The sequence below is a fragment of the Saccostrea cucullata genome, unplaced genomic scaffold (assembly GCF_032062105.1).
Source record: "Saccostrea cucullata isolate Sc308-1 unplaced genomic scaffold, CSIRO_AGI_Scuc_v1 ctg294, whole genome shotgun sequence".
Classification (NCBI taxonomy): Eukaryota; Metazoa; Mollusca; class Bivalvia; order Ostreida; family Ostreidae; genus Saccostrea; species Saccostrea cuccullata.
The window spans coordinates 354,845-410,792 of NW_026936003.1; the positions used below are offsets into that span (position 1 = coordinate 354,845).

General features: G+C 31.7%; 2 protein-coding genes across 4 annotated transcripts; both read left to right on the forward strand.

The window, feature by feature from the left end:
- The first annotated feature begins 4,761 nt into the window (after positions 1-4,761).
- On the forward strand, positions 4,762-39,435 carry LOC134244524 (uncharacterized). The gene is made up of 33 exons (XM_062726785.1): positions 4,762-4,886; positions 5,166-5,314; positions 7,836-7,946; positions 8,593-8,837; positions 10,796-10,962; positions 11,267-11,576; positions 11,844-12,547; positions 12,783-12,876; positions 12,963-13,049; positions 14,141-14,333; positions 14,710-14,783; positions 17,220-17,270; positions 18,004-18,021; positions 18,194-18,244; positions 18,375-18,416; positions 18,875-19,006; positions 19,125-19,349; positions 19,610-19,716; positions 20,133-20,208; positions 20,474-20,481; positions 27,514-27,683; positions 27,843-27,953; positions 28,193-28,437; positions 29,361-29,524; positions 29,999-30,284; positions 30,704-31,425; positions 31,557-31,653; positions 32,169-32,273; positions 32,580-32,699; positions 33,474-33,593; positions 37,823-37,963; positions 38,172-38,420; positions 38,751-39,435. The coding sequence occupies exons 1-33, from the start codon at positions 4,821-4,823 to the stop codon at positions 38,963-38,965; spliced, it is 5,655 nt and encodes a 1,884-aa protein (XP_062582769.1). The 5' UTR covers positions 4,762-4,820; the 3' UTR covers positions 38,966-39,435.
- Positions 17,172-19,914, forward strand: LOC134244540 (uncharacterized). Of its 3 annotated transcripts, XM_062726800.1 has the most exons (7): positions 17,172-17,270; positions 18,004-18,021; positions 18,194-18,244; positions 18,375-18,416; positions 18,875-19,006; positions 19,125-19,349; positions 19,610-19,914. In XM_062726800.1, the coding sequence occupies exons 1-7, from the start codon at positions 17,186-17,188 to the stop codon at positions 19,813-19,815; spliced, it is 759 nt and encodes a 252-aa protein (XP_062582784.1). In that variant the 5' UTR covers positions 17,172-17,185; the 3' UTR covers positions 19,816-19,914. The 3 variants fall into 3 exon arrangements, with proteins under 3 accessions (XP_062582784.1, XP_062582785.1, XP_062582786.1); XM_062726801.1 differs by lacking the exon at positions 18,375-18,416; XM_062726802.1 differs by lacking the exon at positions 18,194-18,244.
- Positions 39,436-55,948: the final 16,513 nt, after the last annotated feature.

Here is a 55,948-nt window from a genome sequence, read left to right on the forward strand (position 1 = left end):
GTATTGTTTATGGACTTTGATACTGAATACTGTTCGTTATTTCCATATTCTTCATTCATTTAAAGAATATTGTTGATAGGTACAGTAAAGATAAAATATAAAAAAAAAACTGAAGTGTAATTGATGTATTCGGTAAAAACCTTAACTTACCAGGCGAAGGAAAACTTCTCATGAGAATTGCAAAGCACAACAAAAGGTATCAAAAGCATCTCAAATCAGTTGGCATCATATTCGGTCATTTCCTTTCCAATATTTGATAAAATGCCCGTGTCTTACACCTTAACTTCAATTTTGTCCATACTGGTATATCAAAATTTGAATTTGCTTTTCAATATTCAATTATTTTGAAAATCACTTTGTCTAAGCCTCTGTACATGTAGGAATTGAATAGATCAGAGACGTATATAGCGATTTTGCTAGATGTAGCAAGAAACGGGTCTCAAATAAAATTCTAAATAGGCCTACATTTAAATCAATACCAGTGGACTAGAAGATCCAACGTGAAAAAATCAGAATAAAATATATAAATAAATGAAAATAATTTATTATTACAATGTTCAAGAACCACGATAATTTCTAAGCTAGACGTGTCAAAACATAAAACACCTGCGAAAGAAATCTGCGACGACGCTCACCGTCTGCGACATCACATCTTTATGACGTTATTTCTCTGTTCTAGACAAATTGCCATGGGACCATTTGTCGAAGTGATAATCATATATAATCAGTTTATTTCAATATGACTTATGTATATTTTTGCATTCGTGCTAGGCATTTTTTGAAACAACAGAGAAATTATAGTTTCTTCTATTAACCTTTTTGTACTTTTTCATGGATGCAATTTTGGCAGTTATCTTGCATTTGAATACACATAACATCAACTCATTTTTAGACTATCCTTCTGTTCAATTGACAATTTTTCTTCTCTAAAATAATTCTTTCTATCAAAAATGAACTAAAACGTTGTTTTTCACCAAATTTTGAGACGCTATTTGACGAAGAGGAAACAAATAAAAATTAAGTGTTCTCTAAAAACTATTACACTACTTACGTTGAATAGATTGATGTAGTATTAAATGCATCGTAATGAATTCTCTTTGACGTCTTTATTTACATGTACAAAGGTTATTTATAGGTAGGGGAGAACTTTTGTAATTGATCAGTCGCCTGCCAATGGATAAGTGTTCATAACTAGATCACTTTGTAAACATTTTACGAATACAAGCCTATTGCCTAATTGGACCTATTTGAAATATTTGAAATAGAAATCTTTCTTTATTTTTATGAAAATAAAGACTCCACATGCTAGAATTTTGTCTTTATACTTCAATATTTCTTTTGTGTCTATTCAAATATGTAACTCTTTCCATGTGTACGATGTATTAACTTTTTCTTTATTTTTCCGCCTATTAAAATCATACTTGTGTCGTGATTAAAGCACACAATTAATTATTTACTTTACAATCATCATTGAACTGTCACGTGTGGCTTTTGGGAAAAGTCTTGATAATCGGTAAATAATTAAAACATTTTTCTTCGCGAAAAGTTAAATAGAAAAATGTACAAGATTTCAAGTACACTTAATTCATGGGCAACTGGGATTAATAAAAAAAAGTACTCGAGAAAAAAAATCAAACATTTTAAAATTGTTTATATTTAGGAAAGGGACTACAATTCATAATAAGAGTAATTTTTCTATAGGTGAAAAATGTATAAATAAATATATATATCGTCTTCGATAACGCATGATTCCCAGGATATGATTAATGCATGAAATATATGGAGATAATATTTCGTACTCAAGCTCAAAAGTCTATGTAAAGATACAAAGTTGGAACAACTTCTTTGTCATGATCGGGAAATAACGGAAAAATCCCTCGTCAATTCAGTGTGCATGCGTATAATGGCCTACCATGAGTATGAAAAACGTCAGTCAGCATCTGACTTAATGACAAATTATATATGCTGACAGGTCATTGTATCGACCATAAATAAAATTAAAAGAAATAAAATATTCACCGAGACGATAAATGCAATATACATTAAAATAACGTTTGCAATTCAAGCTACATATATCAAAAATGTGTCTAATCATTTCCAAATCAAAGCCATTTAACTTGTTTAAGGTTAAGATCTAGTACTGAGAAATCACTAATTTTCGCGGGGTTTTAATTTTCGTTGTTTTACGTTGTTTTTTAGGTTTGAAGAGACCCACGAATTTATGTCCACTATGTAAAGTAATTTTTCACGGACATTACAAGTAAACAATTCTTCATACGCAAATTATATCCCTACGCCCTCTTTTTTTCTCAAACCACGAAAATTTGACCCCTCGAAAATATGTGATTTTACAGTAAATGACTTTTTTTTGGTGCCAGATCCGTTATGACGTCATAATCAATTTCAACTTTCTTTTTCCCGTACTTTTCAACTTTAGCAGAATTTTGTAGAAAATAGAGTTTTTCATGGCATTCAATTTGTAATCAAATGATAAGTAATCCTGATATAAAATTTAACAATATCTAAAAAAAAAGAGGCCATGACCATACAAATCACCGTTTTCTTAAAGACTGTAGGCAATCTGGATAAATTCATACATGTCGAATATGAAAAATGACCAAATTGATGACTGGTTTTCTTAATTTTTCATTGAAATTGACAGTGTGAAATATGGTTTTTTCATCTTGTTTACGATCAAACTATGATCCGAAACACCTTATTTGGCCACCTTAAGTTATACAGCATCATTAACGGAATTTATTTCTCAAATTTGATTTATCTGTAGGCATTTTTTATGTACTCGATTTTGACCTTAAGGCCCAAGAGCCTCTTGTCTTTTGTTTATCAACCAAACATAAACAGTTCTGATTCAAACCATGTCTCTTTTATTAATTGCCACCTTAATAGACAGTGGAAACCGGCAGTCAATAAAAAGAACAACAGTCCATCAATCTTCTGCTTAGAAGTACAAGACATTGCTAAAGTACATATTTTAGCTGATATCCTATTTCAGCGTCTATTGCACTCCTTATAAAAACTTCATTTAAGGAACACATTTTATGTAAAACACGTATAAAATGAAGAATCCTGGCTCCAACTGTGCTTATGCAATAGACTGGTAGGGAAGACTGTCTTAATTTTTGATTCCATTATAACACTTTTCAGTTTTTGCGCTTTCAGTATTCTGACTTTTTACTGCATTGAAAAAATTTTTTGATGAAAGTAAAATTACGTACTTAATTCTAACTCTTGCCACACCTTTTATTAATTAACCCCCCCCCCCCAACACGGGCCTCCAGAACATCAGAGGTGGGATCAGGTCCATGGAGGAGTGAGCATTCCCGAACGGTTACATCCGCCGTGTGCTCCTTGTAATAATTGAAAAATGAAGAAAAAAAATCGTCGACAATTCAGTGTTTATCTACACATCTGCTAGATTGATCTTTTTTTCATCTTTTCCATTTAAAGTTTTAAAGGTCTATTATACAATTTAAAATAAAGTTCCATGAGGTCACAAACTTTAATCTATATTTCGACAATCATTATGCCACATGAACCTCTCAATATTTTCGAAAAATATAATTTTAATAAACATGACAGAGTAGTATTAATGAAGTAAGATAAAATGTAAATTAAAGTTTAAATTTTACAGCAAATCCAATACTTTTCAAAAGACTTTAGAAATGCAGAGCAAATGCTAATTATTTCAGAATTTATATTTAAAAAATAGACAATGAATATCAACTAATTTCAAAAAAGGAAGTGAAGGGTGAGAGACATAAAGAAAGTAGCCAAGCAGAAAATGGTCAAACATTAAATCAATAAATCTCTTATATGATATGTTCAAAAAAAAATGTTCAAAACAAAAGTACCGATATGCAGAGGAAAGTTATCCCCTCTTATTGATCTACTTTGCTGTTGATAACAATATGTGCATGATCCTTATATTAAAAAAAGCAAACAAGCAAATATACATCATATGCATTCAGAAGGTAAATTTATTTTTATTACAGCGAAAATACACTGATATAGGCTTGTCGTATTTATTTGTTTTATCGCTGCACATTTTATAAATCATTTACGACATTTCAATGACAGAATGACGCATGACCATTTTAATCACGTACTAAAACGCATAAAACAAATATTACGTTTTCAACAACAAAAGCCTTCTGTTTTCAAAATTGAAGTTGTTGCAATTTAACTTCATTATTTTCAGAAATCACAAGTAGACAATTTTTTTGTCTACCTACATAATGTATATAGTTATGTACCACAATGACCCTCGCTAAAAAAAAAAAAAAAAGAACAGGGGCAGTATCCCAAGGGACATTGCCTTAATATCGGTAAAAATTGACATTTTAAGCCATTCATTAACCTTTTTAATACATCATAATTGCAACATGTGTTTCTTGATTTCTTGTAAATGTATTTGACCTATCCGACTTAAATTAATATAAAGGACATTGTTAATTTTAAAATACTTCTCCTGAAATGAACATCGAATATCAAAAGTCATCTTAACACAAACCATGCTCGTTTGTTATAACAATATCCATCAGATTGATCAAGATCCTTAAATATGCAGATAATCACGTTTTTGTACTTTATGTAAAAATATGATAATCATTCTGGAATCCTATGATGCATTATCCCTTCGAGGAATCTTCGATACACACGGTCATGTTAACATATGAGGTCCGTCAAAATTTGAAATTCCTGTCGCATCAACCAATCAAAATCCACTTTGTTTCGCAATCTTGTGTCTTGTTTATATATTTAAAAAAATACACAAGGTTTGTTAGTGTGAATTCAGAAACATGAAGAAGTTACTGGGTATACTTTTTGTATTACCCATATTATGGACTATAACATATGCATATAGGGTATGGCATATCTTTTTCTTCTATCTTTATCACTGTATTTATAAATATGTACATTGCTATTTTAATAAATTCAGATAAGTCTTATCTTTTTAAATCAAGACTTTAACATTTTTTTTCCATTCAATCAAGACAATAACAATTTTGTACTCTTGTTTTCTTGATTTTAACCTTTGAAATGAATTTCGGGATATTAAGATTTCCAATGGCTTGCTATTTATAAGCTTTATATACATGTTATACTTATGATGAACTTCCATATATATATATATATTTTCATAGATTACTTACCTTCATGTAGTATCAGAGATTGACTACCGTTTCTCCCGGACGATAGTCACAAGTAAAATATCAAACAATGATAGCTGGCCAGCAGATCTTCGGTTTGACATGGACTTACCAGAGGAGGCCTTTATTTCTTCTTTCAAATTGTAAGGCTTTCTTTTAGCTTCTGTTAAATGTTTAATGAAGTTGAAGTTCAATAGATCAAGCAAGAATATCAGAAGTCTCTTTTTAAGCCATCATTTTATACGTTCTATGGTTGATACAATGTCCTTGTCAGTAAATACAATTAATCATTAAATCAAATGCCGACTGATTTTTTTATACTAATTGTTAGGCCATTATTTACACACTTAGTTGTCCACAGATTTTTCCCGTTATTTTTCGATCCTGACAAGGAGAATACGGCGTTGTAACATGGTATGCTCACTATTTTGTGGCACCTGATCGCATCTCTGACGTTTCAGAGGTCCGCACGGTATTTTACACTGCTCCTGTTTTGTAATGTTTAACGACGTTCGATCCTGATATTTAAAGTCTTAAACTTTTTTGCCAAGTATATTTTTAGTTTTTCTACATACATAGCTTAAGTAAAATTCAAATCAAAAAATGGGGGTCAATACGCTTCTTTTGGTGCTACAGTACATTTAATATGACCTTTTTGCACTGAAAGTTGTGTCTTAATCAAAAACTATATTTTTGACGTTTTCCCTCCAATATTTTCATCCAATTAAAGCATGAAACAAAATGAACTCTAAGTTTGTTTTAAAAAATACACTTAAAAATTGTGACTAAAAAAAGTTATGAATTGCTTCGCATAATCAATTATTTCACCTTTCTGCACTAATAAAAAGTGATTTTTCTGGCATTGAAAATTTAATTAGCAAGAAAATTATTTTAAAGTCTTAATTTTTTTTTCAGATTTTAAGCAAATAGGCCAAATTTATCTTGAATATTTAGAAAAGAACATCAAAAGCGGGGGTATATGATATTAATTTTCAGATATTACTAAAAAAGTGTCAATTTTACGTTAAAATTGGCTCAATTTTCCCCCGGATTTTCAGAATATGTTTACTATATTAGTCACACTTTGTTGATAGAATTCATAAGAAATAATTTAATAGATATTTCAGAACCAGCATAACACATTTAACTGCAAGAAACGGCTTTTTGTGCAACCAGGATGGAAAAATATGAATCCAAAATTAACAGTGCTGTTATAGTTCAAAATGGAAAAACTGATCATTGTCGTCTAAAAAACCTTCCGCCACAAAATATAGTCCCTATCTTAATTCTACTTGAATAGAGTTTAATCGCGGTTTTTTCATTGAATATAGTTAAATTTGCACCGTAGAATTCAGATTTAATGTTAGAACTTAAAAAATGATGCAGAATTTTATAAATAAAGGACCTGACCAAATTACGCTCAAAATCTCAGGATCGAACGTCCTTAATAGACTTTTGAGGTCGAATACTTAAGAATTATCTCCAAATATTTCATTTCAAAGACTTGCCAAACATATTGCACTGAAAGGGTTTAATTAATATCAGAAGATGCAAGCATGTTAGTTCTGTTTAGAATTTGACACTTGTTTTAAAGGATATATATATATATATATATATATATATATATATATATATATATATATATATATATATATATATATATATATATATATATATATATATACCTCTGTGAATTTGTTCTATATAAAATATGACGAATAAACATGCTATCTTTTCCAAACAGCCCCTACCGTGAAATAGTTTTTGTGCTATCTGCCCATGGTGAAATAGTCATCAAACTATTCACCGGCAGCATTCTGTTTCCCTCGCTTTTCATCCCGAAAACTTCTGATTTTACACGGATTGTGACGTATATATTATGACGTTTCAGAAGTACAGCCAGCATCGGTATAATAAAACACCTATTTACAGACTATTCGGACAATAGCAAGTTTATCGTCCCCCTGGACAGCAAACTATTTCCCTCGGTTGCGCCTCGGGAAATATGGGGGACGATAAACCTATTGTCCTCATAGCCAGTAAATAGTGGTATGATATATGCGTGCCTTAGTACTTGTACCTAGAAATTGTTTGTCTTTGTCTTTGTAGACAGAAAAGTTAGGAGCTTTTGTCATTCAGTCACATTTCAGTATACTTTTAGTCAATTTTCAATAATTTAATCCTGTGAATTTTGAACTCTGTAAAAATAATATTCATGTATTTATTTTAAGAAGAATGTATTGTACGCAATAACATTCAAATAATTTGCTTAATTAAAGTAATGGCGCTTTTATCGTTTTTCTTATCAATCACGTAGGATTGTATTCATATTAACCCCCGAAGCATATGCCATTTTATTATCTCTAAATCATGCCAGGAACACAAAAATATTTCAATCACAATCCATCGAACTGAACATAGGGTATTTTATTTATACATGTCATGTTCACTTTTCATATAAATGTTATTACCCCTCAAAAAAGCTTCATGGGAAATTAAGTGGCAATACAAGTGCAAAAACTAAATAAAAGGGTCTTATTATATTCAAATGAAATATAGATAACTTGTTTATACGATGTACAGAGATTTCTTTACTCTATGTAACATAACAATTTGATAATTTAGAAAAATTACTTGTCAGTAATAGAAAACTTACTTATTTAGGATCGTCAAGGGTAAAGAATATCTTGGTAGAATAAAAGAAAGAGAGATTGCTCGTCGAGAATTCGAGGAAGCCCAGATGCAGGGCAGAACTGCAGGGCACATAGTTACAAGGTAAGTAAAGATTCCCATTTACCAAAATTGACATAAAACGTTATTACTTTTTTTTTTGCTTTATTGTTGCGAATCATTATAGGACCTTATACTAATTTCCTATGTTGTTTATCACAAAAGGAACGTAAAATCCAATATGTATCCGGTTTAAAGACATTTTTAGGTCATATTTTCTTCAATCTTTTGATCTTAAAGAATTTCAGGAATATCTATTAATGTAATATTTATAATTTATCATGAATTCCTTCACAGAACGATAGTTATGTACAAATATTCAACAAAACCTAGTGGACAATCAAATATAAACATGTAATACTGTAAAGCAACTTTTATTCGCGACGACTTTATTTCGCGATTCACAGGGTTAAACTAGTTCACGACGATTAATTTTCGCGATCAAGCCGATTTTGGATTTCTTATTAATTAACACAGAGACTTTAAGGACCGGTTAACGGCGAGAAATATTCGCGATGACAAAGCTCTCGATCGCGAACATCGCGAAAATTTCCCGCACGCGACTAAAAGTTGGTTTACAGTATATCATTCAATTTTACAGTTCGTTTGTTAAAATTGTCTGAAATATAACCACTTTTAATAATTTGCTACACCTCTTTCCTAAGAATCTTTTCTATAATAATAATAATAGGCCAAGAAGCACAAACAGCTTCCAAGTTCAACTTAATGTTGCTGCTTTCGAGGAGGTGAAGTTCGAGTTAACATACAGAGAACTCCTGAGAAGGGTAAAGGGATTTTATAATCACGTGATCTTCTTGAGTCCTGGCATGCCAATCGAAGACTTCCTTATAAGTGTGATGATCACAGAGTCTCAGAAAATTAACCCAATCAAAATACCACCTCTGCAAACGGATATATTAACAGAGGGCCCATTGGGTAAGTCAGCTGGCATCAGTCAGGTAGTTTCTGAGAAATGTTTAAATAAATACAAGTTCTAGAGTTATTATTGTCCTAAATTAGACGGCACTTTCCTAGAATATACATTTTTGCATTCATTTTCAAATCAAAATCTTTAGAAATTTTAACATTTTTGAGGAACGTTGTCGTCTGACCTTAATTGGAAAATTACACGAGAGATTATTTTTACTTCAACCTCAAGATTCAAGCTCACCCTGGAAAATTTTAACTCTATGAAGTTTTGAGTGTTGAAGATTTTTTGAATCTTTATGTAGAAAATTTAAGAGAAAGAAAACTAATTTAGGGTGAATTCACCATGCATCGGATACCCTTGTACTTCAGCAAGTTCTAGCGATATCGCTACAGACGGAAAATTATCAAAATGGAGTTTAACATTTAGTTTGTAATTAAAATACTATTTTGGGACATAATTATATGCCCTTTATTGAGAAAATATCATCAAAAATCGAGTTTTTAGTGATAACTCAAAATTCACCATGGATCGGACATTGTTTACCATGCATCGGACAGACGGTATTTTGACCAGAAAAATATCATACCTTTATCAAAGTGCTTTAAAATGCTTGATATGAATATATTTTTATCTTTTATCGAAGAAATAACCCTCAACTTAAATTTCATTGACGATATCATTGCACAAATGTAGAACGATTCAAGAGACCTCAGTCTGCCTTAGAAATGCTTCAAAGTGCTTATAATGCGGTAATTCGCGCCCTTTTTTTCATGGTTTATCATACTCTGGTTTGTAGAAATAAATTGAGTCAAATTGCAGACGTCTTATATCGATAACTTGTATTTTGACTGAAAATATAGAGTTTTTATTTTCCTTTTCCGCAAAAAACAGCTATCAGATGGGTTCTGTATGAAAATGGTAGTACTTACCATTGCATCGGAAAGTGTCCGATGCATGGTTAATTTGTGTCCGATGTACGGAGAAATGAACATACTAGTGAAAACCAGTTCTATAAAGAATTATACGAACATTGAAGTGAAATTTCTTTAAAATTTATGTAAAATTACCAATCTTTGACTTTATTTACCAAAGTCTGACTCGTTCCGCTGAAGTCGAATTTTAAGAACGATAACTCTAAAAATCGAAAAATCATAAATTTCTGGTTATTCCCCTTTGATGATGTAAAATATGACGTAAGTTCAAGGCCATTCTCGGAATATTTTTATCACAACATGATAATAACAATCGGTATCATTAAAAAATTTAAATCTTCAGCTTCTGGACAGAAACAAATAAATACACGGAACTCTTAAGTTGAAAGAGAATTTATTGTCTAAAGTTGTCCGAAGCAAGGTATGTGTCCGATGCATGGTGAATTCACCCTATATCGTTTTTATAGGTTTAATACATAATTATGCATTTTGAATACCGGAATTAAGAATATGATACACTACGGCTTTTATTTGCAGTGAGATGTATAAATCTGAAGATTATATCACGGCTACAGAATAGTATTTTTTTGTAGCTAAAACACTACAGAAAAGTATGACTTTTTCAACAGATAATGTCGCTATTTGAAAGAATGTTATCCGTGTTAAACAATGTTAAACATATTTAAACGTGTAGGTTACATGTGTATAGTAATTGCAAAAGCCTTATTTACCCAAGGTATTTAATTGTAGTTGTATGTGGACATATTGTTGAACTGTCAGCAACATGGGGACATGGAGTATCTTATGTCCCCCCAAAAAATACATTTTATCTTAATAGTATTAAATTTTTTTTTGTTTTGTGACAGTAAATGTCTTTTCAAAGCGACGATTTCAGAGTAAAATTTAAATAACAAATGGACCAGAAGATTTTTTTAACTCTCTCATTTCAAAAAGGGTAAATTAAATTATAAATTCATATTGATTATGATTCAGGTTAAAAAAAAACAAGTCCTTGTTTCTTTATTTTTCAGGCACCAATGATTTGGCAACTGTAGAATTCTTACCAACCGGAAACCAAGCAATAGTGACATACCAACCCACACTTAGACAACAGGTAGAACTTTCTGAGTATGGGCTATCCGGTAAATTTATCGTCCAATATGACATCGAAAGATCCCTTGATGCTGGCGAAATTCTGGTAAGTAAGAAATGTTCGGGAAGCTCTTTTTGACTTTCGTCTTTAAAGAATTTATCTTTCAATATGAACAGATATAACCAAATTAGGTTGTCATTTTGATTGCCAACTGCTATGAACTTGTAAATTCATTACTTATCAAATATACATGTCGTTGACAAAACTGATGCTTTTATCTTAATCAAAAATGAAAATAAAATAGTAATAGAGTTTTCTTCTTTAATTTTGTAAAATTTAGGCAACAGGTTGTTTTCACATTTCATTAATATTTCACAATAAATTGCTGATTTCATTTGAATTATTACAGGTTATGGACGGCTACTTTGTCCATTATAGTGCTCCTAATTTGCCACCCATACCGACAGACATCGTTTTGATCTTTGACAAGAGTGGTTCAATGTTAGGTCGGAAAATGAGCCAACTTCAGGCTGCCCTTTATAGGATTTTAGATGATGTTAAACCCGAGGACAGAATTTTGATGATTTCTTTTTCGGCTAACGTTCATTCCTGGAAAGCAAGAGATGGATTTAGGTGGATGAATAGGGGATTGGCACCAGCCACTCCTAATGTTATTGCAGATGCCAAGCAGTATGTCAGAAGTCAGATGCCGTATGGAGGTAAATGGACGTGTAATAAATACTTTTGGTTAATTTTACATATTTTCTGTATTAGATTTGAAATTTAGAACATCAAATTAATGATTTCTTGCAGCTTTGTGAAGTTTGTGAAAACAAAAGTCTAAGCAATTGATGAGAAACAAATAATATAACTGTACATACCTAAATACTGCTATATATATTGAAATTGAAAGTTATAACTATAATAGAGGATAACATAACTTGTTTTAAAATGATTTGTTTTAAAGGTTGTAAAGTTTTTTGTAGGAACGAATATTAACCGCGCCTTTGTTGATGGGTTTAGGGAATTCAATACACAGCATGTTGGCGATCGACCTGCAATGATGATTTTCTTAACCGACGGAAAACCTACAATAGGCGAAAGAAACCCAGAAAGAATTTTGGAAAACATCGTGAACGCCAACTCGGCCTGGAATATTCCTATCTTTACCCTCGCTTTTGGAGAAGAAGCAGACTATGGTATTATGAAGAGAATTGCTGCACATAACTTTGGATTTGCAAGAAAAATATATGAACAATCTGATGCAACATTGCAAATTACTGGATTCTACGAGGAGATCTCAAGCATTCTTCTGGAAGATGTTGACTTCAAATACCTGGATGGTGCCTTATACGACACTACAGTTACTAACAAACACTTTGAAAATTACTTTGGAGGAACAGAGCTCGTCGTTGCGGGCCAGGTGAATGATCTCAACCTTTTGCAGCAAGGTATGGCAATTACAGCCAAAAGGTACAACGGTACTTTTAATTTACCTTACCCCCCGAATCAGTGTAAAATCCTTCCCTCTGAAAACCAAGGATTGCCTCCTGGACAACGTCACCCTGGGATGATGGAGAAACTATGGGCTTACTTGACCATTAAGCAACTACTGAGAAAAAGGGAAACTACAGATGTCATTCAGGAAATACTACAGATAGAAGGCGAAATAATTAAAAAAGCTCTTAAGGTAGACTTTCATTTATACACAAGGTTCCCCGTCATATACTCAGTAACTTAGACGACCCCCCTTGGATCTCAGTCTTACTGATACAAAAAGTTATAGTTAAAAGTAAATCTTACATTAAATGTGGACTCGTCTGATTTTAAAAGGCATTTAACATTTTATTCTTTTTTATTATGCTTTCTAAACATACTCTAATATCGTAATATTAAATTATTTTCAAACGTTTTTCCACCTATAGTACCAATTTGTGACACCACTTACATCAATGATCGTAACCTTGCCAGACAGGAAACAAGTAGAACCTTGTACATGTGGAGCAATTCCACGAGCAGGTAATTCCTTATTCACATACAAATATGTTGAGTTTTTAAGGTATTAAAGAGCTTACTATATTTATTTTCATTTATTTCAATGACAGGTGGAGCACCCGGAGGAATTATTCCGCCAGGAGGTGTTATTCCACCAGGAGGAATAATTCCGCCACTGCCAGGTGGAGGAGCTCCACGTGAGTATAATGCACATTTATTTGCAGTTGTTTTCTTAACAAAAGAAAGTGCTTGAGCTTGATATTAACACAGTCTTTTGCTTTTCCATGGACTGTTATGTTCAAGTCCACGCCGCCTTAAAACTGACAAACAATCATGCATCTCAAACATGATCATTGGCCTCATTTTGCGTCATCGGCACTGTCTTCAATCAAACGTTTTATAAATTAGACACTGAGAATAAAATTGTTATATTTGGCAAAATATACACATGAAATTTTATTCAGATTGTACTGAAGTAAAACACTTTAAGGCTATGTTAAACAAAGCACAGCAGATGGTTGTTGTTATCAATCTTCTGTTAGGTAAATACGGGATTTTGTCATCAATCTAAAAAAAAAAACAAATGCATCATATAACTTAAAAATATATGACTGAATTGATTGAAACACACTAGCGGCAAATTGCAATTGACTTTTTGTCGGACAGATGTTTACATTTGTAAGCTTCATAGAAGAGTGTCTTCTGAGAATCAAATTTTATTCTTTTAATAGTCTTTTCAATATTATCGAAGTACATACATGTATGTTTATACGTTATCTCTTTGTGTGATTTTTTTTCAAAACTGAAAATTAATGGAAAGCAATAACATTTACGTAATTAAAATGAACATATATGTTCCCCAGAAATAGCTTCACTTTCCTTTAAAGGATATCAGAAACAAGCAACCCAATATATGGTAAACATGAAAAACTTGGAATTCAGTATGTAGATGCATATAATATATCAGCGTTCTGAGGCATTTGTACTTGATCATAAAAATATTTTTCAGTTTTATTTCGTTCGGTAATATACATATTTTTTATACTTCGTTCAACAACTTACTATTGGGAAAATTTCAGGAATTGATCACCGTCATTTAAAAGACTGGTGAATAAAAATACAAAAAAGTGATTATGACTTTTAAAAATTTATTTGTTTTCACTGATTTTTTAAAAAAGTATTAAGTATATATATTTTTTTCTTTAACCAAGGGTAAAGTTCTTGCAGATATTTTGCTATGTAGAAAATTCATCTTCAGCAAATGTTTAAAAGTTTATTGTTTACACAGCACCCCCGTTCCCCCCGCCAGGTCAACCAATCAATCCGGGCTTCATCGACAAGCATCTTGGTGGCTGTAAGTTTTTGCTATTGTTCACTCGAGCTCACATTGTCAAAGGAAAGTCACGTGAACACACTCATCCATGCTTCTCTCTCGCAACGCATGCCTATAAGATTTATAAATATTGTGATATGATATCGATGTAATTGATGTAAAATGATTAGTTACTTATTTCTTTTTTCACTATTAAAGATTTGTTTATGAACGGTGTTTACATATATATAAATATACAGATATATTTGTATATGTAAACATATTATCTTGTACGATTATTACTTCATAAACATAACTGATTAAAGTTAAATGTTAAAAGTTTTGAACTTAAATTCACACAGCACCTTCTTTTTATTTTTCAGTTCCAATTGGCGGTAAAGTACTACATTATTATTATTACTTCTATATAAGATATATATTTATCAGAGCGTGAAACCTTACTAATACTAATACTAATACATGTACGTCTATTCATTTGTTTTTAAAAAGTAAGTAGAACACTGGTAGATTTTGTTTTAAAAAAGTTACAAACTAAACGAATCCACAAAAAACAGACGACTTAGAGGTGTGGTCAGATGCATAGAAGGAGAAAGTGGTGGTATCAAAATATGAAACATCGTGGTAAACTCTTTGGTGTCTTGTTTCGAGTTCACCGGGATAAATCTAGTGAATTTAAGTAACTATTAATATTTCGTAAAATGTCGCATATCAGAATATCAGAATTAGAGTTTAAAGCTACACATTTTTAATCATGTTTAAGTTTTTACCTGAAGGTTCGTTAGCAAACAAAATATTGCAAAATACAATCATACAACCTTTTCTTCTTTCTTTTAGTATACATTTTAAACAATGGTTAGAGTCAGTGTCTTTGTTTATCCAAAACTTAACATTCAAATCCATTGTTATGTTAAAAAGTGCTAAGGAAGAATCTTAGTGTACTAGTATATTTGTATTTGTGTTACACGATGACGCAATTATTTGTGCTGTGAAGATGAAGACGAAGGAGTTCAGAAAGTTTCTTACAGAGACAGGACTCATTTGATCAAATAACAGTGTTTTTCAACTGATTTAACTACATTCATGTTATAACTTGGACAATTTATTATATGCATGTATATAAATACGCAGGTCATTCAGAAAATGCATCAACAAAGCTCCACATCATATCATTATCATTATAAGAAAATATTTTCAGAAACTTTTTGTTGAAATGTAAAGTTCCATTTCATTTGATTAAATGTAATTCATGTTAGCAAATTTAAAAAGCAACCAAAAAACACAGCTAACAATATTGAAACGTCAAAAACAGCGTCGAGATAATTGCCTAAATTTACTATGTCTTTTCGTTTCACATACAGTTTCTAGCGTCTTCCCCATTAATAAAAACGTTTCCATAATATACTTAATAACACCTAGCTTGCAAACAGCTATTCAAGTAGCTTATGTTAGATTGTCAAAGTTTACCAATTCATTTATTAATGTGAATATACATGTATATTTCAATTGTTTGACTCGAATAACTTCAATCTATTTTTAGCTCACCTGAGCCAAAGGCTCAAGTGAGCTTTTCTGTCGTTGTCGTCGTAAACTTTTCACATTTTCATTTTCTTCTCAAGAACCACTGTGTCACTTTCAACCAAACTTGCAACAAAGTATCCTTAGGTAAAGGGGATTCAACTTTGTTCACATAAAGTGCCAAGCCCTGTTCCAACTTTAGATAATCATGAATTGATGAAAAATTAATGGCATCTTTTAAAAATCTTCTCCAGAACCATTGTGCTAGGAAAGATGAAACGTATGTGGAAGCATCGTTAGGTAGAATAATTTCAAATTTGTACAAATCATGACCCCCGGGGATAGGCCAGTGCAACAATGGCTGATCCAAGTTTTACATGAGAATATATAGGAAAATTGTTTTAAAAATCTTCTTCAGAACCATTGGACCAGGAAAAATGAAACTCATATGGAAGCATCCTCAGGTAGTGTAGATTCAAGTTTGTTCAAATCATGAGGACAGGGAAGAAATCCAGGGGTAGGGCGGGGCCAAAATGGCTGGTAAAAGTTTTACATAGGAATATATAGGATTTTTTTTTTAAAAATCTTCTCCAGATCCAATGGACCAGGAAAAATAAAACTCATGTGGAAGCATCCTCAGGTAGTGTAGATTCAATTCTTTTCAAAACATGACCCCCAATGATATGGCGGGACCACAATAGCTGATAAAAATTTTACAAAGTAAAACATAGGAAAAATCTTTTTAAAATCTTCTTCTCAAGATCAGCAAAGCTATGATTGGTGATATTAATATGGAAACATCCTCAGGTAGAGTTATAATTCAAGCTTGTTCATATCATGACCCCTGGGGGTAAGGTGTGGCTATAATAGGCAATCAAATCTTTACATAGAAATATATAGGAAAAATCTTTAAACCGCTTCTTCTCAAGTATGGCAAAATTATACAAGTATGCTTTATTGATACAGTGACATTCTCAAGTAGTAAGCAATTCAAACCCCCACTCCCCCAACAAGTAAACATTTCGATTTTTCGATACTGAGCTGATTTGTGGATTTTAACTAGCCCATGTGTTCAGGCGATGAGCAATGTGGCCCATGGGCCTTTTGTTCGAATATCTGTAGAAAATTTAGTTTTAATATGATTTAAAATTTTAAAAAATGTTAATGGTAAAATTCTTTTTAAACGTCAAATCAAAGTTTTCATTGAAAGACAGTAAAAGCAAATCATTTCACTAGAGATCAGTTAAATATATATATATATATATATATATATATATATATATATATATATATATATATATATATATATATATATAAAACAAAGCTTAAGGGTAAAGATTATACCAATATGCGACATTTTTAAAAGGTAAAGGAATCTAAAAAATCTGCTATTTTTAATGTAAGAAAATCAATTTTATTGAAGTGATATAAAAGTATCACGTTTTGCATTTATTTATTTTTATTGTTATTATTTAATTGACTTTCATGCTACAATTGAAACGTTTGTCTTTGTTCACAGCATTTCAGCGGGGAGCGGGGAGGAAGAGCGTGGTTCTCGGATCAGATGCAGGTAATTTTACATTAAGGCATTTTGTTAAAATGGTATAAGTAAAGGTATTTTAGCATTTGGGAGATCATGTTAATTTGATAAAACAAAGATGCTGGCAGGAAAAACATCCCTCAATGCTCCATGGCCCTCAGTGCAGAGTATAGTACAAATGCAGCTCTCCACCTTCTAGTTGTTGTGTCTCCATATGAGTGAAAAATTCTCGAGAGGGATGTAAACAAAAAAACACAATAGACAGAGATCTTTAGACTTCTAATTCAACAGTAGAAGTTTCTACGCCTTCGATCGCAGATTAAGGGAACCACTTTTTGTGGGCAATGCCAAAACATTGTTTTGTTTGCGATTGAGCTTAAACATTCATCTTATATTCTAAATGGTATTTGGAGTTATTTTTGCCGACGAAAAGTATCAATCGTCATAGAAGTCAATATACTTATAATGTTTATATTTTTTATTGATAATCAAGTTGCATTAATTTGATTTACACAAGAAAAAATTCCATGAAACAAGATAAGCTTTTATCACAAATGTTTCTCTAGAAAAACATAATGCAGAAGTTGTATATACATGTAACAAAGACAGTTCCTCATTTGGAATTTTCAGCTTTTAAAAGTCTGTTTTTGAAATAATTTTAGGAGAATCCTGTTTTACCTTTGCAGTATTGCAATATCACTTTTATGTATTTAAATTGATTGCTATTTGATTTTGATTTATTTTCTTACAATTCTTTATGCAGGTTCAACAGGTCCGAAAGGTGAGTACTAAACTTAATTTTTATTTTGGTCGGTCTAGCGCTAAAAGAATAATCTAATTAAATTAAATGTAAATTGGACTATTTTAGATGTTTTATATATAAACTAATTTAGTACAAATATCAAAAAGTGTTTGGAAATTATTCAAATGATCCAAAATATTGGTATTTGCAGAAGTCCCAACTGAACCGTCACCGCCTGTTCAAGCAGGGGGCACTATTGCTGGTATATTTTATCATATTTTTAAAACTCAAAGCTGTATCAATTTTAAAGTCTTCTTTTACATATTTATTCATATTTAGTACAAATATTTTTGGGAAGTAATTAATATCCTCCCAAATTTTGGTCGTTGCAGGTGGTGCCACTGAACCTGTTCAAGCAGGGAGCTCTGTGACAGGTATATCTCATCACATTTTTTTTTAATTTTTAATAATTTTAAAGTTTTAAAATATTCTATGTGATTCTTTATTTTCATTTTCTTTTTAGAATCAAAATAAAAGAAAAGGTTTATAGGTTAAATCACTACATATGATTTTACGTTACACCCCGGTATATACTTGATGACAAGCTTGAAGTACCAACGTACTTTAGTTAATACCCAGTATTTTAAGCTCTGAAAAAATAATTTTCTAAGTTTGTAGTTCAGATATGGGAACAATTTCCTTTTTTAAATATACACATGTTTTTTTCTTGATTGTTAGTACATTTATTTCAGATATAGTCTCCAAGACAATATCATTTAATTAGCCTCGTGCCATTATTCATATAAAAAATAATTTGAATTAAACGACAGATGTATATTAACTTTACAAAGGTATTCAATATGGTTTAAAATGATTTCTTTCTGTTCCGTAGCTACCTCTCCCACCCCTGCATTTGTAATGAGGCCATCCAGAGGGACGGACTCCATATGTTTTAATCTTCCGCTGTCTTCAAATTCCAAATATAACTTTTTGGACGTAGAAACGGATAAACGACGCAGCACATGTAATCAATATTTCTTTCAAAATTTCTGATTATCAGAGAATTTTTTCAAAGAAATGCTAACGTTTAAAAGTATATCTTTATATCTATATAAATTTAATTTCTTTTTCTTTTTAAATAGCGTATATATTTACTGCAAAAATGGGTCAAAATTCAGTGGATGAAGTTAAGGTTGACCGAAAGATGAAGTGGGGCAGGCCTAGGACGTTGGTTACTGTAAAGAAAAACGATGGTAAAACATTCAAACAAGGAAGAGGTGTAGACGTCACAGTCTACGGTAATGCTGAAGGGGTCGTCACCTATTTTGTTGAAATACCCACAAAGTGGACTCAAAACGGATTGCTAAGTATGTATTTTAACTGTCTCTCTCTTTCTCTTTCTCTCTATCTAAAAGAAAACATACGCCGTACGAAAAAATTGTCATGTCGATTCATTTGAAGAAAGTTAAGATAGCCTAGATATAATGCAAGCTTCTTTATAAAGATAATTTATCATATCCTTTAAGTACAAGATATTTTGATCACTTTATTGCAAGGTCAATTCATTGTAATCGTTTGCTATAAGATTTCTTTTAGTACTGTACTAATTCCCATTTTGTTCTTTCAGCTGAGCTTAGTAAACTACAATTCACTATTACTAAAAATGGAGATACCGCAACAATCTCCATTAGCAACGGACCACGTGCTTCCCTCGAGTCAGCAACAGCAAGCCAGGTCATATACAATTCCAAAACCAATGAAAAATGTTGGTTCATCAAGGACTTAAATACAGCATCGCTCGGCATAAACGTCGACAGTTTCATTATACCTTAATTAGTTAAAATAAATTAGATCGCATATATATGTATATATTATTGTAAACTTACCAAAATCCTTGGTCTGTCTCTTAAAATAAAGTGAATGTCGATTAAATTATGAGTTTTTTGTTTTCATACAATTTAAAAATTTTGGTATCAAATGAAACTTATTGAATTTATTTAAAAATGTAATCAAGTTTTGATTGCAAAGTGGGTTTCTTCATTTTTTTACGCAAGTGCAAAAAGCCCGGTTCTTCTTGTCATTTGGTTGTACATGTACATAAAACTAAATTTGTAGTAGTTACCCCATATCATACTGTTGGTTATTTGTAGATACCCGATGGGCGTGGTCATTATGACACGAGGGAGCGTAGCTCCCGAGTTGTCATTATGACCACGCCCATCGCGGGTATCTACACATAATCAACAGTGTGATATGGGGTAAATGACTTGTACCATACGCTCCCTCGTGTCATTATGACCACGCCCATCGGGTATCTACACATAATCAACAGTGTGATATGGGGTAAATGACTTGTACCATAGTTTTCAAAAATCATTCACATGTAAGTCAGCTTAGGAATCGGTCGGACTGGTTCGTGTGATTGAAACATTAAGTGTTTCAAAGATGCATTTGGATTTTATATGATTTTAAGCTTCTTCGTGTCCTTCAGAGCATAGGGTAAGTGATTTGTATACAATACTTTCCAAAATTTGCTACAAATTTTGCCCTATACTCGGCACTCAGGGTCATTGAACAGTGAGGGATCTTCCTGTCAACACCTTCTGCGACACGGTACCTCTGTTTACACTTTATAGGTCTTCACGTCCCACAGTGGGATTCAACTCCTTATTTCGGGGCTCTAGGGCAGGTGCTTTAACCACTGGGCCGCGCAAGTGACATAAAAAATAAACATATCTAGGCCCGTTTAAAAAGTTTGATTTATGTAATTAAAAAAATAACGAGTTTGGTTTCAATGATATATGTTAATTTGATATGATTCTTTTTTCTCGTAAATTTCAGTCGTCAAAATTACATACTAGTAATTTAAATTTATTATGAACTTGGTTTAACTTAAATTTTTGTAAGCCTGATATAAACTTTGCCGTGCACAGTGGTACGTTGATTCAAATGTTTGTTAGGGGTTATGTATATTTCATTTTAATGAAAATTAGATCCGCAATCGAAAATGTTATTCAAGTACAGTAGTGTACACTTGCTTTTACGTCAAGTATGTACCGTGTTTCCTTTGTTGGTTATCAAAAGAACAATATATTAGAATCTACTTAGCTAACGTCACCCTGGTCATTACACTATTTAAAAAAATGTTTAAAAAAATCAAGCGATTTCTGAAGTTTTTTCTTCACTTTTAACTAAAGTATGTAAAGTATTAATGGCCGTTTTTAACTGTTATTTATTACAAAATGCTGTATACAATTGAAAATTTTTACTCCTTTTTACTCTCCTAAATTTGGTATAACAAGCCCATATGATTGTTTCATTTAAAAACCGTGCATGATCGTTTTATAAATAGTTCTTTTGTCCCGACTCGATGGGCGGAGTTATAGAAAAGTGTGGGTTATGTACAGAAAACCCACACTTATAACAAAAGAAATCAAACCTAACTATGGTACAATATTGATTTACTTCGCCATAGTTTAAACTCACATTTATAGTGGAGTGAAAATTTTATTAGTTGATTTATTTTATTGGATCATTCTATCATTGTAACATTGAAGTTACCATTGTTGCATTGATCATTATATTTTGAAATAAGGGGGAGCAATAACCATTGCCAGATGAATTCATTTAAGAAATAAACCACCGTATTTATGTTGAGTTATACATTTTTGCTGGCGACAAAAAGTGTAATGTCGCTGACTTTGAATATACCAGCGGAAATAAAACATTGTCATTGTCGTTGTTCGACACTATATGTAGGCATCCATGACACATACCTTCGTCATTTCAAAATCAAGATAAGCAGATCAGCAAGATTTGTTCGTGAAAAACTGTGTGCAAGTATGACGAAGTTATAAAGTTGCTCACCCGCAAGTCAAACTCAAAAGTCGAGAGATCAGAAATGTTGCTTTTCAAAGAAAGGACGTGTCTCAATGAATATACATGTGAACAAAGAAAGCCTAAACGCAAAACGTTCATATGTTCTGACATTGAAAAGATTTTTTTTATGCCGGCGTACTCCAACATTCGGGGGTAAATAGTATTCGCCCTGTCCGTCCGACTAGTTACATGTAGAAGGCTGTCTGTGTGTTTGTCTGTATGCTTGTCTGCAAGAACCTTAACCTTGCGCATAACCTTTGAGGGGGTGGGGATATGACTTTTATATTTCATAGATGTATTCCATGTGACTTTTCTTCTAGTACCACCAAATTTGACTTCTTGATTCTTGACCTCGGAATTTCACTCACTTTTACTAAAAAATAACACTTTAACTTTGGTCATAAATTTTGAACAATTGTTGCTATGGCTTTCATACTTCACACGTGTATTCATTATGACAAGACCTTTCAGTGGGGATAGATATGTTTGACTTTTTGACCTTGTCCTTAGAGTTTGACCAACTCTTTAAAAAACTTTAAACTTAGCATTTATTTTGAACATCAGAAGTATGACTTTCAAATTTAATAGGCGTGTTCATTGTGGAAAAAAGTCCTTTGGGTAACAACAGTTTTTTTTTTTACTTTTACCTTAGGAAAATGTCATAAGCTGTCCTGCGGGGGCATCAGTGATAGACAAACAGTTCTTGTTTTTTAATGTGAGTCAAACTCGGAAGTCAATGTCAAATGGCCATGCATACTTTAGGTACTCAAAAAATGTAAAACATATATAAAATGTTCAAACCCGAACACCTACTATTCGAGCATAATAGATAGACTATAGTTTTTCAAAAGTAGGTCAGATTCCATGATCAATAGGCAATTTTTTTTGGTATTCAAAGAAACGTCTTGCCGAATGAAATAAATGTGTGAAATATGAAGACGCTACTATTATCTTTTTAATAGTTATGGTCGAGGTTAAGTTTTTTTAAAAGTGTATTCTCATTGCCTGACAGTACAATAAATGTGCTGCACAGAAGTGTTGATAACTTTAGTCAGCAGTAGGATAACAACCTTCTGACAATATATTTACATACTAATTCAAATTCGTATCTGTGAAGTTTGGAGTTCATGTATTCCTGTTTAAACGTCGAGCGAAAATAAATTTATGGCGCGATGAAAACAGAAAATATTGAAAAACCAACTTCTTGCATACTGCAGTTACTTTGTAATACACCACAATGGCTCTCACACCCTTCGAGATCTTCAAAATTGACCCAAGAGGTCCTTGGGTAATATTGCTCACCTGAGCACATTGGCATGCAAAAAGAAAGAAAACACTTAATCATTAAAATGTATACCGTGAAGGGGAGCACTTCTTCGGGATGCCTATATAATAATATTACTTATCAGAGACTTGTTGTTCTTAATATAAGCAGAATATATAGATTTCTTCCTATGTATTGTAATGCAAAACTCAGGCGCCTTTTTGAGGCCCAAGCCATTCTCTATAGATCTTAACTAACAAATTTGAATCCACATTACCTGACGATGATTCTATAATAATATGACTAATTTTAACTTTGCTTTCTTGAGAAGAAGATTTTTTTCAAGACGATTTTTCCTACAAAAAAAACTTTGTCCTTTTGTCTTTTTATAAATAGCTAGATCTGAAGACGGAAATCGAAGAACGTAATTAAATCAAAAACATACATATATAAGTACACCACATACATGCATTAAGGTTCAGGATTTTTTAAAACTATTGTCAGGTATTTTTTTTAATAAAACGGAATTCATAAATCTTCTTAGATTGTCATTGGTCATAAGAAAATTAATTTGTTTAAAAAAATATGTACTCTACTCTGAAGTTGTCATTAAAAAACATTGTTACTCAATATTAGTGAAGTTGATCATGCACCAAACTTGTGTCAATTTTTAATCAACTACAAAATCTTTATTTGTCATTGGATTATTATAAGAACACGTTTGTAGACCAAGATTGAGAATTTTTTAAAAACTTCGGTATACATGTACTTGACTTCTACAAGTTTTTAGTACACCATGGCAATTTTGACTTAAGCTTAGACGTTTCATGATCCTGGGGCCAGGCCCCATGACCATAAACTGAGAATAGACTTAAGTCAAAATTTCAAATCAATATAACTTTTGAAAAAACAATTGATAATGAAACTATTATTTGTTGGAAATTCAATATGATACGTAACTGCGTAATTTCGAGAACATATGTAAAATACAAGATATTCAAAATCAAAGAAGAGACTGTTCTCAGATTATGATCTTGAGGCCTGATCTTCCAGAAGTCTGTAAGAAAGCTAGGGGTATTAATTTTGCCCAATCATAAGCATGCTTCTTTTTATTCATGTAAAGCAGACTTTATTCAAAATGGTATACATGAGAATAATAAAACATAAGTGTGGTATGAAGGTCTACATTTAAAGATATCGACGGCGTATTATCATCTATAGCTAATCAAAATAGGTTTTTCCATTCGTATGTTGACACGTTTTATTCCAGTGAGATTGAAATAAATGTTACCACAAAGTTTGGCACATCTGTTTGATATTAATACATGTTACTAGAAAATGATATTAATGGTAATCTAAATCCAAGGCTGTTTGATAAACGTGATGACTTTAACTTTTCAATCTTTAACTTATCTTACTTGATAATCCTTTATCACTTGCAGAAGCAGTTTATATATCTTCGTTGCTTTAATAAGAAAGTGCAGTTTCATCATACTAACAATTTCTAAGACGAGGTAAGTTATTGACAAACAAGTTTATTAAACAAGGACATAAAGTCATTATTTTGCACGCTCTTTGTCGCAATGACCTTGTGAGAAAATATAATGTTAGGCCATTATCTACACACTGAATTGTCTGTATTTTCTTCATTTTTCGATCATGACAAGGAGCACAGGACAGGTACAATGTTTGGCAGGGGATGCAAAATCCTCCATAGCACTTGATCCCACATAGGATGTGTTAGAGCACCGTGTTTTCCCTGCTTCTCATTTGTATTGTGTAAAAGGATCTTTGAGCTTGAAAAACATGTTATTTCCAGGCCAAAGAAAAATTTAATTCTTGGTTTGTCCCCCCCCCCCCCCCCCACCAAACGACAAGCTAAAATGTCCGAATTTTAAATTTTTTTTTAGGGAATATTTTTTTCACTTTATTTCTACTGCTATTATCATATTAAAACTTTCCTATCGACCGATTTTAACCCTACGTCGGGAGAGGGAAAACAAACATTATTTTAAAGATGGCTCAAAATAAAAAAAAAATGAAAAATTAAGGAACATTACACCAAACTTACCCTTAATAACACGAGTATTTCACCCTCAGTCTTAAAGGAAATTTCCCTCCTATTCTCTAGATCTTTTCTCCCTGGCTGCTATCAGAAATAAGACTTTGATGAACTCACTTAAGGTACATGTAGGGTTCTTCTTTGGTTTCTGACTAGATAAAATATTCAAAGTACATTTGCTTATAAGTCATATATTTATACCCATTTTAGTTCCATTATTTAAGTCACTTTGGTAAATTAAATATCGTCTTATAGGCCCTTTATGGTAGTATCTTTTTATGCAAAAAGAAAAACATTCAATATTTTGAAAACCAGTAGGGATTGCATGCATGATTGGCAACAGTATTTCTTTTTTTATTATTAATGCCCAAGAAAAAGGTATAGACCTTGACCTGACCTTGCCTCTAATATGAAACGGTCACATTAAATCTCACTGATACCATCACTAACATGTAGTAAGTATTGTCTTCTTGATTCTGTGAAAATTTTGCGATGCATTTGAGCAAATAGGTATCACTTATAATGCTGTATTTAAGGTAGGATTCTTCTCATATTACTTTAATTCAAAAATTAATGAAATTTTCACAGAATCAAGCAGTAAAATTCTAAACAAAAACTCTTGTATAAAAGAAATTCTAAGTTTTCCGAAAGGAAAGGAAAAGCATGTTAACCTTGCTTTAGCTAAATAATATCATGAAGTAGATCTTAGAAACATTTTATGTCAAGTAATATTTATAATGATAAATGTTCAAATCTAATTTCTATAAGCTTCGTATAAACAAAAAATTCATATTTTATCTGCAGATTAATTTTCGATAAACATGCTCTTTACCAATTGATTGATTTGTTTGTTTTGTCTTTAGACAATTAATAAAAAGATCAATGTACACGAACTGTTTTAATGAAGTGTTACAATTTAAAGAATGAATACACTATTGAGCGTTTTCCTTTTCATATTCATATATTCATATGGCCGTTTTTTAAGTCTTACACTCCCTTCAGATGACAGATTTTATCGGAATTTATTAAAGGAGGGATGAACATTTTACATACGTAGAAATGTTTTATACAAGAGTTTTTTTTTCAAATTCTATTCTTCATCATTGTAATAAGTGTTGACTGTAAGTATATGCGGTTCACTAACCATATAGACAGAACAAGCCATACAATATAATTTTCATACACTTTTGGAGTAAAAAGTAACAACATGTTGAAACACTGCAGACGGAGAAACGTTTTGGGAATTCCCTATTAAGTATTTCAAATATATCCCCTTTAGCCTTGTATTTTGTTGTATTTTGTCTGACTTGGTTTTGACCTTTCTGTCCCTAATTAACTATAGCCGTTCTTTTTGTATTTTGAATGCCCTCGGTCGCATTTTATTTCGCTTCAATTTATTTTGTCGGTTAATCATTATAAAAACTTCAATTTTTAAAGATAATTGCAGAGAGAGAGAGAGGGGGGGGGTGGGTTTGGAGGGGCTAGTTGGAATTAAAAAGAGCGAGAGACCGATGATTGAAAAATGTTTATATCTCAGTGAAAATTGAAATTTACGTACACAGTGTGAAGTATAATTCTACTGTACTCCGGTTATGAATTACTGTTAAAACTACTTTACCCCACCAACTTTCTTAATCTGTTAATTGCAAAAGTGTTTATTTTTGTATTTATCTTATACATGTTGCAAATTTATTATGTAATCCAGTATGTCTAAAGTACATGCATACAATCAAGTAGATGAGAAAAAACTTATTCACCACTACTCACTTGACCCAGATTATAATCTAATGACCTTGAATTCTTTCTTAACTTGTCAGATATTTTCGCAGAATTCGTACTCAGTGGGGGCGTTCAAAAGCCTTATTCTTTGGGAACTTCCCTTCTCCTTTTTGCAAAAGTGCTAATTAATCTGCACAATGTTCAAAGACGAGGTGATATTCTGTAAAGATCCATGACGTCTACACTATAAACGGCTAATCCGCACCCAGATTTTCAGGTCAGTGTTTATCAACCACGCAGCATCAACAAATTCTAACAAACTTAGCTTCGGGTAAAAATAATCACTTGGATTCAGGGGAAGAACATTACAGGAATTAAGATGGACGAGAGGGTCAGAATCGGGATATTGTTGATGATCGGCTTTGTTGCGTTTGGCCAAGAAGTAGCCGAAAAGGTAAACTTTGTAAAACTTTGTGCTCACAATTCTAGCTAACGCTTGTTTAGAAATGAATTCAAACTACTGTACATTACACATGGTATATAACGTCGTCAGTTTTGATACATATTAAAATTGATGTTTTTAATACTATCGATTTTTCTTCTTCAGAACACTGTACAAAAGCCTCGAATCTATTTTCTTCATGTTAACTCAGAAATAAAATATCGATTCTCAAGAACAGTCATCACAAGTAAAGTTGTCAATCCGGGGACAGAGGCATCTGAAACTGTCTTTGACGTCACTCTTCCAAATGAGGCTTTCATGACATCCTTTAAAATGTAAGACTTCCGGTCAAATCTCTGAATAATTTGTTTAGAAAATATTTTATGATATTTTGTGCAATTTTAGTGCAATACCCCGGTATGTAAACTACCCCACAGTATAAAGGAATACCGACATTTTGAAAAAATTAGCACTTCTTCAAAATTTTTGATTAGGATAATTAATGGAACCGAATATAAAGGGGAAGTCAAGGAAAAAGAACAGGCCAAACAGGAATATGACGCAGCCAGGTCACGTGGTCAAAGTGCTGGACATATAGTTGCAAAGTAAGTTTCTTTTATCCAAACACTGAGACGAAATAGATAGCTTTGATATTCGATGCCTCTTTTATACACATTTTCTTTGATAAGTGAACAGATGCTAATCCTTTGCTGAGTCATAAAGAATTATAATTATTTCACATTTTTTACTTCTTTTAGATAAAAGTGTTAATAAACTTCTTCGATGTTTAAAGTTCCAAAATGTACAATATTATTTCTTCTGTATCTTTCATTTACCTTTTCAGACCAAGAGATTCCAATAAATTCCAGATTCAAATAAACGTTGCTGCCGCTGAAAAGGTGACGTTCGAGTTAACTTATCGGGAACTTTTACGAAGAAGAACTGGAAAATACGAGCAGTTAATTTACATAAATCCTGGACAAATTATAGACGATTTCAGGGTCGATGTTTCTATTGAGGAGTATAGGAATATAACGTCAGTTCATGTTCCACCTTTACGTAACGATGTCTTGACAGATGACACGGAAGGTAATGGAATTTTAATGTTTTTGAATAGTTTGAATGTTAACGGAGATTAACATACAATTCTTTTAAACAGAGAAAATTTCCCCTATAAAAGAAACTTTTGAATTACTGTAAAATCACATACTTTAAAGGGTCAAATTTTCGTGGATTGAAGAAACTATAGTATTTCATAAGAATTGATTTCGTGGATGAAGAATTGATCAGTAGTAATATATGTAAGAAATTGCATTTCGTGGGGTCCCTTGAAAACCACAAAATCAACGTCCAGGAAAATTAGTGACAGTCAAATTATTTATTTATTTCCATACTTTACGTTCATTTTCTGAGATATTTATTTGATAAACATGTATATCTTTAATTTTCAATCAATTTTACCAAAATATCGACGTTGGAATTTTTGGAGCATGTTCAAGAAAAAAAAAATCCCTGTTTAAAGAAAAAAACCCTACCCATTTCAATGAAACATAATACTCTTGTTAATCAATTATCAAGTCATAAATGCATGTTAATGTATCTGGTTTGGTATGAATATGACCTATCTGTTCTTTGGTTTCATAAACAAATTGAAATACAATGTAGCTAGATTGCACCACACTGTATGCCTGTCAGGCATGTGTTTCAGAATTGTCAGAAGTTAAAGTGTTGCAAATATGATTTAATACATGTATAATGTCACTTGATAATATTTTTCTTTGAGGCAAAATTGATAAAAATTATACTAAAAATGGTTAGGATACCTTTATTTTTAAATTGATGCATGTCTGGAGGGAAAGTTGTCTTTCAAAGTTTGCCTCAACAAGACTTTTTTCACACACTAAACTTGTTTACGTACCACTTAAGGTTGTCACATATAATATATACCTAAATACTTGGAAATTAAATTTGGCACTTGACATTTTTTATGAGCTTGCAATTGGTTTTGATAGGGAAAAATAAAGACGCAGAAATTGTACACCTCTCTCCAACTCAAGTGAAAATTTCCTACTCGCTGACAAAGTCACAACAAGAGATTTTGTCTAAACAAGGGATTTCTGGGCAATTCGTCGTCCAATATGACGTTGAGAGAGAGAAAAATTCTGGAGAAGTTATGGTAATTAGCCAAATTAAGGTCGAAACATTGCAAAAACCACTTGATTTAAAACCAGTTTATTAAAAATAAAAAAGCTCAAAAACATTAACAGTTAACGTGATTATATATCCCTTTACGTTTTGTATAGTGAAATAATATTAAAGGTCTGTTAGAATCAGAACTTGATTTGAGACTTGTCAATTATAATAAAAGAATTGATTCAAGATTAAAATGAGAAAACAGGGTGTTGACAAAAAAAACAAATGAATAAAATTAGCTGCGATTATAATCAAGTAACAGGCTTTTAGAAAATTCTTAAGTCAGTAACTTTTCCATATACATGTTTCATGTTGTAAATTTTGAATTTTTTTCGTTAAGGTAAATGTAAAATTTACACCTCCTTACGTAGATCAAAATTGTACAAGTTTCAGTGCTACCCTAGGAAATAAATTTGAAATGAAATTGAACCAATAATTTTTTGGCTTTTTCCTTCAGGTAATGGATGGTTACTTTGTTCATTTTCTGGCGCCGGATGGCCTGGATCCTATGCCCATGGACATTGTTTTCATCTTAGACAGGAGCGGATCCATGAGCGGAACTAAAATCAAACAACTCCGGCAATCCATGTTTAAAATCCTAGACGAAATAAGCGAAAACGATCGATTTATATTAATAGCCTTCGATAATAAGTTGAAGTTTTGGCGCCGGGAACTAGCTCAAGCGACAACCGATAACATCGTAGATGCCAAACAATTCATTCAGAACACCGGCGCGGTGGGACGTGAGTGCACAATGTTTTTACACGTAAAAACCTATAAGAACTAGTTTTAACTTTGTCTGATGATAGCATTTTTTGGCAATTAATCTTATCAGCTGTTTTAATGACAGAAATAAAAAATTTATAGGGAACATTTTTTGAAGATTATTATTCTTTATATTTTTTCTGTTATTTTGGGAAATGTATGGATAAAATCATAAGTTAAGTTTCAGCACAAATGCACTATATCTAGCTTAAATTGTTATATATAAAACACGAAGCGTCCACAGAAGAAGATTTGTAATGAGCAATTTCTGTGTGGAAAAATTTATTCGTTTGAAAAGAATCTAAAAGAACTATTCTAGATCTTTTAAATAAGTCCTCTCCTCTCTTACGTTTATAAATTATTAATATCATTTTTATTTCTATTTGATGAATTAAAGAAACAGACATCAACTTGGCGATGACAGAAGGGTTAAATCTGCTTTCACAAAATACTCAGGAATCCCGAGCCCCGGTCCTGGTTTTCCTCACAGACGGACAACCCACTTCCGGAGTCACCAACACAAACAAAATTCTTGAAAATATCCGAAAGTTTAACGAAGTTGACATTCCAATTTTCAGCCTTGCTTTTGGTCAAAGTGCAGACTTTGATTTTACCAAGAAAGTTGCCGCCCAGAATGACGGTCTTGGTAAAAGAATATACGAAGATTCGGATGCCGCTCTTCAAATTGCAGGGTTTTACCAAGAAATTTCAGTTGTTCTAATGAGAAACATATCTTTCAAATATATTGATGGTACATTAAATGAGTCTACAGTGACTCAAACTGATTTCAACACATATTTCAAGGGCTCGGAACTCGTTGTCTCAGGAAAGATAGAAGATATGACAAAATTGCAAGATGGCGTTGATATTTATGCTAGAGGAGTCAACAGCGAGAAGGTCGCGCTTCGAAGACCATCTATTTGTATTCTACCGCCGCCGCGACCATTTCCTCCAATTAGACCCGCCCCTTCGCCGAAACCTCAACCAAAACATCCAAACATGATGGAAAATCTATGGGCTTATCTCACAATTAAACAGCTACTTCGAACTAAAGATGGTCTTGATGACGAAGACGAAATTAAAAACATCGAAAAGAAAATTTTGGACATGTCTCTGAAGGTAAATTAATTAGATATTTTTAGAAATATTTTTTTCATACTACAGAAGACAATTAGAACTGGGAGAAACAAACACTTTGAGTACTATTTAATTTTCAAATTTTTTTGAATTTGTTATTTTTTTTAAAACAGTATCAATTTGTTACCCCTTTGACGTCAATGGTCGTGACCCTTCCAGACGATTCTAAACCTATCCTGCAGAGTGTCAACACAGACAACGTTCCGCAAAGTAGGTTAAAATTAATTATTATAAAATTATACATCGTATTTCTCTGGTTAATAATCATAATATTCATATATTCTAAAATTAATATTTCGTTTTTGAAGAAACCAACTGCCCAGTTATTTGTGTGTGTTCCTGCTCAGTCATTGATGTCTATTGCAAAAAGAACCAAACTAAACATTTTTGCTCGCAATAGCTTTAAGTTCAAAATCCAACATGTTGGTACCGGAAATATTGCGATATGTATACTAAATTAAATATAATTGCATTTTAAATACATAACAAAATTCAACATTATACATGTATTTGTAATTACATCCTGCTGATCAGGTGTATGCTTGATGTACAGTTGTTTTTTTTTCTGAAAATAGTGCTGTGAAATATTTGAGAACTTTGGCTACGTTATCATATTTCACAATCATAAAGTTATGTATAAATCTATTCAACAAATAATTGGTTTCATTTATGTGTAGATGAATGACACATTTGGCTGTACAAATTTTGTATTGTTTAACAAACAGGCGAGTCTTTGCTGATATTACCATCACGGATATACAGCAATGGTGGAGCTATGTTTGGCATGCATCCTTTATCTGTGAGATATTTTAAGTCCCCGTTTCTGTTTGGTACGTACATGTAATAATAAGGAGTCAAAAGATTTCATGGGGTCATAATTTTCTTGGAACTTTGGTCTCCTTATCCAGGAATGACCATTCTCTCCGAAGTCATGAACTAGGGCTACATACACAACGTTATGTTTTCTTTTGTTAGAGTATAGATGAATACACAATTTTCAATCCCACAACCTTTAAAGCAATCCACGAAATTAGTCTTAGTGATCATGATTAATTTTAAAATACATTTGAAGTATGAAAATTCAGTATGTTATTTCAATTACATTTACGATCACCTGATTTTTTTTATCTATTTAGGTAATTTCCCTTTTCAAACATCATATGGTTCAACTATGGCTAGGAGAAGAAAATTTAATCCCCTGAAAGACAAATCTACAACTACCACTGCCCGTTCACCTCTTTCATCGGTAACTCAAGGTATGTTGGTTCAATTCCATACTTTTTTCAAATACTACAAAAACATATTTGAAAATAAAACTATTAAAATGTTTTGTATTTCTAAAGGGGCATGGTGTCTTAGCTTTCAAAGCACAAGAGATTTATACGGTATAAAGAGCAGTTTTCTGTTTAGTTTTAAGTGTCAGTCGAGCTTTCCTCTTTGGACAAAGGACTGGACTGTAGGAGAAATCTAACGTTTAAGAAAGTTTATGATTAAATTGTTATTCTTAAAAAAATACAAAAGGTAAACTTCACTCGGAAATTGTCTGTGTACAATATTGATGAGTAATCTAAAGGCAGCATAAATTCCTGACTGAAGTTCAACTTTTTGTCAGATGAATGAAATGAGTTTTAAAAAAGTGTATCAATAATGAAAACTAATTATTTTATGACGGCGATAATAATAATATTAATGATATTTGAAGTCTTCGGGTCTGTTTGGTACGTAAATGTAATAATAAGGAATCAAGAGATTTCAAGGGGTCATGATTTTTCTTTAACATATGTCTCCTAAGTCAGGAATGACCATCCTCGCCAAAGTCATGAACTAGGGCTGCAAAGTTATGTTTTCTTTCGTTTTAGTATAGATGAATACACAATTTTCGATCCCACAATCTTTAAAATTTAAGCAATCCACGAATTGGTCTTCTTGAACATGATTGATTCCAAGGTACATTTGAAGTATGAAAATTCAGTATGTTATTTCAATTTTATTTACGATTACCTGATTTTTTTTCTTTTATATCAATTTAGGTAATTTCACTTTTCAAACATCATATGGTTCAACTATGGCTAGGAGAAGAAAAATTCATCCCCTGAAAGATAAATCTACAACTACCACTACCCATTCACCTCTTTCTTTGGTAACTCAATGTATGTTGGTTCAATTCCATACTTTTTTCAAATGCTACAAAAACATATTTGAAAATAAAAATATTTAAATGTTTTGTATTTCTAAAGGGGCATGGTGTCTTAGCTTTCAAAGCACAAGAGATTTATACGGTATAAAGAGCAGTTTTCTGTTTAGTTTTAAGTGTCATTCGATCTTTCCTCTTCTGACAAAGGACTGCATGGAATGTAAGAGAAGTCTAACGTTTAAGAATTTTTATGATTAAATTGTTATTCTAAAAAAATACAAAAGGTAAACTTCACTCGGAAATTACCTATGTACAATATTGATGAGTAATCTAAAGGCAGCATATATTCATGACTGAACTTTTTGTCAGATGAATGAAATGATTTTAAAATAAATGTGTATCAATAATGAAAACTAATTATTTTATTATGGCGATAATAAGTTAAGACATGAAAATTTGAGCACTTAGTTTGACGCTTGGATAAATATTTACAATTTATATGAAAAACCATCCAAAAAATCTGCAAGTATAACTTTACAACATCAAAATTTGAATTGTTTAAATCGTTATTTGCAATCCTTAAAATACAGATATATACTCTGTAACCAAAACTGTATAGATTACTCAGGAAAAGAAATTTTAAGGGGGCCGAATGTGGTTTTCATTGCGCAATGTTTCGCGCATCATAGTAAAATGAAGCGTACTTACTGTTTTAAAGCAAATTTTTCTTTTTATCAATGAAATTTAACAAATTTTTATAAATACAATTTTATATAACTTATTTTTTAACCGATTTTGCAATTCATAGGTAGGTTGATGTCGTTACAGTGTGTTTTTGACGTTATGATAATTGACTTTTAAAGGGGTAATAAAAGTATCATTTGTAAGGCTCATTATATTAATTGCAGTCTAGAAGAACTTGGATTTAATTCTACAAGTGATAATCCTACTTATACTCAAAATTCCCTTTCTAAGGAAGAAATTCTTCATAATCACCTGTCAGTTTTGAATACTTTTAATATTCCACAGAGCCAAAATGAATTTGAGCTACCTCATATATATTGGATTCCGAAACTTCATAAAAATCCTTACAAACAAAGATACATTGCGGGTTCCAGTAAATGTTCAACCAAGCCTCATTTTGTACTCCTTACTAGGATATTGACGGTAGTGAAGGAAAAACGTCAAGATTATTGTGCAACACTATATATTCAAGAAGTGGTGTGGATCAGATGTGGATACTAAAAAATTCTAAAGAACTTTTGGACAATTTGAAATCACAAGACTTTACAAAAATCAACAGCTTAAAAACTTATGACTTTTCAACTTTATACACAACAATTCCCCACGACAAATTAAAATCCAGGCTTTTTGATATCATTGACAGCTGCTTCTTCAATAAAATTGGAACTCATAAATTTACTTACCTCGTCATTTGTAAAATTATTTTGTTAAAATAGATTCTGATTACACAATAAGTACTCTGAAGTTAACCAGATATTCCAACAATCTATTGGAATTACCATGGGTACAAATTGCGTTCCGTTATTAGCAGACTTATTTTTATATTCATATAAAGCAGATTTTATGCAAAATCGTATGCGTGAAAAGAGGAAAACACTTGCTGTGGCCTTCAACTCGACATTGAGATATATCGACGACGTATTGTACATTAATAATGGTATTTTCCATTTCTATATCGATTCGATATATCCTGGTGAGCTTGAGATAAAAGATACCACAGAGTCCGACACTTCTGTTTCATACTTGGATATTATACTTGAAAAAGGCACTAATTGTAATCCAAAAATTAAGCTGTATGATAAACGTGATGTCTTTAACTTTTCTATCGTCAACTTCCCTTACTTATGCAGCAATATACCTTGAAGTTCATCACCTGCAAACGGAGTATATATATCTTAGTTGATTCGATACGCAAGAGCATGCTCTACGTATGAACAATTTTTAAAACGAGGTAAATTATTGACAAACAAGTTGATGAAACAAGAATATCAACAGTCTCGATTAAAGTCATCATTTCGTAAGTTCTATGGTCGATACAATGACCTTGTCGGCAAATACAATTTACCATTTATTCAAATGCTGACTGACGTTTTTCATACCAATTGTTAGTCCATTATTTATACACTGAATTGAATTGACGACGGATTTTTTTCCGTTATTTCCTCATCATGACAAATAGCACGGCGGGTGTGACCGGTCGGCAGGAGATGCTCACTCCTCCATGGCACCTGATCCCACCTCTGATGTTTCGGGGGCCTGTGTTTGCTCTGCCCTTTTTGTATTGTTTTAGGAACTTTGATATTGAATACTGTTCGTTATCTCCTTATCCTTCATTAAAGAAAAAGTAATGAACATACCCTCTTAGAATTTAAAACATACAAATTTGAGAATATCTCCATTATTTTTTTTATAATTTCATATTTTGTAGTACTCTATAAAAACAGGAAAAATCGTTAATTTTTGGCATTTTGAGATGTCCTGTTTGGTGACAAGACGGTAGAATTTTATTTTATTTAATTTTATTTTATTTAATTAAATATAAGCGATACTAAGTACCGTATAACTGGTTTTTAATGCGGGTGCAAATTTTTGCGATTTAATCCTGAAATAGGTATATTTATTTTTTGCGATTTTAATTTTTGCGATTTTACTTTGACAATAAAGTCTATTTTTATTGAATTTCATTACTAGACATTTAAACAATAAAGTCTATTTTTATTTTTTATTGAACAAACCAAAGCAATTTAAAATACAGGTGACTCTCGATGGCTTGAACTCCGATTTCGGGAAGTTCTCGATCTCTTGAAGTGAACCCCCGGTCCCGTTTTTTTTTTCTCTATATAACTAAACAATTTTACTCCTGATCTCTAGAACTTCTATTTCTCGAACCAAAACCTGGGTCCCGTTACACATTTCATTGAATTTCACTCTCTATCTCTCGAAGTTTTGATGGCGCTTGTATACACGCCAATCAAGCGTAAAATAGATGCAGTCTGGACTTACCTGGAAACAGTGAAGGCCTTGGGCTGTTAATTTATAGGGTGTTTACATAGATGACACTACACCTGTGGGTCGTCCGTGTGTTGTTATAATTAATGGGTTATTATTCACAGGGTAAATTAGAAACAAAGTCACAAGTATTTTGAATTGAAACCGAGTCGATAATTCTTTGAAATTAATTTATAGATGTTCGTTTCAGAAAGTTCCCATAGACTATGAACTTTCATTTATGATTATAAAGAGTTTATATAATCTCAGTATGGGAAATATTACACAAGAAATTCTTTTCTCAAGGACAGAATACCGATTAAGAAAAATCTGGTAAACACTGGTGCAGGACCCGATCAAGCCGCGGAATAGCCAAACCGACAATTGCTATTCGAGTTTCATATAAATAAATAAATCATGAAATACAATGTAGGAACAAATAAATATTGAATCTTAAGGAATTCGTTTTATTTATTCGAAAAACAATCATTGTTGTTGATATCAAGTAAATTACCTGTAAAATACGATTGAAAACGTGCAATGGATTTATTTACATGTACTTCCGGTATCTGTGAAAATAGAACTTCGATGATAGCAACTGAAAATTTTATTTACGTATTTTTTGCGATTGAATAGCACCCCGTAGAAAAATCCAGTTATACGGTAACTTCTGGAACATTTAACAAAATACTAGAGAGAAATATAAAATTTTTGGTAACTTACATTTGCCTTTATCTTGTTAATATTTAATTTTTAATTTTTACAACTACATGTACTGTCAAATATTTCTTTTGAAAATGTAATCTGTATATGAACCTGTAATGAAATATGGAGCTGGCAAACAGTAAAACAGTTCAAAATAATTTAATTCAAACATAACAAATTAAAAGCAGAAAAAACTCTGACCTCTTAAAAACGTTTATGGTGGGATGAGTTACCATTTGGAGAAGTAAGCATCTAATGTTGTCTGTCTGCTCTTTATCATAATCGGGCAAATAGGAAAAAATTCCCGCAATTTAGTGTGAAAATAATGACCTTCTAAAGATTAAGCTTATAAATTTTAGAAATAATAACAAATTAATTTTACAAATTAGTCAATTAATATATTTGTTTAAAAAATGAAATGTACATTTATCTAATTATCTTCGTTCTTAAATTAGTCATCTTGCTTATTTGTATATATTTTGTCTGTTTTCTGATTCAAACTTCTTAAAAGGAGCGGGGTTTTTACAGTAAGTACGCCAAGCCCAGCAGTGAAGGGTCAGACATTGCCATCCTTCATTGTTCAAATATCCAAGGTGAACATCTGCTTTGATTTATCGTTGAAAAAGTCAAGGGCCTACAACATAATCAAGATGGCAAAACAAAATAATGGTAAGTGGTAAATTTGAAAAATTAAGCCTTTATCAAAGCCTTTCATGTATTCATTTATGCCTTTTATAATAATACATCTTGGTTTTACTGGTAAATGAAATATTATTACTATAGGCGTACATAGCGGTATTAGATTTTGTCTTGAATGATTCACATTTTACTAATCTACAACCAGCAAAATAAAATATGATTTATTTTTCTCATAAAGGTTGCACCATACTTGCAAATACTGCCAGCAAACAAAACAGGGCCCTCAAAACGTTTGCCAGCATGAAGGTAGAAAAGTTCAAAGGAAAAAGAATACAGGAAACGATCAATGTTGATGTAATTAAAAATATTACAAGTTTGCAATGCGACATGGATGGAATAAAATTGGACGTCGAAAAGGATCAACACGGACTCAGATTAAAGGCGGAAATGCACGGCCGCCAACGGAAACAGTATGACGGGATTCTCAGTATGTTGATATTTTAATATTCAATACACTTATTTTAAAAAGCTCTATAATTACTGTGTGAGTTTACATTATTGTTGATAAATTTCAATAACGGTATCTGTGGGTTTACATTGGCAACTTGTGCAACTAGTTTCTTTTCATTAAACTTTAAGTTTTTGTATTGTTTATATATACAGTAAGCAGTGGGAAATTCTTTAAAACAGTTTGAAGTTTCATTCTTTTAAATGGTATAAAGTATAATTCTAGTAAGCGGTATAAAGGGAAAGTCTTTAAAGCAGCATTGTTTTTATTTTATTATATAGGTCACTTTGTTTTTATTTTATTATGTAGGTCACTTTGTCAATATGAAATGCAAGATAGTCAGACAATTTTCAAGAAAAGGAAAATTAATGGCGAAAGTTAAATGCAGACGACGTGGAAGACCTACACTAAAGTTAAAAGCCGTTCAGAAGACATCGTCATCCGGTGATTCCTGCTGGTTCCTTAACAAGAGAATTGTAAATTCCCTGAACATTAGTCCTACAAACTATGAGATCACGCCATAATTTTTTATGAAGTATATTCTCATGCAATGCCATACTTTTATATTTTTTTGTCCATTTCAAGTTGTCAGTACAAATATTCCTGTTGTTGCCGATGTTGTTGTTCATATTTTTTATGGATAAGGGCCATCTGAAATATTTTTAATTAATCTTAAAAAATCCTTAGATTACAAATCGTATTCGTAAGGGATCAGCATAATTTCTGTTTGATTAAATGATCACTAACTGTTGGAATTGCAAATATGCTATATGTTTGTCTCTCATTCTTTAAATTAATTTTTCCAACCTATAACATTCCAACATAAATCATAAATGCGTTTAGTGTATATCGATACATGTACAGTTCTTTTGTTTAAAATTAGAAAGGCTGTTTACTTCATTGTAAATATATTTTTTTGATTGAAAATGAATTTATTTTTTTTATCATGCTTGTAATTCAGATTTTATAATAAATAAAATATCAGAACATTGAATTTTATATTTGCATACAGTTTCAATCAATTGAATACGGAAAAAGAAATGAGAGACTGGGATACGATTTTTAATGCTACTAACTGTACGATCTCTTTACCAAATTATGGAGTTAATGTCATCGGGGGTCATATATAAGTAAAAGACAAAAATTCAGAAAATGTGATGAAAAACACAGCTATCATAAAATATCCCGATCCTCATGTTTCCGATCTAAGTTAGTCTGGGAAAAGAATACACTGAACCAAAATCCTAAGTGATCACCTAACATTTTTAAGTTTAAAAAAACAAATGCATACAATAAATAATTTCTTTAATTCATGGTTAATGATGCATATTTTAGTTCGATGTTCCGTAAATTATATATAAGTATCTTGTCAGAATTTCAAATATTGTATTGCTTTCGAGTACGTCATAAAAATGACGTCATGTCTACGGAGGGCCCAGTCAAGTCGCCATGATGTATTTCACAGAATATCTTTAAAAAGATACAAGTCTAAAGATAAGTACCTTAGCCAAGCGTAATTAATTTAGTGCCAGATACGATAGTTTACTTATATACATGCAGTTTTTTGTAACTCTAGCAAATAAACATATCTACCGGAAATGGCGAGGACAGGTTTGTCGTGCTTGAATGAATGGCCAATTCATCACCGAAACAAACATGACAAACCTGCTTGGAGTTAGGGAATAACACCTAATGAGAGTTCCCATACAAATTACTGGCATTTTAGCCGACATCTTTTGGCCTTTTGGCATCTTTTAAAATTACAATTATGCTATAGCACAAACCTAAATTCAATTTAGCTTAACTCCTACCTGGTCATTTTTTTAAATTAAAATTTTTGTTCATATATCTGCACACACGAATTCAAATAATCTGTTGATATTCAAACAATGTATGTACATGTACTTATCCTTTTGCCATTTATTATGTTTAATGCCAAGGTTAGTATTCCTGTATGCTTATAACTTTGTACAGTATTATTGCTAATTTTGAAACAGTATCTAAAATCAAAAATTTTTAATCGGAGTAAACATTAATTTTTTAAAGATATTTCAAGCTAAATAAAAACTATATAGAAAAACTAAATTATTTTAATCTAAATTTTAATACACATACACGCCTTCCAAATGCGTATTTACCCCCAAATCCGTTCTCATTTTAATTTATATTAAAGAAAGTGGGCGCTTTAGATGGCGATTCGGCAGGAATACTGGCTCATAAAAAAATTCTAAAAATATCATAGATTTATACATTTTTTTTCAAAACCTAGTTAATTACTGTGTTGTTGGTAAATGTAAAATGGGCAAATATTCAGTTAAATATGTTTGATTTTATTGAAATATGCACCTGGATATAGCCGTTCGAGTCAAATGATGCAAAAATAGATTCTTTTATAGCCGTTTTTCATTAATTTTGTGTTTTCTGGGTCTTCTCTCCATGAATTTTGAATGTGTTATCAGTGTATTTTTAAATGTATAAAGACAAGGCCCCTATAGAATCGCCATTTGCAATGTACTTTCACTTTCAAGCCTTAACATTTGGACAAAATAAACAGGGAAAACAACTTTCCAGAGGATATCCAAGTCCAACTTGCCCTGCATTGATAAACATATTTTGTTTCTGCAATGATGGTTTTCACTAAGAACACAGAATTAATTAGGTGTATTTTTTTGAAAATATATGCAATTTGAAGAAGAATTTTTCTCAATTCATTTTATTCCAAGTATTTTTTTTATCAAGTGATACTTTCTTTCTGTTAATCAAGGAAAAGTTTATAAACTGTAAAAGTTTTAATTTTGTACCTCACATAGTTTTGGGGCTATTGTAAAAACATTTTTTGGACATGTTGACCTTTGACGAAACCTTAAATAATGATTTAAATACCAACTATGTATAGTGTTCCGCGGTAGCTACAATGAAGCGCGTTGAAGTGGTAAAAATTTCCGTTTTGGTGAAACGTTCTGAGTCATGTTTTGAATGTCAATTATAACATAATGACACGCCCATATTTTTAGAAACGAGAAGAAATATTTGTCGTAATATTTTAGGACACCCTACTCTTGGCGACAAACATGAGTTACACTGAAATGGAGCTTTAAAAAATAGAAGAAAGATTTAGAGACTCCCCGCTTCTGTAAAACTCAATTGCAACGAATATGAATATATATTTTTGAACTTATTATGTCTATTGAAATTACCAAAACACGTTTCGGTCAAACACGCATTTACTCAGTGTTTATTCAGACGGTAAATTTGATTGGCTATTATATTTATGGAAAACCTGTTCTACAGGTATTCGAATAAACAAATTGACCGTTTTATCCATTTCTATAGAAATGGGCGTGTCATAAGATGACAATAAACGTTCTAAAGATAGCTCAAAACGTTCCATTCGAACGGCAAATTTTACCACTTCAATGCGCTTCATTGTAAATTGGTTTGTCGCTGGATTCGAGCCAGATCGAAGCAGTATTTAAGGTTCTAATACAGTGATTTCTTTTATTTTATTTTTCTTTGAGCTTGAAATTTTTGAATTTTAAATACTCCTTGAATAAAGTATCAAATTCTGTTTCATAAATTATCTGTCTTGTATAGTGCTAACGTTCTCAAATGGAAATAAACATACATTAACTTGTAACTACAAAGTAACACCTGATGAAAAAATGTTGAATATATTAAAAAAAAAATTAGCAACTTCGATCGTTCTGTTACATTCAATATTTTAGTGCATTGGAAAACTGAGCACAAAAAATATTTAGTGTTAGACTTCTTTTACAGTGTATATTCTATTACAATCATGTAAATGTACAGCTGATGTATTCAGCATACTATATAGTAGATAATTTATCTTTCTTGACACCTTATAATTGAAAAAAAATATTTACAAATAAACAAACATAAGACAGAAATCCATTCCCATGCAGTTTTTATAAGATGTATAATAAGATCCGCATTGAAACTACATGGTGCTTGGACATTTAAATCTGAATTGTTTCGTGTCAATGATTCCTGCCGACTGCCCATCTAGTGCGCCCATTTTCTTTATAGTTTATGTTCAAGATTATTGAAAAAATTCCACTCTGCTTTGTTGATATTTGCAAATTTCCTCGCCTCATCTTTATTTGCTCTTTATTTTATATTGACATTTAACTCCATGTCTGCTCGGCCACCAAAAAATGGTTGGTTTACTTTGACTCAGTAACACGGTAGTTATATATTTAATTTATCATTTACTTATTAAAAAAAATTAGTAGATGTCCTACATGTTTGTATGTCTACACGATCATACAGAGGCCTGTTCTCTTATTAGAACAGAGATTTTGAGGCTGGAAGCCCTATGTGGAAAAAATTAGAATTATAAAAATTCTTAACACCAATGACTGATAAATAATAGTTAGATTTATCGAGATATATATACACATAAAATACAAACAATTGGTCGTTGTAGAAGGCCCAACTAAACCGTCCACACCTGTTTAAGCAGGGGGCACTGTTACCGATACATTTTATTTCAACTCATAGCTGTGTCAATTTTAAAGTTTCCTGTGATATATATGTTCTTATTTAGTGCAAATATTGTTGGGAAATTATGTGGTTCATCCAAAGAATTGGTTGTTGTAGAAGTTTCCGCTGAACTGCCGTTACCAATTAAACCTGTTCAACCAGGGGACGCTCTAACTGGTATATTTCATCATTTCTTTTTATATATCAATATTTTAAAGTATCCCGTGTGATGGTGTGATTATTTTCTTTCTGGAATCAAAATAAAATGAAACTTTTATAAGTTGAACTTCAATATGATTAATATTGTGCAGGGAACTTATTTGATACATAAATCAGAATCAGCATAAACAAAATAAGCATCAGCATCTAGCTAGCATCAGGATCAGCATTTAAAAAAGAAGCATTACCAGATTCAGCGAGCAAAGAATAAAACTAGAATAAACCTACTTAAGATGAGCATTATCCTACTAGCATCAGAGAATGAATGAGGTTTTATCAGTAAAAAATGAAAGCAAAGAAAATATTATTTGAATTATTTATACATAAAAAATATTTTTAATAAAATGAATATAAGACACTTTAATTGCTCTTGATGGCAATGCCTAAATTCAATTATCTACTTCCCGTTGCATTGTCCTAACTATAAAACTTCATAAGAAAAAGTAGCATTAAATCAGCAAGCAAACGACGCATCCAGATTAACAAGCAAATTAAGAAAGCATTCAAATTAGCAAGCAAAGGAAGCATTCAAATCACCATTAATGCTGTCACAAAATTAGTTCCCTGCAATGTATTTTACGTTTTCTTTCATTACAACCTTGCAGTAACAACGAAATTTAGTGAATACCCAGTATTTTAAGCTTTGGAATTTTTCCAAGTTTTCTAAGTTTGTAATTCAGATTTGGGAAGTATTTCCTTTTTTTTTTAGATAATAATATATATTTCTTCTTGAATGTCAGTCATTAAGATGTAGTATTGCAAGACAATATCGTTGAATAAGCCTCATGCCATTGTTCATATAAAAATAATCTGCATAAAACGATAGATGTATACTGTAGAATCACTAATTTTCGTAGGGGTTTATTTTCATTGTTTTCAAGGTATGAAGAGATCCACGAATTTATATGCACCACGAAATGCAATTTTGCACATATATTACTACTGAACAAATCTTCAACCACAAAATCAAATCTCTATGAACCAATGTATTTGACCCCTCGATAAAATATGATTTTACACTTATTAAAAATCTTACAAAAGTATTCAATATGTTCTAAAATGATTTCTTTCTGTAGCTACCCCTCCCACCCCTGCATTTGTAATGAGGCCATCCAGAGGGACGAACTCCATAATTATGTTTAACTCATCCGCTGTCTTCAGATTCCAAACATAACTTTTTTAGCGTAGAAACGGATAAACGACGCAGCACATGTAATCAATATTTCTTTTAAAATTTCTGATTATCAGCGAATTCTTTCAAAGAAATACTAGCTTTTAATTGTATATCTTTTAAAAGGTTCGAACTTTTTTTTTTAAATAGCGTACATATTTACCGCAACAATGGGTCAAAATTCAGTGGATGCAGTCAAGTTTCACCGGAAGATGAATTGGGCAATGCCTAGGACGGTAGTTACTATAAAGAAAAACGGTAGTAAAACATACAAACAAGGAAGAGGTGTAGACGTCACAGTCTACGGTAACGCTGAAGTGGTCGTCACCTATTTTGTTGATATACCCACAAAGTGGACTTAAAAGGGATTGCTAAGTATGTATTTTAGTACTGTACAAATCCCCAATTTGTTGTTTCAGCTGAGCTTAGTACACCACAATTCATCATTTCTAAAAAATGAAGATACCGGTACAATCTCCATTAGCAACGGACCACGTGCTTCCTTCGAGTCAGCAACAGCAACCCAGGTCATATACAGTTCCAGAGCCAATGAAAAATGTTCGCTCATCAAGGATTTGAACACAGCATCGCTCGGCATAAACAGCGACGGTTTCATTATAGTTTAGTAAGTTAAAATTAAATAGATGGCATATACATGCATTTATTATTGTAATCCTAAATACTTTTTTAAAAAATAAAGTGAATATCGATTAAAATATAACAGTGTTTTTGTTTTTATACAGTTTACCAAATTTGGTATAATGGAAAGCATATTAAGCTGATTTAAGAATGTTAATTCCATTGAAAGAGGTGGGACACTTGTGACCAAACTTAAGATCCTATCACCTTAGTATTCTTCGTGAGAAGTTTAGTTGAAAATGGATTAGCTGTTCTTAAGATGAAATCAAAAATGTGAAAAGGTAAAAGACGAACACGACCGACGGACACCTGATATGGTTTGATCAGAAATGCTTACTTGAGTCTTTGGCCCAGGTGAGCTTTAAAAGAAAAATTCATAATTGATACAATACATAGGCCTGACGTTTCCTTTCACAATAAGAAATAAATTTCTTTTCTGTGATTTTGGTATTTTTGGCGTTAAATTATCTCAAAACCATAGACAGAAAACAAAATAAAATCAAATTTTCAAACTTATTTTATTACCCACGATAAATAGACTTTTACATATCATTGTCAGATGTTCTTTAATAAATATGGATTTGGTTAATTTAGGTACATACACGTTGTCATTGTTAATAGCAAAATAATTTTGTAAAAGGATTTTCGATTGTACATGTAAATAAACGAGGGGTGATCAAAAAGTTCGCAAACTAATTGAATAACTTCCATACAAGAAAAAATATTTGGTTTTAATGTTGATTATATTTTAAATTAATCCTCCCCGATTTTAATGCACATCAACCACCGTTCTGCGCATGCGCGAATCACGTGATATTGGCGGTCACGTGACCCCCTCCGTAGCGTTCTGTCAAAAAAGTAAAAAAAATTTTCCGAGTTTTATATTTCTTTCCATGTGAGTTAATTTTTATGACAAGAACAGTTTGTCAGAAATGGTCATATCTCGGCAACAGAATGGGTGGATAATAACATCCTTTCCAAATATAAGCATGGCGACCATTAAACCACAAATCTTCTGCCTCATGAGAGACCTTTATTCAAGGTGGATAGAGAATGGGTGCATCCTTTTTATCATATCTAATATGTTTAAAATCTAAAGTAAACGATATCTTAGGTATTTAATACTTATATCATTGTTCGAATATTCAACTATTTTTCAAAGTGCGGAGTACTTTTTCAAAGTATGGAGATAGTCACGTGACAGGGTGAAGGAAAGAAGTGACCTCCCTCGCTCCGTCTTTTTGACAATTTTTTTGCTGTTTTCAAAGGCTTTTTGTTCCAAAAAATCACTCAACAATTTCGCTATCACCTAGTTGTCATCTAGGGGACCTTTTTGTGCAGAAATCGACTTGCAAAATTGTGATAGTTCGGGATCTTTCTTTGTAAACAGTTCGGCTGATCGGTGAGTACGTGTTCACCTGTGTTTACTTGTTCTTTACCTGTCTATTATAAACTGTCAATCATATGTCCTAAAAATCGAGAGAAAAATAAAACTCTAGAAGTCTCAAGATGGAAGCATTATCTTAACCTGTTTATCTAAAAAACAGTGAAATTCAAATGAACAGAAACAAAAGAATATCTGATTTTGAGCTTATGCAAAGTGTGATTCGGTCCGTCGGGGATATGGTACGATGCATACAGCTCGACCGTGACCTCTGGCGAATATATTTGATCGATGATCAAAGCAAACAAACATTGCTGGCGCAAGGGGTTGACATCAATAATCAAAACTTCAATGTCTATGACCATAATCCTTACACAACAGGCTCAAAATCCCCTGCAGATAGAGTTCTCAAAGTTACTGTGTCTGGCGTGCCTCTCTCTGTAGATGACAATGAAATTCTGGCAATGCTTACTATATTAGGTGCAAACCTAAAAAGCGATCTACAATATGAAAAAATAAGAAATCCCGTGACCAAAAAAATGACTGGTGTGTTGAATGGAAACAGATATATCTACATAGAGCCTCTCGCCGATAACAAATTCCTACCCCGCACGAGCTACTGCAAAGAATGTGTCGCATTTGCTGGAGTTCGGATCACCCAACTAATGAATGCACGGAGGAATCCAAGTGCAAAGTATGTCTTCAGCCGGGACATTCCCCGGGAGATGAGCAGTGTCCGAACTACTCAAAAAAATGTCCGAATAACTGCATTCTCTTTCATGGTGAAGAGAACGTGTTGTCAAATTTATATCCGTGCATGTCAACTCTCTGTCTTTGGCGAAAAATTCAATTCTGCTGAACAAGCCTTCCAGTGTGTCAAAGCTATTCGATCCGGAGATCTGATGGCTGCAGATAAAATCCGAGCTGCGGAGTCGGCACTTGAGTCCAAAAGAATTGGCAACCTAATCACGGCATCCGATACCTGGATTTCCACACAAGTGGAAGTAATGGAGGAAATTATTTCGAAAAAATCAGAACAAGTAGAGGATTTCCGTGACTCTCTTGAAAATTCACCCAAAAATGTCGTCTTCGCCGAAACAACTTACGACGATTTTTGGGCAACAGGTCTCAACCTTAACCAATCAAAGCGTTTTAAACCCACAGCGTGGCCCGGAAAAAATGTTCAGGGAGAGATTCTTGGACGCATAGCCACGGAAATAAAGAAAAAACCGAAAAACAGGGCCAGATCTGGGCTACATCGCCCGGCTACGCATAATAAATAACAATTCTTTGCTATGCGTGCTTACATGTTTAATTATGCACAATCATTCTCTCTTTGTCTACATTTTTCAATATGGAATACATAAAGTGTATTACCCTGAATGTTAGAGGATTAAATGGTTATGATAAGAGAAATACATTATATCAATGGTTTAATGACAACAATATAGATATTATTTTTCTACAAGAGACGCACTTTTGCGAAAAAAATAATTTTAAATATGAATCAAGATGGTATGGCACTTCCATACATTCAAATACAGATTCTGCACATAGCAGAGGAGTATCTATCCTTTTTCATAAGAAATTTAACTTTGAAATAGTAAATGTGCATAGATCTTTAGATGGCCGTAAACTTTTGGTTAATCTAAAAGTAAATTACTCAGTCATCACCCTTGTAAACGTATACGCACCAAACGATGATAAAAGAATAATAGATTATTTCAAAAAATTAAAAACGTGGATTTATAGGGTAGCAATGAATGAAAACAACATAATGCTTGCAGGAGATTTTAATACAGTACTAAAAAAACAGGACAGACATAATACACAATCAACAAATAATGATAAAAGCTCAAAATAGTTAGAAGAAATGCCAACCTATTTAAATTTGATTGATACATGGAAGACAAAAAATAAAGAAAAACAAGGATTCACTTGGTGTGACGGAAACGGAATACCAAAAAGTAGAATAGATTTTGTATTTTTGTCTAAAAATTTTGAGTTAGATTTGTCAAAAGTTTTTCTTAGAAAGGCCCCTAAATACGCAAGGTAATAGAAGTTCAGATCATCTTTCGATTAGATTAAATCTTTCAATGAATAAAGAAGCAAGAGGTCAAGGTTACTGGAAACTAAACACCTCGCTACTAATTGACCCAAATTATACGTCTGAGTTAAGGGAATTGTTGAAAAATAAACAACAAGAATTGGAAGGTGTAATAGATCATCAAATAAGATGGGAAAAGGTTAAATTTATCGTCAAAGAGTTTTCTATAAATTTTTCAAAACAAAAAAGTCTTAATAGAAAACAAAGAATCACAGAAATAGAAAACATTGAAACGTCTCCACACTACTTAATGGACATGAGAAGGAAAAAAATTCTTGAAACAGAATTAGACGAAATTTATGCTAAAACTACTAAGGGTGCATTTATTAGATCAAGAGCAAATTGGATAGAAAATGGGGAAAAAAAATACATCATACTTTTTAAGACTAGAAAGAAAATATCAATCGGCAAATACGATACATGAAATTAAAAAAGAAAATAAATTAATAAACAAAACTGAAGACATCATGGAGTCACTTTGTAATTTTTATGAAAACCTATATTCAACAAAACAGGTCCGAGTAGAAAACATAAACGGATATTTCGAAGATTGTGAATGTCCTCAATTGACTAAACAAGAAAGAGAGATGTGTGATGAATTCCCACGATTTCTGAATGTGCGTAGGCCATAAAACAAATGAAAAACAACAAATCTCCTGGCTCTGATGGGTTACCCGTCGAATTCTATAAAATATTTTGGAACTACATTAAAAAATATTTTTATGAATCACTAAATAAGACATTTGAAAAGGAGGAAATGACTTTTTCGCAAAAATTATCAATTATTTCTCTGATACATAAAAAAGGAGAAAAGAACGATCTCAGAAACTATAGACCTATTAGTTTAACAAACTGTGATTACAAAATATTAACACACATTTTCGCGATCAGACTTCAGAAAGTTATAGACAAATTAATTAATAAAGATCAATCTGCATACATCAAAGGTAGATATATTGGTGAAAATGCAAGGCTTTTACTTGATATATTTGAATACTGTGAAACAAACCAAAAAGAAGGAGCAATCTTACTTCTTAATTTTCAAAAAGCTTTTGATTCTGTTGAATGGAACTTTATGTTCAGTACTTTAGATAAATTCAACTTTGGAGATCAATTCATAAAATGGATGAAAATTCTTTATACAAAGCCTGTATTTCGTATAAAAAATAATGGATGGATGTCTAGAACCTGTAAAATGACGAAAGGAATTCGACAAGGATGTCCAATCTCAGCATTGCTATTTTTATTTATTGTAGAAATATTGTCAATAAAATTACACAATTCACCAGAAGTAAAAGGTTTTACTAATGAATTTATGCCCAAAGAAATAAAAATCCTTAAACACGCAGACGAGACATCGCTCTTTTTACAAGATATAAAATCTATAGAAAACGCAATAAATATAATTGAACAATTTGGCAAGATATCAGGAATGCAACTTAATAAAAATAAAGAAGGAATATTATTAGGGCCCTTGAAAAACAGATATGATAAATTATACGATATAGATATTACTAATGCACCTGTAAAATGCTTAGGAATATATATAGGTCATGATTCTAATCAGTGCTATGAAAAAAAAACTGGACAGAAAAAGTCGATAAATTAGAAAAACGACTCACAATGTTGAACACCAGAAAGTTAACTATATATGGAAAAAGTACTGTCATTAATATTTTAGCATTAACACAAATATACTATAGTGCATCTATTTTGCAATATCCTAAAAACGAAACAATTAAGAAAATAAAGAAAACAGTCTTCAATTTTCTATGGGGAAAAAGAGAACGGATAAAAAGAAATACATTAATCGGAAAACAGAATAAAGGAGGGATAGGAATTGTTGACATTGATTGTAAACTGAAAGCGCTCAAGGTCGCATGGGTTACACGAATTTTCAACGAAAAAAAATCATCTTTAAAGTCCTTCTTTATATCTTGTGTTGCGAGAAAATTCGTTTCACCAGAGTATCTTATTAGGACAAATATAACAAGTACAGGTGAAATTAAACAAATATTTAATTCATTACCAATTTTCTACTGTGAAATTTTCAGTACATTGAACGATTATAAATATAAAAAAACACAATATAAGGGAGATAACCGATAATGAAATATTGTCTCTAACTATATGGTTGAACAACCTGGTTCGATTTAATGATAAAAGTCTTTTCTACACCAATTGGATAAAAAGTGGGATCTTATATATTAAGGACTTGTTTGACGAAAACGGAAACTTCCATGATATCAATTATTTTCAAAATATTCTTGTAAACAAATCCAACATAATCAGTTTATACAATATTTTTAAAAAAGTTGTAAAACCTATACAAAACCATCATGGTGTTTCAAAAGGAGCTTATATAAACATAAATAATCAGACGATGATTTTGTTAGAAAATAAACAAAGATTACCGATAAACCTGATAAGTAGCAAAATAATATATGACATTTTTCTTAAAAAAACTTTTATAAAACCTTACTCCGAGAAATTTTGGTCGAGAAGCTTTAAATTTAACTTTGAGGAAAACAAGACACGCATATATCAATCAAAAATTACGAAAATTAAAGATAAACAATTATCAGAATTTAATTATAAGTTATTACAAAATCTACTAAATAATAACAAAAATGTTCACAAGTGGAATAGAAATGTATCGAATAAATGTCCTTTTTGTGAATCACTTGAAGATACAAAACACCAAATTTTTGATTGTAGAAATGTAGAAATGATTTGGGAAAATATAGAAAACCGTCTGAATTTAAATATAAGGCCACACCAATAAATTACTTTGTTCGTCGGACCCGCGCGCTCGTAGTTAAACAAAACTTTACAAATAATATTAATTTAAATTTCCTGCACCATGGAAATTATGGGCTATTTTCTGTTCCACTTCCGCTCTATTAATCGTTTGTTTAATCTGCTAACTCTGCAAATCAGATAAAATATAATTGTCCTCTCTTATTTTTTCACCCTCCGCATAAAAATTTTACCTTTAAAAAGTAATAATATTATTATTTAACCGCTTGCCCGCTCGTACTTTTTTGCATCAAATATCCGACGAACAAGAAATTAAATTGGTGTGGCCTAAAATGGAAAAATATTGTATTGGGTTTTTTCTATGAAGAAAACAAAACCACTATTTCACTGAATTATTTATTATCTTACATAGCATTTTATATATATATATATATAAGATAAAAATGAAGCTAAGATATGAAAACAGAGAAGAAAATATAAATGATATCTTGTATTATGTAAAGGCAAACCTTATGTATCAATATGAGATTTATAAAAAAATTAGATGTTAACTTTATATATAAATGGTTCTACGATATTTCGATAGCTTTGTGATAATAATAGTCTGACTATCTGAAGGGGTCTGTCCTTCAGTAGTGCTGCCATGTGGGGGAACTTATTATGGACTCTGTGAGGTGGAAGATGTACCCCATGGCAGCGAGACTTAATTATTATTATTCAATTATTTATCTATTTATTTATTATTATTATTGCAAAAACAAATATTTGCATATTTTATATCTATAAGATGCATCTTTCCGATTCATATCATAAATGTATAATTTCTATGTCTTTATATTTATATATATTTATTTATATTACATATACATATTTGCATATATGATATAATTTATCCAATCCAATGGGCCCCTGGCACCATAGGTGAGGATTACCCGGGAATATCTTAGGATATATTATCCCAAGTTCTGTTGTAGTTGAAAATAAAGATAAAAAAAAACAAAAAACAAAAAAAAACTGTTTTTCAAAGTGCTAATTGGAGGTCTTTGATAGCAAATTGCTTAATTAAAAATACATATCTTTTCAAACTTGCTTTCACTGGGCAAGATGACAAGTATCATTTTTAACCATCAGCCTTCCTTCACTAAAACGATTAATCCAATCATTAATTGAATTTATAGGAACTCATTTACCTCAATAACTGTGTACAAATTATTATATGATACTGTAGAGGGATTTCTAAGATATTACAATAAATTGTACAGTCGTTTTTTGAACGAGTTCGACTGAGACAACCATTTTTCGTCACAAGCGACCTCAATAGTGACGTCATTTTCACATTGTGACGTCACAAACAAGGAGAGAAACTTTATTCAGCATATGCTATTTATAGACCTTGTGTATGGCTATGTGTGTACCGAATTTCATTCTAATCTGAATTGTGGTTTTTTAGATATAGAGATAGTTTGCGATCTTTTTTATCACCCCTCGTAAGATATACATGTACTTACGTATACTTTGAAGTTGACATTAAATGATTCTTGAGTTTCTGATTGTCAACATCTCTGTCTGTGGTATTTTGGAGATCATGTCTTTAAACAATATGTCGTTATTTCGCATAGATATCAATTGTGCCTCGTTTTTTTTTCGCAAACCTATGTTTTGTGTTCGTATAAAACAAAATTATTCCAAATCTTATTTATGACAAGTTGTTAAAAACGAATATCAACAATCTCTTTTAAAGTCTTCATTTTGCAAGTGCTACGGTCGACAAATGACCTTGTCATCAAATTCAATTGTTACTAATATTTTAGAAATATGCCGACTAATTTTTTCATGCGTATAGCTATAACATTATCTACACATTAAATTATCTATTAATTTAAATTTCTCAGTCATTTCAAGGAGCACATGGCGGATGTGTCTGGTCGGCAAGGGTTGATCACTTCTCCGTGGCACCTGATCCCAACTCAGGTGTTTTAGAGATCCGTGCTTGCTCTGCTCCTAATCTGTATTGTTTCAATGGAATTTGGATCTTGAAACCCATTAGTTATACATGTATTTATATATTTCACTAAATTTTTTTTTCAGAAATGATGTTGAAAATAAAAGAAACTTATCCCCATTCTAAATTTTCCCTGAAGTCTTTTCTCAATTTATGATCTTAGAACCAGGTATTAACAATGGAATTCTCGACGTGTATATTTTGAGATTGCTCCGTCAGTTAGGACTAAAGCTTCTGATAACTAGTATATTATGGACTTGAAAAATGTAGAAACTAAATTGATTTTGACTAAAAATAACATTAACTGAAGCTTAATTACCCTTAGATATTTGAAGTCTTCCCCGCAGTCTTTAACATTATATTCCATATTACCTTTTCCTATGAGTTAAATTCAATAACTGATATGTCCATTTGCATCGCAAAGCATTATTAAAAGGAAGCAAAAATTAATAAAATTAAGGTAAAAAATTTATAACTTTGCTTTAATACCCCCGCTTGAAAAGTGATCGGGATGTCCGTTCGTCCGTCTGTTACGCTTTGGGGTACCCATCTCTTATCTGCAACTCCTCTTTTACACTTGATGAATTTTAAGGAAACTTTCATAGAATCATTGTTACATACTCGTATATTGCCATTATGCACATCCTATTTTACTTTTTGATCCGGCACATATTTTGGGTTTCTCAGAGCAAAAAATAGACACAGCCATTCTCTCCTATACCACTGAATAAAATCTACTGATACTTTCACAGATTCTTTATTTCACAATGTACAGAACCCATTTAGGACCAATCAAAAAAATTTGAATTCGATATAACAAATTGTCAAATTTGTTAAAACGAATCTAATTCGTTATAACAATTTTTTTGGAACTCGTTATGGCGAATTAATTGTGTTATAACAGATATCTTAAATTCGTTATAACATATTCCAAAACTTGTAACAACTATTTAAATTAGTTCAAACGGATTCTAAAATTTGTTATAACAAATTGAATTCGTTATAACAAATTAAATTTCTTACAAAAAATTTGTTGAATTCGTTATAACAAATTCACAAATACTTTTCTGTAGGCCCCAATTTTTGAATTTGATTAAACGGCTTTATTTCTTTATCACAAATTTCAGAATTTTTTAAACGATTTTAATTTGCTATTACAAATTTTATTATTGGTTTTAACAAATTTAATCTGTAATAACAATTTTTTTAATTCGATATTGTGCATCTCTTATTCTACTTTTTGATCTGACACTTATTTCTTGTGTCCAAATCAAAACATAGACTTTGCTATTTTATCAACCAGAGGCAGGCGGTATTATACTTAATGAGCTCATTGCTCACAGTACCTCTAGTTTGAACTAGAGATTTGGTTTTAGATTTTATTATATGGCACGCCGATTGGTTCAAAAATATTTTCTGCACGACCTTAAACAGAAATTACACGAGCAAGTCAAAACTTACACAAAGTGCGGAAAATACACACAAAGTTATTGAAATTTTCACACACTATACAAAAACTACACAATCAAGAAAGAAAATATTTACACGATACAATGAGAAAATTACACAAACGTAAAAACGAAAACTGCACAAGTGAGAATACAACATCGACATAATATACGGCGCATCCTCATTGCGCACATTTTATTAATATTCATTAGAGAACAGCTCAGTGTGGCTTGGATGCTTGAAACGTTATAAAACAAGAGGATGAGTAATGTGTTAACAATATTTATTCAATCATTTAAAAAGGATTAAGTCTTTCAGAATTATGCTAGACTCTCAAGAATACGCACATTGTGTTTTATACAATGACTACAATATGCATATAAATTAACACCCTTCTATTTAAAACATTCTACACAGTCATGTATAGAAAACGTAAAAAAAGGGGGGGGGGGTGTGCATATATATTATCAGTTGCGTGTTTAAGTCATTCCTCTATATAGCAATTATATCTTTTGAACGTTCAAAACAATGATAATATCATAGTAAAGGTAAATAAATAAAAACAGCGTGAGGTAATACAGGAGAGTTAACAACAAATGAAACTCTTTTCCTCCATCACCCACTGTGTGTACTTTGGTAATAATTAAGGATGTGGATGTGTGACCTTTTCATATCGAGAGATTCCTGGCACCCTGCTGGTGCTGGAATGAAAGACACCTGTACGCTAATCGATTTATAGTTATTTGACACATCAATAATACCTTTTGATTGAAGGTTACTAGCAATTCATTCAGAGATTTTGAAGCAATGTTGCAGCCATCTGGGTTGTGGAATTTGCCCGATACATTTTTATACGTAAACAGTAAAAAAAAAAAACCAACAAATAATTGCGCAACTTTAATTTTAATACTAAACGAATCCATCATTTTTTGAAAATAACTCGTAGTAAAATTATACAGTGTTTTACTTATGTGAATTTCTGTTTTTCTAGTGTAGATTATTTTGAATAGGTAAAATGCATATAAAGGAGGTAAACAATTTAAAATTATATTATGCTGAGACACATTTAGTATCGCTTTTTAAAGTGAGGGGGGGAGCAAATTATACCTAAACATTCTAATTAACAAGCAGAAAAAAGGTAGAGCGTCCAATCTCGAAAATCCTTCAATTCCAATCCAGCAACAAAAAGGAGGATTTTCAGTGGACATTTTACAATGGAAGTAGGTTCTGTTTGCAAAAAAAAAAAAATAATAATAACAACAACAAAAAACGA

Bases quoted from the DNA above. Each gene is read 5' to 3' on its own strand.
- LOC134244524 (XM_062726785.1), top strand. From the start codon at position 4,821: ATGAAGAAGTTACTGGGTATACTTTTTGTATTACCCATATTATGGACT. The intron at 12,877-12,962 runs GTAATTCCTTAT...TTTCAATGACAG, and splicing joins TGGAGCAATTCCACGAGCAG to GTGGAGCACCCGGAGGAATT. The intron at 38,421-38,750 runs GTATGTTGATAT...TTTATTATGTAG, and splicing joins ACAGTATGACGGGATTCTCA to GTCACTTTGTCAATATGAAA.
- LOC134244540 (XM_062726800.1), top strand. From the start codon at position 17,186: ATGCTACAATTGAAACGTTTGTCTTTGTTCACAGCATTTCAGCGGGGA. The intron at 18,245-18,374 runs GTATATTTTATC...TGGTCGTTGCAG, and splicing joins AGCAGGGGGCACTATTGCTG to GTGGTGCCACTGAACCTGTT. The intron at 19,350-19,609 runs GTATGTATTTTA...TTGTTCTTTCAG, and splicing joins GACTCAAAACGGATTGCTAA to CTGAGCTTAGTAAACTACAA.